The 72089-nt window shown below is 32.7% G+C and overlaps 1 protein-coding gene and 1 pseudogene across 1 annotated transcript; one reads left to right on the top strand and one right to left on the bottom strand.

Moving 5' to 3' along the window:
- Nucleotides 1-24746: 24746 nt before the first annotated feature.
- Nucleotides 24747-32653, top strand: LOC139889542 (myb family transcription factor PHL13-like; annotated as a pseudogene).
- A 318-nt stretch (nucleotides 32654-32971) lies between these two features.
- Nucleotides 32972-38438, bottom strand: LOC139892823 (probable serine/threonine protein phosphatase 2A regulatory subunit B''delta). The gene is made up of 13 exons (XM_071875952.1): nucleotides 37956-38438; nucleotides 36666-36881; nucleotides 36097-36202; nucleotides 35909-36008; nucleotides 35649-35754; nucleotides 35453-35543; nucleotides 35203-35344; nucleotides 34952-35099; nucleotides 34389-34498; nucleotides 34120-34276; nucleotides 33885-34010; nucleotides 33637-33804; nucleotides 32972-33303 (listed from the first exon to the last, which is right to left on the bottom strand). Exons 1-12 carry the CDS (start codon nucleotides 38109-38111, stop codon nucleotides 33664-33666), a joined length of 1599 nt encoding a protein of 532 aa, XP_071732053.1. The 5' UTR covers nucleotides 38112-38438; the 3' UTR covers nucleotides 32972-33303; nucleotides 33637-33663.
- Nucleotides 38439-72089: the final 33651 nt, after the last annotated feature.

Here is a 72089-nt window from a genome sequence, read left to right as displayed (position 1 = left end):
CTAAACAAGAATAAGACATGTTATTTACGCGTTTCATTATGTTGAAGAATTTCATATTTTGTGTTTAACATTCAGTCGGCATAACATATTTATATTTATAGTTTCTTTAATTAAGAGTCTCCGTACAACGCACGGGTTCTTAAAGGCTAGTATTATCTAAAGTGTCATTAAATAATTATTTTATTTATTAGACTACTAAAGCTGGCGTTTTTTAAAAGTTTTAAAACTATCAAGTGAACATTAATTACTTTTTATCTATTTGATATATTAGGTAATAGGTAATATACACTTGTATAATGTTCACTTATTTGTCTCATTTTTTATTTTTAGTGTAATTTCATATCAAAGTTATTTTGATAAGGGATGATACTCACACACTAATTTTTGATCCATACACATCTAATTTACTATGATGCGTTTACGTACAATAATGGTGGCTCAACTCCCAAGATAAACTTATGGATATAATTGTAAGTTTTATCGTAAAAAGTGTGTATGGATCAAAAATTGGTTTGTGAGTATCACCTCCCGTTTAATAATTTAGACTATGGATAATGATGACCGCGATGTAGAGTGAAAGTGAGGATTTTTTGAGTTAATGCTTGTGACGTGGTAAAGTTGAAAGAATCTAAAACTCTAAACCCTAAACCGTAAACTCTAAATTCTAAACCATTCGTGTTAAAAACTCAATCTAAATTCTAAACTTAAACCCTAAATCTAAACTCTAAACTCTAAATTAATAAACCCTAATATCTAAACCCTCAAAATACGCTCGAAAAACACGATAATTGTTATATATTATTTATTCATGGGTTTTCCCGCCAAAATAAAAATATCTATCACAAAGTGTCTTTTTTAAATGTTCATATTTTGATCCAATCTATAATGTTCGTGAACAAAGTTTTTTCAAAAAACAAAGAAAAAAATATGCTTCCCCCGCTTTCCCCAATTGTTACTTACCCATTAATCATAACACAATAAATATAAATATAAATATAAATATAAATATAAATATAAATATATAGATATAAATAAATAAATATAAATATAAATATAATAAAATACCAATAAACCAAACTTGAATCCCATGTTTCTCGCCACACCCTCTACACACTATGTAATCTCAACCGTCTAATTTCTGTTCAACCAAAATAATTAGCATCGATCATATCATCAATAGATACAAATACATACAACAATCCCAAAATACGTGTGTTGTATGTTGTGTGTTTTCGTCATCATTAGCGATACTATAATTAAGTTTCTCTGAATTTTTATTGAAGTTAGCGTTTATTGGTTTTTCCTAATTTGGATGATCAAGTAAAAAACTTTTAGGGTTTTATGGTGATCTTGTATGGTTTTTAGAATGTGGTGATGATGATTTTGAATCTAGGTTCAGGAATTTTTAATCAATTAAGTTAAATACTAGTACTATGCTTTATTAAGCTAATTTAATATAATTTGAATTTATTTGTTTTTAGTTGAATTCAAGGTTTTAATCTTAGATGCATTAACACATGAGTGTGTTTGGCATACAAGCTTCTTGGAGCTTATTGGAGCTTGAGCTTATTATTTTAATAAGCTCTATGTCATAAGCTTTGTTTGGTAGACATAAAAAGTAGAGCTTATTAAAATAATAAGCTCTGGAAAAATAAGCTACTTGTAGTAGCTTATGAAAAAAAGTAGAGCTTATGAACTGAAAAATAAGCTCCTGCTAGTTTACCAAACACTTATAAAAAATAATAAGCTCCAGCTACCAGCTTTAAAAATAAGCTCCATCTCCAGCTCTAGCCCATAAGCTCCAGCTCCAGCTATAAGCTCCAGCTCCAGCTAGTTTCATCCAAACACATCCTAGATACCTTTACGTCTGCATAAGTAAATATCAAGTAATAATAGGAGTATATGTTACTTTTTGTAATAATGATGCTTAGGCTACAAATTTATTTTTGTTATAATTCAGTAGGCTTATAACTACTTTTAGTGGCCTGGTTCTTGACTGTAGACTAATAAGTATATAGAGAGAATATGAGAGAAGTATGTGTTTTATATATGTTTGAAGTGTGTGAATTATGAACTCATAACACACATATTTATACTCAAAAAAATATACTATGCAATATCTATAATAATAATAAAATTAGCATCCAATATTGACTTTTATAACACTCCCCCTTGGATGATAATTTTATTAGAGAATAACTAGTACTGCCTCGTTAAAAACTTTGCTAAAGAAAACCCATTGGGATAAAACTTTAGCTAAGGGAAAAAGAGTGTTGCATAGAGTTGACTCCCCCTCAAGTAGGCAACGCCTGAGTTGTTACATCTTCTGAACATGCCTCATGCCAATATTATGAACGTGTGTTCTGAAAATAGCAGTTGGAAGTGCTTTGGTGAAAAGGTCAGCAGAGTTTTTGCTGGACTGAACATATCTCATTTCAATCTGGTTGTCCTTAATGAGATTTTGAGTGTATGAGAAGAATCTAGGAGTTATGTGTTTTTTTCGGTCACTTTTGATATACCCTTCTTTCATCTGTGTTATGCAAGCTACATTATCTTCATAGATAGTTGTTGGACTTTTATCGCGTTCTAGTCCACAAAAATCAGTAATGAGTTGTGTCATTGATCTTAACCAAAAACATTCCCGAGTAGCTTCATGTAATGCAAACACTTCGGCATGATTTGATGATGTTGCAACAAGTGTTTGTTTTTGAGAACACCATGATATTGCGGTACCTCCATTTAGGAATACATATCCATTTTGAGATTTAGCTTTATGTGGATCAGATAAATAACCTGCATCTGCATAACCAACCAAATCTTGTTTCGATTCGTTAGAATAAATGTGATGATCGCTCCAAATCCATATGGACAATACGTCATTCATTGATTTCATTGCGAGGTATTTGACCTCTATATGATACATTTTGTAAACATTGCATTCTTTTGAAAAGGCACACCATAAATGAATATTTAAATCAAAGGTTTTCGACATCTGATGATTTCTACATATAGACAATCACCGTAAATAATAGTTTACAATAGTACTTCCGTTGACAATGCAGTCAAAATAAGATACATGGTGATAATTTGGTGAATGCAACGTTTCCTTGAAAAGTATGTCAGGTAAGACTCCATGCACATAGCTTGTCTAACATATAAGCAACAGCGGAAGACTTCTAGGAAACCTGAGAATAAACATGCTAACAAGTGTCAACACAAAGGTTGGTGAGTTCATAGTTTTAATGTTTCGCATAATCTGTGTATAAAGGTGGATCACAAGATTTCAGTTGTTTCATCTAGAAACGTTTATCAAAATATTCTACAAGATTGAGCACCCTGGTAACTAAACTTAACGTATATATAATTTGTACCCTTTGTATAATCATCTTAATAGTACACGCAAACCAACGTGTACGCTTCTCAAATAGCATACGTCCGTTAAAAGGCTAGTGCTCTAGCTCAGACGGGGATATCAAGCATTATGGATCCATATACTACTACTCGCGCCCACCAGTTCTTATAACCGGCAGTTACTAGTTACCAAAGCTAAGGGATTTTCGGTTCAAACTCAGTGTAGAATTTAGTATGTACTTGTATCCATTGCGTTTAAAATAAAGTGCATGTATTCTCAGCCCAAAAATATAGATTGCAAAAGCAATTAAAAAGGGATCAATGAAACTCACCTTAGCAGCACATAAAGTTGTTCACCAAAACGTGACCGAAACTCGGAATATCAAATAACCGTAGATCTCAACCTAGAGAACATATGTTGGTCAATAAATGTCTATCAAGCTAGGTCAGGTCATAGTGTATAACAATCCTAATGCTCGAGATCGACATACAAAAGTTATCCAAATTCGTTTCAAAAAGTCAATTTTGACAATAGTTCAACAAAACGAGACATACCTTATATAAGGATTCATTTACTCGGTTGGTAATATTCAAAAATCCAATTTATCAATCTCGTAAACAAGTTGTTTAAATCTTAATTGTAGATTCAAAAGCAATTTCAATTAACGTTAATCATAATTCAGTTGATCATATCTTTTAATCCGTTCATCGAAATTATTCGATATCTAAATGAAAAGTTATTAATTTTTCGCCAGCTTTCCAAAAACATGTATATCATATACCTTTTACCAGTAATATATGTATTTACTTCGTGATTCATCATACCTGTTTAACGACAAAATTTAGCATACAAGCATGCATAAATATATATACTCGAGCACTAGACATGGATACACAATTAATGTATAAAAGATAAAATATGAGTGCTTACGTATCAATATTGAGATTCAATATTGTAGGAAAGTACGTAGACGTAACGGAGATGATAAACACTAGGTTTGATTCACAAATATACCCTCGAATATTACCCATAACCTCCTTGGCAATAACCCATAATTTCCTTAACTCTAGCTTGCTCGTAAACTTGTTTTGAAATCGTTTGGACATAACCTCGTCGTAGTATTTTATGTATAATACTAATAATATTACTAATAAAAATAATAAGATTAATAATAATAATATTAATCTTAATATATATATATATATATATATATATATATATATATATATATATATATATATATATATATATATATATATATATATATATATATATATATATATATATATATATATATATATATATATATATATTTGAGAGACAGAGAGATTTTGAGAAAAAAAAGTAAATATATTCGAACAAAACTTGCGAGCTTTATAGACCTGGCCTGATTTCCACTGCCATGCGATCGCATGGCTGGGCAGTGTAATTCCCATGCGATCGCATGGGAAACTTTTCCAGCTCACAATGTTTTGGCAACTAGCTCGTCGACATATTTTTATAATATATATAATATATAATTTAAATTAATTAATTATATATTATATTTTATTCTCGTGCATAGTTGATTTGTAATTTTTATTTCGATAAGTCGTACGTCGTCACTCGACTTATGTCCCGGTTCCGGTTTTTCGAATGTCCCTTCGTACGCTGAGAAAACTTGTACATTACATTTTGGGACACGTACCTTGGTCAAAATATAGCCTTAAATTATCTCTAAATTATATCACTCAAAATATAACTTATACATTTGAGTGTTTTGGTCATTTACATCTATAAATCATCGTCTCGCTATTTGTTAAAATACATTTTAAAATAATGTTTACTGTAGCAAAGTCAATTTCACTGTAGCAAGTAGTGATTTTCGAAAACACTGTAGCATTTGGAGTACTGTAGCAATTTGAAAATACTGTAGCAAATTAGTGTTTTACTGGTTCATCTTAAATGCTTTAGTTAACTTATCTAAATATCAATCGAATCAATAAACGAATGTTACTATCGTTTACTAAATAACTTGAAATTATATATATGTATATACCTTTTTAATATACATAAATCAGTTTTTAAATACACATTGGAAGTTATTTATAAATAAATTTTAATAATAAATATTCCAAATTATCATATATATTCAAATAGATATTTAAACCAATAAGTTTAATGTACGGTCTCAAACAATTAATACATTGTTACCTTTTCAAATTATAGTATATATGTATCTATTTATATATAATTGTTCGCGAATCGTCGAAAATAACCGAAGGGTATTTAAATATATAAAAGTAGTTCAAAAATTTTGAGATTCAGTTTTATAGACTTTGCTTATCGTGTCGGAAACATTAAATTATTTAAAGATAAAGTTTAAATTTGGTCAGAAATTTCCGGGTCATCACAATAAAATAATCCTAAATCAGTAGTTCCTCGAAGGTATCGAAATATGTGTTTGATCCCATTCCAGTGTCTTTTGGTAGGAGCTGAGCTGAATCTTGCTAACAAATTAACTGCAAAAGAAATGTCAGGTCTTGTACAATTTGTAAGATACATAAGAGCTCCAATTGCACTAAGATATGGTACTTCTGGTCCCAGGATATCTTCATGATCTTCACAGGGACGAAATGGATCAGTGTCAACATTAAGTGATCTAACAACCATAGGAGTACTTAATGGTTTTGCCTTGTCCATATTAAAACATTTTAAAATCTTTTCAGTATATGTTGTTTGATGTACAAGTAAACCATTAGACATATGTTCAATTTGTAAACCAAGGCAATACTTGGTTTTTCCGAGATCTTTCATTTCAAATTCTTTCTTTAGAAGTTGAATGACTTCATGGATCTCTTTATTTGTACCTATGATATTAAGATCATCAACATAAACAACTATGATCACATATCCGGATGTTGTTTTCTTAATGAAAACACATGGGCAAATAAGATTATTGGTATACCATTTGCTTATCAAGTAATCACTTAATCGTTTATACCACATGCGACCCGATTGTTTCAACCCATATAAAGACCTTTATAACTTGATTGAGTACATTTCTTTGGGTTTTTCATTGGTTGCTTCTGATACCTTAAATCCTTTAGGTATCTTCATATATATATCACTATCAAGTGATCTATAAAGATAAGCAGTCACAACATTCATGAGATGCATTTCTAAATTTTTAGAAACTGCCAGGCTGATTAAGTATCTAAAAGTAATTGCATCCATAACAGGAGAATAAGTTTCCTCATAATCAATTCCTGGTCTTTGAGAAAAACCTTGAGCTACAAGTCTAGCTTTATACCTTGTAACTTCATTTTTCTCATTTTTTTCGCACAAAAACCCATCTATATCCCACAGGTTTCACATCTTTAGGTGTGAGAATGATAGATCCGAAAACTTTTCTTTTATTGAGCAATTCAAATTCAGCTCGTATTGCTCCTTTCCAATAATCCCAATCATGTCTATTTTGAGATTCCATGACAGATTTTGGTTCTGGATTATCATCATCATTCATGATGTCATATGCAACATTATATGAAAATATCTCATCAAGATTTTTTATTTCATTTCGGTTCCATAATATTTTTGAATGTGTATAATTGATTGAAAATTCCGTATTGACATCATCAATCTCCTCTGCAGAAGGAGTATTGATTTGTAGTTCTTTTTGAACACTTTCTTTTACCTCATTATCAGCTGATTTTTTTTTTCGAGGATTTTTATCTTTGGAACCAATTGGTCTCCCACGTTTCTGGCGTGGCAAAGACTCAAGAATGACATTATTTCCAGTTTTTGAAATTTCAATTCGAGCTGGAGCATTTGCTGCTGGTATATATGATTTAGTCACTCTTGTTGTATCTGTAAATGCATCAGGAAATTTATTCGCAAGTTCTTGCATATGCATTATTTTTTGAACTTCGGTCTCGCATTCTTTTGTGCGAGGATCAAGATACATTAATTGAGGTTCACACCATGAAACATCATTTTCTTTATTTTTTATTTCTCCCCCTAATCTAGGGAATAATGTTTCATTAAAGTGACAATCAGCAAAACGTGCTGTAAAAACATCACCAGTCATGGGTTCAATATATCTTATTATTGAAGATGTTTCATATTCAACATATATTCCTATCCTTCTTTGAGGACCCATTTTAGTGCATTGTGGTGGTGCGATAGGGACATAAACCGCACAACCAAATGTTCTAAGGTGGGAAATATTTGGCTGATGGCCAAAAGCAAGTTGCATAGGAGAATATGTATGACTTGCGCTTGGTCTAATGCGAATCAATGATGCAGCATGCAAAATTGCATGGCCCCATACAGATACTGGGAGTTTTGTTTGCATTATCAATGGTCTAGCTATTAGCTGCAATCGTTTAATTAATGATTCAGCTAAACCATTTTGTGTATGCACATGGGCAACGGGATGTTCAACAATAATCCCAATAGACATGCAAAAGTTATTAAATGCTTGAGACGTAAACTCACCGGCATTATCTGAAATGTCCCGTTCTTATTGATTAAAAACGTTCCATATTAATTGATTTCGTTGCGAGGTTTTGACCTCTATATGAGACGTTTTTCAAAGACTGCATTCATTTTAAAATAAACCATAACCTTTATTTCATCAATAAAGGTTTAAAAAGCTTTACGTAGATTAAAATAATGATAATTTAAAATATCCTGTTTACACACGACCATTACATAATGGTTTACAATACAAATATGTTACAACAAAATAAGTTTCTTGAATGCAGTTTTTACACAATATCATACAAGCATGGACTCCAAATCTCATCCTTATTTAAGTATGCGACAGCGGAAGCTCTTAATAATCACCTGAGAATAAACATGCTTAAAACGTCAACAAAAAATGTTGGTGAGTTATAGGTTTAACCTATATATATCAAATCATAAGAATAGACCACAAGATTTCATATTTCAATACACATCCCATACATAGAGATAAAAATTATTCATATGGTGAACACCTGGTAACCGACATTAACAAGATGCATATATAAGAATATCCCCATCATTCCGGGACACCCTTCGGATATGATATAAATTTCGAAGTACTAAAGCATCCGGTACTTTGGATGGGGTTTGTTAGGTCTAATAGATCTATCTTTAGGATTCGCGTCAATTAGGGTGTCTGTTCCCTAATTCTTAGATTACCAGACTTAATAAAAAGGGGCATATTCGATTTCGATAATTCAACCATAGAATGTAGTTTCACGTACTTGTGTCTATTTTGTAAATCATTTATAAAACCTGCATGTATTCTCATCCTAAAAATATTAGATTTTAAAAGTGGGACTATAACTCACTTTCACAGATTTTTACTTCGTCGGAAAGTAAGACTTGGCCACTGGTTGATTCACGAACCTATAACAATATATACATATATATCAAAGTATGTTCAAAATATATTTACAACACTTTTAATATATTTTGATGTTTTAAGTTTATTAAGTCAGCTGTCCTCGTTAGTAACCTACAACTAGTTGTCCACAGTTAGATGTACAGAAATAAATCGATAAATATTATCTTGAATCAATCCACGACCCAGTGTATACGTATCTCAGTATTGATCACAACTCAAACTATATATATTTTGGAATCAACCTCAACCCTGTATAGCTAACTCCGACATTCACATATAGAGTGTCTATGGTTGTTCCGAAATATATATAGATGTGTCGACATGATAGGTCGAAACATTGTATACGTGTCTATGGTATCTCAAGATTACATAATATACAATACAAGTTGATTAAGTTATGGTTGGAATAGATTTGTTACCAATTTTCACGTAGCTAAAATGAGAAAAATTATCCAATCTTGTTTTACCCATAACTTCTTCATTTTAAATCCGTTTTGAGTGAATAAAATTGCTATGGTTTCATATTGAACTCTATTTTATGAATCTAAACATAAAAAGTATAGGTTTATAGTCGGAAAAATAAGTTAAAAGTCGTTTTTGTAAAGGTAGTCATTTCAGTCGAAAGAACGACGTCTAGATGACCATTTTAGAAAACATACTTCCACTTTGAGTTTAACCATAATTTTTTAATATAGTTTCATGTTCATAATAAAAATCATTTTCTCAGAATAACAACTTTTAAATCAAAGTTTATCATAGTTTTTAATTAACTAACCCAAAACAGCCCGCGGTGTTACTACGACGGCGTAAATCCGGTTTTACGGTGTTTTTCGTGTTTCCAGGTTTTAAATCATTAAGTTAGCATATCATATAGATATAGAACATGTGTTTAGTTGATTTTAAAAGTCAAGTTAGAAGGATTAACTTTTGTTTACGAACAAGTTTAGAATTAACTAAACTATGTTCTAGTGATTACAAGTTTAAACCTTCGAATAAGATAGCTTTATATGTATGAATCGAATGATGTTATGAATATCATTACTACCTTAAGTTCCTTGGATAAACCTACTGGAAAAGAAAAAAATGGATCTAGCTTCAACGGATCCTTGGATGGCTCGAAGTTCTTGAAGCAGAATCATGACACGAAAACAAGTTCAAGTAAGATCATCACTTGAAATAAGATTGTTATAGTTATAGAAATTGAACCAAAGTTTGAATATGATTATTACCTTGTATTAGAATGATAACCTACTGTAAGAAACAAAGATTTCTTGAGGTTGGATGATCACCTTACAAGATTGGAAGTGAGCTAGCAAACTTGAAAGTATTCTTGATTTTATGTAACTAGAACTTGTAGAATTTATGAAGAACACTTGGAACTTGAAGATAGAACTTGAGAGAGATCTATTAGATGAAGAAAATTGAAGAATGAAAGTGTTTGTAGGTGTTTTTGGTCGTTGGTGTATGGATTAGATATAAAGGATATGTAATTTTGTTTTCATGTAAATAAGTCATGAATGATTACTCATATTTTTGTAATTTTATGAGTATTTCATGCTAGTTGCCAAATGATGGTTCCCACATGTGTTAGGTGACTCACATGGGCTGCTAAGAGCTGATCATTGGAGTGTATATACCAATAGTACATACATCTAAAAGCTGTGTATTGTACGAGTACGAATACGGGTGCATACGAGTAGAATTGTTGATGAAACTGAACGAGGATGTAATTGTAAGCATTTTTGTTAAGTAGAAGTATTTTGATAAGTGTATTGAAGTCTTTCAAAAGTGTATAAATACATATTAAAACACTACATGTATATACATTTTAACTGAGTCGTTAAGTCATCGTTAGTCGTTACATGTAAGTGTTGTTTTGAAACCTTTAGGTTAACGATCTTGTTAAATGTTGTTAACCCAATGTTTATAATATCAAATGAGATTTTAAATTATTATATTATCATGATATTATCATGTATGAATATCTCTTAATATGATATATATACATTAAATGTCTTTACAACGATAATCGTTACATATATATCTCGTTTAAAAATCATTAAGTTAGTAGTCTTGTTTTTACATATGTAGTTCATTGTTAATATACTTAATGATATGTTTACTTATCATAGTATCATGTTAACTATATATATATCCATATATATGTCATCATATAGTTTTTACAAGTTTTAACGTTCGTGAATCACCGGTCAACTTGGGTGGTCAATTGTCTATATGAAACATATTTCAATTAATCAAGTCTTAACAAGTTTGATTGCTTAACATGTTGGAAACATTTAATCATGTAAATATCAATCTCAATTAATATATATAAACATGGAAAAGTTCGGGTCACTACAGTACCTACCCGTTAAATAAATTTCGTCCCGAAATTTTAAGCTGTTGAAGGTGTTGACGAATCTTCTGGAAATAGATGCGGGTATTTCTTCTTCATCTGATCTTCACGCTCCCAGGTGAACTCGGGTCCTCTACGAGCATTCCATCGAACCTTAACAATTGGTATCTTGTTTTGCTTAAGTCTTTTAACCTCACGATCCATTATTTCGACGGGTTCTTCGATGAATTGGAGTTTTTCGTTGATTTGGATTTCATCTAACGGAATAGTGAGATCTTCTTTAGCAAAACATCTCTTCAAATTCGAGACGTGGAAAGTGTTATGTACAGCCGCGAGTTGTTGAGGTAACTCAAGTCGGTAAGCTACTGGTCCGACACGATCAATAATCTTGAATGGTCCAATATACCTTGGATTTAATTTCACTCGTTTACCAAATCGAACAACGCCTTTCCAAGGTGCAACTTTAAGCATGACCATCTCTCCAATTTCAAATTCTATATCTTTTCTTTTAATGTCAGCGTAGCTCTTTTGTCGACTTTGGGCGATTTTCAACCGTTGTTGAATTTGGATGATCTTCTCGGTAGTTTCTTGTATAATCTCCGGACCCGTAATATGTCTATCCCCCACTTCACTCCAACAAATCGGAGACCTGCACTTTCTACCATAAAGTGCTTCAAACGGCGCCATCTCAATGCTTGAATGGTAGCTGTTGTTGTAGGAAAATTCTGCTAACGGTAGATGTCGATCCCAACTGTTTCCGAAATCAATAACACATGCTCGTAGCATGTCTTCAAGCGTTTGTATCGTCCTTTCGCTCTGCCCATCAGTTTGTGGATGATAGGCAGTACTCATGTCTAGACGAGTTCCTAATGCTTGCTGTAATGTCTGCCAGAATCTTGAAATAAATCTGCCATCCCTATCAGAGATAATAGAGATTGGTATTCCATGTCTGGAGACGACTTCCTTCAAATACAGTCGTGCTAACTTCTTCATCTTGTCATCTTCTCTTATTGGCAGGAAGTGTGCTGATTTGGTGAGACGATCAACTACTACCCAAATAGTATCAAAACCACTTGCATTCCTTGGCAATTTAGTGATGAAATCCATGGTAATGTTTTCCCATTTCCATTCAAGGATTTCGGGTTGTTGAAGTAGACCTGATGGTTTCTGATGCTCAGCTTTGACCTTAGAACACGTCAAACATTCTCCTACGTATTTAGCAACATCGGCTTTCATACCCGGCCACCAAAAATGTTTCTTGAGATCCTTGTACATCTTCCCCATTCCAGGATGTATTGAGTATCTGGTTTTATGAGCTTCTCTAAGTACCATTTCTCTCATATCTCCAAATTTTGGTACCCAAATCCTTTCAGCCCTATACCGGGTTCCGTCTTCCTGAATATTAAGATGCTTCTCCGATCCTTTGGGTATTTCATCCTTTAAATTTCCCTCTTTTAAAACTCCTTGTTGCGCCTCCTTTATTTGAGTAGTAAGGTTATTATGAATCATTATATTCATAGATTTTACTCGAATGGGTTCTCTGTCCTTCCTGCTCAAGGCATCGGCTACCACATTTGCCTTCCCCGGGTGGTAACGAATCTCAAATTCGTAATCATTCAACAATTCAATCCACCTACGCTGCCTCATATTCAGTTGTTTCTGATTAAATATGTGTTGAAGACTTTTGTGGTCGGTATATATAATACTTTTGACCCCATATAAGTAGTGCCTCCAAGTCTTTAATGCAAAAACAACCGAGCCTAATTCCAAATCATGCGTCGTATAATTTTGTTCGTGAATCTTCAATTGTCTAGACGCATAAGCAATCACCTTCATTCGTTGCATTAATACACAACCGAGACCTTGCTTTGATGCATCACAATAAATCACAAAATCATCATTCCCTTCAGGCAATGACAATATAGGTGCCGTAGTTAGCTTTTTCTTCAATAACTGAAATGCTTTCTCTTGTTCATCATTCCATTCAAATTTCTTCCCTTTATGCGTTAATGCAGTCAAGGGTTTTGCTATTCTGGAAAAGTCTTGGATGAACCTTCTGTAGTAACCAGCTAGTCCTAAAAACTGGCGTATGTGTTTCGGAGTTTTTGGGGTTTCCCACTTTTTAACAGTTTCTATCTTTGCCGGATCCACCTTAATACCTTCTTTGTTCACTATGTGACCGAGGAATTGAACTTCTTCCAACCAAAATGCACACTTTGAAAACTTAGCGTACAATTCTTCCTTCCTCAATACTTCTAACACCTTTCTCAAATGTTCACCGTGTTCTTGGTCATTCTTTGAGTAAATAAGTATGTCATCAATGAAAACAATGACAAACTTGTCAAGGTATGGTCCACACACTCGGTTCATAAGGTCCATGAACACAGCTGGTGCATTAGTTAAACCAAACGGCATGACCATAAACTCGTAATGACCGTAACGTGTTCTGAAAGCAGTCTTTGGAATATCATCTTCTTTCACCCGCATTTGATGATACCCGGAACGTAAGTCAATCTTTGAATAAACAGACGAGCCTTGTAGTTGATCAAATAAGTCGTCGATTCTCGGTAGTGGGTAGCGGTTCTTGATGGTAAGTTTGTTCAACTCTCGGTAGTCGATACACAACCTGAATGTACCATCTTTCTTCTTGACAAACAAAACAGGAGCTCCCCACGGTGATGTGCTTGGTCGAATGAAACCACGCTCTAAAAGTTCTTGTAATTGGCTTTGCAGTTCTTTCATCTCGCTGGGTGCGAGTCTGTAAGGAGCATGAGCTATTGGTGCAGCTCCTGGTACAAGATCTATTTGAAATTCAACGGATCGATGTGGGGGTAATCCCGGTAATTCTTTCGGAAATACATCGGGAAATTCTTTTGCAATGGGAACATCATTGATGCTCTTTTCTTCAGTTTGTACTTTCTCGACGTGTGCTAGAACAGCATAGCAACCTTTTCTTATTAGTTTTTGTGCCTTCAAATTACTAATAAGATGTAGCTTCGTGTTGTCCTTTTCTCCGTACACCATTAAGGGTTTTCCTTTTTCTCGTATAATGCGAATTGCATTTTTGTAACAAACGATCTCTGCTTTCACTTCTTTCAACCAGTCCATACCGATTATCACATCAAAAATCCCTAACTCTACTGGTATCAAATCAATCTTAAATGTTTCGCTAACCAGTTTAATTTCTCGATTCCGACATATATTATCTGCTGAAATTAATTTACCATTTGCTAATTCGAGTAAAAATTTACTATCCAAAGGCGTCAATGGACAACTTAATTTAGCACAAAAATCTCTACTCATATAGCTTCTATCCGCACCCGAATCAAATAAAACGTAAGCAGATTTATTGTCAACAAGAAACGTACCCGTAACAAGCTCCGGGTCTTCCTGTGCCTCTGCCACATTAATATTGAAAACTCTTCCGCGGCCTTGTCCATTCGTGTTCTCCTGGTTCGGGCAATTTCTAATAATGTGGCCCGGTTTTCCACATTTATAACAAACTACATTGGCATAACTTGCTCCGACACTACTTGCTCCGCCATTACTCGTTCCGAAACCATTTGTTCCTTTCGTTCTATTAACCCCTGGTCCGTAGACCTCACACTTCGCCGCGCTATGACCATTTCTTTTACACTTGTTGCAAAATTTGGTGCAGAACCCCGAGTGATACTTTTCACACCTTTGGCATAGCTGCTTCTGATTGTTGTTGTTGTTGCGGTTATTATTGTTGTTGGGATGATTGTTGTAGTTGCTGTTGTTGTTGTTGTTGTTATTATTGTTGGGCCGTTTGTTGTAGTTGCGATTGATGTTGCGATTGTTGGGATAATTGTTGCGATTATTGTTGTAATTGCTGTTGTTGTTGTATTGGTGATTCTTATCACCGTTTTCCTCCCACTTTCTTTTGACTTGCTTCACATTGGCCTCTTCAGCAGTCTGTTCTTTAATTCTTTCTTCAATCTGGTTCACTAGTTTATGAGCCATTCTACATGCCTGTTGTATGGAGGCGGGCTCGTGTGAACTTATATCTTCTTGGATTCTTTCCGGTAATCCTTTCACAAACGCGTCGATCTTCTCTTCCTCATCTTCGAATGCTCCCGGACACAATAGGCACAATTCTGTGAATCGTCTTTCGTACGTGGTAATATCAAATCCTTGGGTTCGTAACCCTCTAAGTTCTGTCTTGAGCTTATTGACCTCGGTTCTGGGACGGTACTTCTCGTTCATCAAGTGCTTGAATGCTGACCACGGTAGTGCGTACGCATCGTCTTGTCCCACTTGCTCTAGATAGGTATTCCACCATGTTAACGCAGAACCTGTGAAGGTATGCGTAGCGTACTTCACTTTGTCCTCTTCAGTACACTTACTTATGGCAAACACCGATTCGACCTTCTCGGTCCACCGTTTCAATCCGATCGGTCCTTCGGTTTCATCAAATTCCAAAGGTTTGCAGGCAGTGAATTCTTTGTAGGTGCATCCTACACGATTTCCTGTACTGCTAGATCCAAGGTTATTGTTGGTATGTAGCGCAGCCTGTACTGCGGCTATGTTTGAAGCTAGAAAAGTACGGAATTCCTCTTCATTCATATTCACGGTATGTCGAGTAGTCGGTGCCATTTCCTTCAAAATAGTCAAATGGAACAAGTTAATCATACAGAATATTAAGAGTAGTTAATAGTATTTCGTAGCATAATATGAACTCATTTATAAAAGCTTTTTCTTCATATTAGCGTTTTATAAGTTTAAATTCGGGTAGTACCTACCCGTTAAGTTCATACTTAGTAGCTAATATACAATTCAACTACTACAATTCTATATGAAAAACTGATTATAATAATATTTCGCGTTCAAACTTTTACACAATATTTTACAAACTTACAATACCGCTTATTTTACATATAGCATGAAATATAGCACACAATAAATTTGATACAAGATGGTTGTGAAGATAATTCTAGCTAGTACACAAGTCGTTCAGCAAAGGCAATAAAGACACGTAATTCATACGTCCAGAAACAAGTCATGCATTCTGGTTTTACTAGGATTACTTCCCATCCTTGGTCTTGTGGAACATAACCGTTATGGCCGTTGATAAGACAGCGTGTTGTAACGTCGTCAAAGGGACGAGGGTTACGTAATGTCCAACAGTCCCGTAACAATCTAAAAACCTCATTTCTTACCCCAATTACCGACTCCGTCACTTGTGGGAACGTTTTGTTTAATAGTTGTAGCCCGATGTTCTTGTTCTCACTTTGGTGAGAAGCGAACATTACTAATCCGTAAGCATAACATGCTTCTTTATGTTGCATGTTAGCCGCTTTTTCTAAATCACGAAGTCCAATATTCGGATATATTGAGTCAAAATAATTTCTTAACCCATTGCGTAAAATAGCATTTGGGTTCCCCGCAATATATGCGTCAAAGTAAACACATCGTAACTTATGGATTTCCCAATGTGATATCCCCCATCTTTCGAACGAAAGCCTTTTATAAACCAAGGCATTCTTGAAACATTCTTCGAATGTCTTACAAACTGATCTCGCCTTAAATAGTTGTGCCGAAGAATTCTGACCGACTCTAGACAAGATTTCATCAATCATGTCTCCGGGTAGGTCTCTTAAAATATTGGGTTGTCTATCCATTTTGTGTTTTTATACTGTAAAATAGACAAGAGTTAGATTCATAAAAAAAAATACTTATTAATACAAGCAATTTTTACATATATCATAAAGCATAAGCACACTATATTACATATATTACACCACACGAATACAACTATCTTATTCCGACTCGCTTGTTTCTTCTTCTTCGGTTTTGGTTCGTTTTGCCAAGTTTCTAGGGATATATGATGTTCCCCTAATACGAGCCGTCGTTTTCCACATTGGTTTAGAAAAACCTGGTGGTTTAGAGGTTCCCGGGTCATTGTTACAACTTAAGGACTTCGGGGGTTGACGATACATATAAAGTTCATCGGGGTTGGAATTAGATTTCTCTATTTTTATGCCCTTTCCCTTATTATTTTCTTTTGCCTTTTTAAATTCAGTTGGGGTAATTTCTATAACATCATCGGAATTCTCGTCGGAATCCGATTCATCGGAGAATTGGTAATCCTCCCAATATTTTGCTTCCTTGGCGGAAACACCATTGACCATAATTAACCTTGGTCGGTTGGTTGAGGATTTTCTTTTACTTAACCGTTTTATTATTTCCCCCACCGGTTCCGATTCTTCTTCCGGTTCCGATTCTTCTTCCGGTTCCGACTCTTCTTCCGGTTCCTCTTCGGGAACTTGTGAATCAGTCCACGAATCATTCCAATTTACATTTGACTCTTCATTATTATTAGGTGAGTCAATGGGACTTGTTCTAGAGGTAGACATCTATCACATAATATCAAACGCGTTAAGAGATTAATATATCACATAATATTCACATGTTAAAAATATATAGTTTCCAACAAAATTTGTTAAGCAATCATTTTTCAAGTAAACACGGTCGAAGTCCAGACTTACTAATGCATCCTAACAAACTCGATAAGACACACTAATGCAAAATTCTGGTTCTCTAAGACCAACGCTCTGATACCAACTGAAATGTCCCGTTCTTATTGATTAAAAACGTTCCATATTAATTGATTTCGTTGCGAGGTTTTGACCTCTATATGAGACATTTTTCAAAGACTGCATTCATTTTAAAACAAACCATAACCTTTATTTCATCAATAAAGGTTTAATAAGCTTTACGTAGATTATCAAATAATGATAATCTAAAGTATCCTGTTTACACACGACCATTACATAATGGTTTACAATACAAATATGTTACAACAAAATAAGTTTCTTGAATGCAGTTTTTACACAATATCATACAAGCAAGGACTCCAAATCTCATCCTTATTTAAGTATGCGACAGCGGAAGCTCTTAATAATCACCTGAGAATAAACATGCTTAAAACGTCAACAAAAAATGTTGGTGAGTTATAGGTTTAACCTATATATATCAAATCATAAGAATAGACCACAAGATTTCATATTTCAATACACATCCCATACATAGAGATAAAAATTATTCATATGGTGAACACCTGGTAACCGACATTAACAAGATGCATATATAAGAATATCCCCATCATTCCGGGACACCCTTCGGATATGATATAAATTTCGAAGTACTAAAGCATCCGGTACTTTGGATGGGGTTTGTTAGGCCCAATAGATCTATCTTTAGGATTCGCGTCAATTAGGGTGTCTGTTCCCTAATTCTTAGATTACCAGACTTAATAAAAAGGGGCATATTCGATTTTGATAATTCAACCATAGAATGTAGTTTCACGTACTTGTGTCTATTTTGTAAATCATTTATAAAACCTGCATGTATTCTCATCCCAAAAATATTAGATTTTAAAAGTGGGACTATAACTCACTTTCACAGATTTTTACTTCGTCGGAAAGTAAGACTTGGCCACTGGTTGATTCACGAACCTATAACAATATATACATATATATCAAAGTATGTTCAAAATATATTTACAACACTTTTAATATATTTTGATGTTTTAAGTTTATTAAGTCAGCTGTCCTCGTTAATAACCTACAACTAGTTGTCCACAGTTAGATGTACAGAAATAAATCGATAAATATTATCTTGAATCAATCCACGACCCAGTGTATACGTATCTCAGTATTGATCACAACTCAAACTATATATATTTTGGAATCAACCTCAACCCTGTATAGCTAACTCCAACATTCACATATAGAGTGTCTATGGTTGTTCCGAAATATATATAGATGTGTCGACATGATAGGTCGAAACATTGTATACGTGTCTATGGTATCTCAAGATTACATAATATACAATACAAGTTGATTAAGTTATGGTTGGAATAGATTTGTTACCAATTTTCACGTAGCTAAAATGAGAAAAATTATCCAATCTTGTTTTACCCATAACTTCTTCATTTTAAATCCGTTTTGAGTGAATAAAATTGCTATGGTTTCATATTGAACTCTATTTTATGAATCTAAACAGAAAAAGTATAGGTTTATAGTCGGAAAAATAAGTTACAAGTCGTTTTTGTAAAGGTAGTCATTTCAGTCGAAAGAACGACGTCTAGATGACCATTTTAGAAAACATACTTCCACTTTGAGTTTAACCATAATTTTTGAATATAGTTTCATGTTCATAATAAAAATCATTTTCTCAGAATAACAACTTTTAAATCAAAGTTTATCATAGTTTTTAATTAACTAACCCAAAACAGCCCGCGGTGTTACTACGACGGCGTAAATCCGGTTTTACGGTGTTTTTCGTGTTTCCAGGTTTTAAATCATTAAGTTAGCATATCATATAGATATATAACATGTGTTTAGTTGATTTTAAAAGTCAAGTTAGAAGGATTAACTTTTGTTTGCGAACAAGTTTAGAATTAACTAAACTATGTTCTAGTGATTACAAGTTTAAACCTTCGAATAAGATAGCTTTATATGTATGAATCGAATGATGTTATGAACATCATTACTACCTTAAGTTCCTTGGATAAACCTACTGGAAAAGAGAAAAATGGATCTAGCTTCAACGGATCCTTGGATGGCTCGAAGTTCTTGAAGCAGAATCATGACACGAAAACAAGTTCAAGTAAGATCATCACTTGAAATAAGATTGTTATAGTTATAGAAATTGAACCAAAGTTTGAATATGATTATTACCTTGTATTAGAATGATAACCTACTGTAAGAAATAAAGATTTCTTGAGGTTGGATGATCACCTTACAAGATTGGAAGTGAGCTAGCAAACTTGAAAGTATTCTAGATTTTATGTAACTAGAACTTGTAGAATTTATGAAGAACACTTAGAACTTGAAGATAGAACTTGAGAGAGATCAATTAGATGAATAAAATTGAAGAATGAAAGTGTTTGTAGGTGTTTTTGGTCGTTGGTGTATGGATTAGATATAAAGGATATGTAATTTTGTTTTCATGTAAATAAGTCATGAATGATTACTCATATTTTTGTAATTTTATGAGATATTTCATGCTAGTTGCCAAATGATGGTTCCCACATGTGTTAGGTGACTCACATGGGCTGCTAAGAGCTGATCATTGGAGTGTATATACCAATAGTACATACATCTAAAAGCTGTGTATTGTACGAGTACGAATACGGGTGCATACGAGTAGAATTGTTGATGAAACTGAACGAGGATGTAATTGTAAGTATTTTTGTTAAGTAGAAGTATTTTGATAAGTGTATTGAAGTCTTTAAAAAGTGTATAAATACATATTAAAACACTACATGTATATACATTTTAACTGAGTCGTTAAGTCATCGTTAGTCGTTACATGTAAGTGTTGTTTTGAAACCTTTAGGTTAACGATCTTGTTAAATGTTGTTAACCCAATGTTTATAATATCAAATGAGATTTTAAATTATTATATTATCATGATATTATCATGTATGAATATCTCTTAATATGATATATATACATTAAATGTCTTTACAACGATAATCGTTACATATATGTCTCGTTTAAAAATCATTAAGTTAGTAGTCTTGTTTTTACATATGTAGTTCATTGTTAATATACTTAATGATATGTTTACTTATCATAGTATCATGTTAACTATATATATATATATATATATCCATATATATGTCATCATATAGTTTTTACAAGTTTTAACGTTCGTGAATCACCGGTCAACTTGGGTGGTCAATTGTCTATATGAAACATATTTCAATTAATCAAGTCTTAACAAGTTTGATTGCTTAACATGTTGGAAACATTTAATCATATAAATATCAATCTCAATTAATATATATAAACATGGAAAAGTTCGGGTCACTACATTATCTAGTCTCACCCTTTTAATAGTTGAATCAGGGAAATGTGCTCTCAATTTAATAATTTGAGCAAGAAATTTTGCAAATGCCATATTTCGACTTGATAATAGACAAACATGAGACCATCTACTAGATGCGTCTATTAGAACCATAAAATATCTAAATGGTCCACATGGTGGATGAATTGGTCCACATATATCACCTTGAATTCTTTCAAGAAACATTGGTGATTCTTTTTCAACCTTAAGAGGTGATGGTCTTATTATCAACTTTCCAAGTGAGCATGATGTACATGGGATAAGTGCATCATGAGGGATCCTTTGATCCGCCAATGGATGTCCATGTGTATTTTGTATTATTCTTTTCATCATTGTTGATCCTGGGTGGCCTAATCTCTCATGCCACAAACTGATCATTACAGGATCACATGATTTTTCTTTAACTACCACATTTACTTCAGGTACATTTATATGTGTATAATGTAAACCAGAATGAAGTCTTGGTAGTTTTTCAATTACACGATTCTTATCAGTGATACTTAAATATTTTTCATTTTCTGTTGTCACTGACTGATAATCATATCCATTTTGGTATATGTCAGAAAAACTTAACAAATTTCTCTTTGACATGGGAGAAAATAAGACATTATTTATCAGAAAATTCGTACCATTTGGTAACATGAATTTTGCCTTTCCCATTCCTTTTATTAAGTCCACAGGACCTGATATAGTATGTATAGTTCCTTCCGTTGCTTTCAAGTCTGTGAAATATTTTTTAGATTTGAGTATGGTGTGAGTGACACCACTGTCTGCAATACAAATATCTCCACCATTTGACTAATTTTTTACTCCAGCAGTATACATCATGAACTTCAAAAAAAAATATGGGAAACAAATAATGAGTACATAATTCATCAATATATTACATTCAAAACATGTTACAAACGATAGCACATAATAAGAAAATATGTAGTAAACTAGATATGGTGTAGATTGAAAATCTACAACCATTTATTTAACGGGAACATATAATAGGATATCTATATATATAGATATTAGAAATTTATTCATTAAAGTAGTCACAAGTTGGCTCAGTGATTTTTGTATCAAGGTCATCCACAAGATTTGCTTCTTTTCGTTTTCCCTTTAGGGATTCTTGATACCGATTAACAGAATGCTGATTTGTTCGGCAGTTTTTAGACCAGTGGCCAATTTTACCACATCGGTAACAAGAATCTTCAACATTCTTTGAAGAGCCTTCTTCAACATTGTGATTTGTGGGATTGTATGGTGTTTGGATTTTATAATTTTGTGGATTATTATTTCTTTGTCCACGACCACCACGACCACGACCACCACCACGACCATTATCATAAGGGTGATTTTGAACATAGTTATGATTTTTATTATTGTTATGGTAATTTCCATGATGATGGTTTTGGCCAATATGGCCACGACCTTGTCCACGCCCTCGTCCATGTGCATTTCTTCTTTTATTATTATTATTGTTAATAGCATTAGCTTCAGGAAATGCTAGCGCACCGGTAGGACGAGATTCTTGATTTTTCATCAGTAATTCTTTATTAACTTCTGCAACTAAGAGATAAGTTTGAAGTTTGGAAAAAGTTTTATAATTCTGCAATCTTAAAATTTCTTGCACAGTTATGTTTGCAGAATGCATTGTGGAGAAAGTTTTCTCCATCATATCAGCATCACTTATTTCTTGACCACAGAATTGAAGCTTTGAATGGATCTTGAACATGGCCGAGCTGTATTCACTTACCTTTTTGAAATCTTGGAACCTTAGATTTCTCCATTATTCCCATTCAGCTGGGAGTAATATTTCCTTTTGATTATCGAATCTACTCTTGATACTTTTCCATAAAACATGTGGATCTTTGATAGTGAGAAACATATGTTTTAAGGTGGTATCAATATGTTTGCGAATAAAAGCAATTGATTTTAATTTATCTTGATCGGAACAAGTATTGTTTTCTTTTAAAGTTTCTAGAATACTCAATGATCCAAGATTTATTTCTACGTCCATAACCCATGATGTGTAGTTTGTTCCCGATACGTCTAAGGCATCAAACTCAAGCTTTGATAAGTTTGACATTTTCTATTTTCAGAAAGATGAACAACATAAATCATAATCATAATCATAATCAATTTTTTTTCATAGACAAATAACAACATGAAATTAGAATTAGTTTAGATTCATAAGTAGCAAACAAAGGAATAATGGTATGATTACAAATAATAAAACCATAAGGGAAGAATAAAATATAGGTTCATCTAGTGGTGTACAAACAACAAGGATGATAGCTATTATGACCAATACAGTAGGAAAAATTATCCTTGAGTTAATCATCTTTTAATATAAAAAATTGGAGAGTAGTAATTTGAGAAAATGAAGATTGATTTGTGAAAATGTGAAAACGGGGATGTTTAATTTATATTTGAAAAATATAGTCGTTGTAACGTCGTCAATCGACGTTAACAACCATTATGTATATATGACCGTTGTAACGTCGTTAATTAATGTTAACGATCGTTATGTTGCCGTTGTATTAAAATAATTTTAATAAAAGAATTTTATTAGTATAAATATGATTACTATAAAATACATTTAGTATAAATACATTTAGTATAAATACGAAGATTAAGAGAATAAACATATTATGCATAAATAATAAATTTAAGAATAAACATTAGTATGCATGAAATAAATAATGATTAATTGCATAAGTAATCATAAATGTTAGATAACATAAATATAAATGTTAGTGAAGTTAATAAGAGTTAGATTACAGAAAATATAATTCAGGCGGTATAACCGACCATATATAACTTAAATAACATAAATATAAATGTTAGTGAAGTTAATAAAAGTTAGATTACAGAAATATAATTCATGCGGTATAACCGACCATATATAACTTAAATAACATAAATATAAATGTTAGTGAAGTTAATAAAAGTTAGATTACAGAAATATAATTCAGGCGGTATAACCGACCATATATAACTTAAATAACATAAATATAAATGTTAGTGAAGTTAATAAAAGTTAGATTACATAAACATAATTCAGGCGGTATAACCGACCATATATAACTTAAATAACATAAATATAAATGTTAGTGAAGTTAATAAAAGTTAGATTACAGAAATATAATTCAGGCGGTATAACCGACCATATATAACTTAAATAACATAAATATAAATGTTAGTGAAGTTAATAAAAGTTAGATAATTTCTTACCTAGATTAGTGACGTGTGCTTGCTTAGATAAACATTGATTATACGGAGCACTTCGTGCTGATAACGTGTTATAATTCAGTAGGCTTATAACTACCTTTAGTGGCATGGTTCTTGACTGTAGACTAATAAGTATATAGAGAGAATATGAGAGAAGTATGTGTTTTATATATGTTTGAAGTGTGTGAATTATGAACTCATAACACACATATTTATACTCAAAAAAATATACTATGCAATATATCTATAATAATAATAAAATTAGCATCCAATATTGACTTTTATAACAATTTTGATTTTTATATCTATTATAAAGTCTTATCATTTCATGCTTGTACTATATGGATGACGTTGAATGATTATTAATTTAATTTTGTTTTCCAGATACAATACGATTGAATGCTTCGGTGTAGAATGATAGTAGTAGTTGTGGTGCATACCATATGTTGACTCGCCTCCTAGGTCTCTCAATAAATATAGTTGCTGATTTTATAAACGGGCATAGATGGAACTGCGATCATGTGTGTCTTGATCCATTTATTGAAAATTAGTTGAGATTTATGTCTGCTGCCATAGCCATGCCGTTACAAAATTCTCCATTAGTTTCTAGGTCATCGAGTGACACAGCGCCATTCCAAGTGAACCAAACGTCTCATTTTGTAAATGCACAACCAGCAGTATTGGTTGGTCAAAATAATAGTGGGATGTCGTGGGGTACAGAATCCATCGATGATCTCCTTAACTTCCCCGAAAATGTTATTTACGGGAACTCGCAAATCGGGCCCCACAATACATCGGTCTCGTCTGGTGATCGTGCAAATTGGCCAAATTGGGAAGAACATATGATGATTGGTGATGACTCTAATTGGAGCGAACTATTAGCTGACGTCGATGTGCCAAGCCCAGAACAAAAAGTATGTGCCTTTTTAACTCTTTGCTAGTAGAAAACTTTAATCGTCATTTAACTGCTATATTGTACTCCGTATCAAAAAAATTGGGGTTAATAAATAATAATGAAATCAGACTATAGTTAAACTTAGTCTTGGGTTACACATTTGTTTTGTACTCAGAATAAGGCTACATCTTTTTTGATAAAAATGTGACTTTCTAAAAATATTGACTAGAACGCATGGCTAACTATTGACGCTTAATTAACAATATTACCCTGAATCCAAACCTTTTAATTTATAATGCAAACAAAGTGTGTTGCCTAGCCCGGTTTCGATTCCGTTCCCAAACAATGTTTCCTTGCCGCTTGTTCAGCTCGATTTACCTCTCACGTGTTGGGTGTGGGAACGTCTGGCGTGTGCCGGCTATGGTGTCCGGAACAAAAGCTTTTGCAATAAGTGTGTCGCCTCAAATATTGATTTATAATTATAAAAAAGCATGTTGTGTGTGCAGCAAATACAAATTGTTTCTCGCCCTCATGTGCCAAGTATAGAAGGTTCCCATGTTGACAGTCCGTCATCTAATGGAGCCTCGATCAAAGCTCGAATGCGTTGGACACCCGAACTTCATGAATCTTTCGTTGAAGCAGTTAACCATCTGGGTGGTAGTGAACGTGAGTATCTTCTTTTAGCGTCTGCATCTTGTTTACATATATTTGCTTTTTAGGAGGTGTTTGGATGAATATTTTGAAAGTTATTTGGTGGAAATCACTGTTTCGGATTGCGAATCCAAACATCCCAATGTGAACTAATGACCATATTTAGGTTGCTGACTTTTTAAAAAAAAAAAAAAACTTAATTATAAAGGAGCTACACCAAAAGGTGTGTTGAAGCTCATGAATGTTGACGGTTTGACAATTTATCACGTGAAAAGCCATTTGCAGGTATCTAGAAAAGCTTTATCTATGTAAATCATTTTACTTAAAATCGGACTCTCACGTTTCGATTACTGAAATTAAACAATTTAAATATATGTGATTGATGTTTTTCTGTTACTTTGATTTCAGAAATACAGAACAGCCTAATACAATAAATAGACTTTCTAGTAATGAAAGTTGAGTAAACAAAATATGAACAAATATTCGTGCAAACTGATTTTGTATTGGATTAATTCAAATGGTTACAATTAACTTTCTTAAATACAAGAACAAAATTATAAACAAATCATACCAACTAAGCCATCGATCATGGATGGATTATACCTAACACACACTACAAATAAAGCCATGTATCAATCATGGATGGATTATACCTAACACACACTACAAATAAAGTCATAAAACATGGCCAAAAATCGGTCACCAATAAAGCAATTGAATAAGAAAAGCCACCAATTAAGGAAAGCAACTTTAACAGCTCATAGTAGGACTTTGCACTAACATTTTAGTACTAATGAGTTTGTACCAATATTTTAACACTCCCCCTTGGTGCAAACTCACGATCAATAATCCCCAACGCTTCTCGAAATTCCATGAACTTGGTTTTCATTAGAGCTTTAGTAAAGATGTCGGCTACTTGAGGATTTGTCCTTACGTTTGCTAGCTCGATCTCCCCGCTAAGAACTTTTTCACGAATAAAATGATATCTCATTTCTATATGCTTAGTACGGGCATGAAACACAGGATTCGAAGCAAGCTTGATTGCACTTTCGTTGTCACATTTCAATTTGACAACATAATCTACCTTTTCAAGTATGTCACTAATCAATCTTCTTAACCAAGTACATTCTTGAGCCGCCATTGTTGCAGCTATGTATTCCGCTTCCGTGCTAGACAAAGCAACAACATCTTGCTTCTTGCTACACCATGAAATAACCGCGAAACCCATGTTAAAACAGTAACCTGAAGTTGAATGGCGATCATTTGCGTCTCCCATCCAATCTGCATCCACGAAACCATTTAACAAAACATCGTCACACTTCTTGTACCACAAACCGTGACCCATTGATACTTTCACATAACGAAGGATCCTTTTTGCTGCATCAAGATGAACATTAGTTGGACATTGCATAAATTGAGAAACAATGCCAACCGAGTAAGAAATTTTCGGCCTTGTGATGGTTAGATAGATCAAACTCCCAACCATTTGTTGGAACAACTTCACATCCTTGAGCTCTTTTCCTTGATCTTTCTTCATTTTGAGGTTTGGTTCCATTGGAGTAGTCATAGGCTTTGACTCCCCCATGTTGAAACGTTCCAAGAGACTTCTTGCATAACCCCTTTGAGAGATAAAGTACCCGTTTTCTAATTTATCAACTTCCAAGCCAAGAAAACATCCAATCTCCCCCACATTCTTCATTTCAAAACGAACCGAAAGATCATCACTTAAACGAGAGATTTCTGACTCGTTTCCTCCGGTGATAATCATGTCATCAACATATAGTAACACCAAAACATGTAAACCTGGTTCTTTCTTTACAAACAAACTAGAATCCGCATCAGAAATCTTAAAATCACAAAAGACAAGGTATTGTGCAACCTTACCGTACCAAGCTCTCGGAGCTTGTTTCAAGCCATAAAGAGCTTTCTTCAACCGGCACACATATTCTGGAAATTGATTTGAAATGAACCCAATAGGTTGTTCCATGAACACCTCACGATCAAGCTCTCCATATAGAAAAGCATTTTTCACATCAAGTTGCCACAATTTTCACCCTTTGTAAGCTGCTAGTGAGATTATTGTTCTCACCATTACCATTTTAGCCACGGGGCTAAAAGTTTCCTCATAATCAAGCCCATAACTTTGACAAAAGCCACGAGCCACCAACCGAGCCTTGAACCTATTAATAGTTCCATCCGAGTTCTTCTTCAAACGGTAGACCCATTTGCAAGTAACCGGTTTACATGCTTCCGGTTTCTTGACAAGCTCCCAAGTTTCATTCTTTTCCAATGCATCAATTTCCTCTTGCATTGCTTTTCTCCAATCCGGAGAATCTTTAGCTTCTTCATAATATGTTGGTTCTTCGGTTAAGCCACCTGAAAAGAAACAAGTTGTGACTGTGTTCACCTCATAGTCACTTAGATGTCTTGGTTGTCTCTTTTCTCTTGTTGACCTTCTAACTTGAGTTGGTACTTCTTCACTAGGTGTCTCTTCTTGAGTTTGAGAAACACCATCATTCTCACTTTCTTCTTGAGTGTCGAAGCTATGAAACATAAATTTGTAATCTCTATTTTCTTCACCATTTTTACTTGATTCAGAAAATCGAGAAGACACTTCATCAAATACCACATCTCTTGAAGTGGTAAACTTCTTTGTTTCTAGATCCATACACCTCCAACCTTTCCTGTGAGAATCATAACCAACAAAAATACACCTTCGAGCTTTTGGGTCAAGTTTGGTTCGGTTAGATTTTGGAACATGAACATAACAAATAGAACCAAACACCCTAAAATAGCTTACATTAGGCTTTTCACCATAAGCTAGCTCAAAAGATGATTTTTGTGTACCTGGCCAAGATGGTAACCGATTAGACACATGACAAGCACATTGAAGTGCTTCCGCCCATAGCTCCCTAGGCAACCCCTTGTCATGTAACCAAGATAAGCATATTGAAACAAGGTAAGCAATCTTTCTTTCTGAAACCCCATTTTGTTGTGGAGTATTCGGACAAGTCATTTGGCGAGAAATACCATTTGTTTTACAATAAGTAAAGAAATCATTTGACATGAATTCTCCACCATTATCACTCCTAAGAGCTTTTACCTTTCTCCCAAATTCTGATTCTACCGCTTCTTTGAATTCTATGAACTTTGATAAGGCTTCGCTTTTCTCCTTTAGGAATTTCACCCAAGTAAACCGAGAATAGTCATCAATTAACACCATGACATAGCAATGACCACTATAACTTGGTGTTTTTGTTGGCCTCATCAAGTCCATATAAATCAAGTCAAGCAAACCTTGTTTTCGATTTGTTGACTTCTTATATGGAAGTCGGTGTGACTTTCCATATTGACATCTTTGGCATATTACTTCCTCACGAACATTCTTTAATTGAGGAATTCCATCAACTAGTTTATGTGAGAATATCTTTTGCAACATTTGATATCCCACATGGCCTAGTCTAGCATACCAAATAGCTCCGTTGTCGGTTTGACTTGTTTTCTTCACATAAGCCTCACCTGCGGACAACACAAACAAAGAACCTTTCTTTTCTCCCGTGAAAAGAACATCACCCACAATCTCCTTGACATTCTCAAGGACTTTCACATCCGTTAGACCAAAAAGAACATATTTTCCAGATTCGGTAATTTGAGGTACCGAAACTAGATTCTTGGTCAATTTAGGAACAAGATAAACATCTTCCAAAGTAAAAGTATTATTATTAACATCAATAATAGCATTACCTTCCTTTTTAATCGGATGAGTTGAGTTGTCGGCCGTGATTACAACTCGATTTTGATTGTGATCTCTAACGTCATGAAGAAGAGTTCCATCACCAGTCACATGATGAGAGCAACCCGAATCAATAATCCATTGATTCTTCTTAACAACCGTATCAACGGTAAAACATTGCTCCCATTTGACTTCATCATCATCGTTGCTTGAACAAGCCACGTTTGCTTTTGTGACTTTAGAACGACAATATTTCTTGATGTGACCAACCTTCCCGCACTTGTAACATGTGGGAGGTTTCTTCTCATAGTTACTTTTGTAACTAGTTTGCTCTTCTTCTTTTTCTTTCCTAGAAGAACCTTTCTTGAAGTTCTTCCCTCTTGAAAATAATACCGCATCATTTTCAAATCCTTTAGCCATTTGCTTGGCCAAAGCTTCTTGATTAGAGAGCAAATTCTCTAATTCTTCAACCGAAGGTTGAGTAGACCACCCCTGTATAGAGGTTATGAATGGAACATACTCTTTCTTCAAACCACGAATTAAATATCTTCGCAACCGAGATTCACTAATTTTCTCGTTTGTATCAATCTCTGAAATTTCAGAACAAAGAGTTTTCACCCGTAAGAAATATTCAGAAACTGACATACCTTCTTGTCTTGAGATTGCTAACTCATTTTCCAAGAATTGCAACCGTGCGGTATTCTTCTTGGTAAAAAGTTTCTCAAGAGTATCCCAAACCTCCTTTGGCGAGTTAAGATCACGAACGTGTTCTATGAACTCTTTGCTAATTGATGTCCTCAACGCAAAGAGAGCCTTCCCACACTTGATCTTCCATTTTCTTCGTGACTCGCCTTGCTCAAGAGTTTCTACGGGAATTATGGCATCACTTCCTGCCACAAGTTCCCATAGGTCTTGACCTTGGAGATAAGCTTCCATACACATCTTTCAATACTTGTAGTTGTTGCCTACAAGTCTTTCCATACCATTGAACATACCTCCATTGTTTACATTTGAGACTTCCATTTTTGATTAGCAAGAAACTAGTTTACACTTTGAGTATTTGCACACAAAGTTTAACTTAGGACTAAACTTATAACCAAGTTTATAACCAAGCTCTTGATACCATAATACAATAAATAGACTTTCTAGTAATGAAAGTTGAGTAAACAAAATATGAACAAATATTCGTGCAAACTGATTGTGTATTGGATTAATTCAAATGGTTACAATTAACCTTCTTAAATACAAGAACAAAATCATAAACAAATCATACCAACTAAGCCATCAATCATGGATGGATTATACCTAACACACACTACAAATAAAGCCATGTATCAATCATGGATGGATTATACCTAACACACACTACAAATAAAGCCATAAAACATGGCCAAAAATCGGCCACCAATAAAGCAATTGAATAAGAAAAGCCACCAATTAAGGAAAGCAACTTTAACAGCTCATAGTTGGACTTTGCACTAACATTTTAGTACTAATGAGTTTGTACCAATATTTTAACACATCCAGATACAAGCCTGAGTTATCTGAAGGTAATCTTACTTGCCAATTGTAAAGAGATAAATATGTAGAGAACTATTTTAAATCATTTCGGGTGGACAACAGCCTTGAGATCTTGCAATTAACTTTAAACATCTGGTCGTGTAAATTATTGTCCTTTAAATTACACTAAAAAAAAATCATGATCTTCATATAACTTCAATATAGAAATTGAACAATGTCGAATCTGTTACTTTTGGACTGAGTACGTTTTCCTTTTATATTAAGAAAGGACTAAACTTTGTTTTTTGTGTAATACTCTTAATACAGGAACATCTGAGAAGAACACAACTTCTATCGATGAGATGGTGTCTATGGATATTAAAACCAAGTTAGTCTCTCTTTCTTGCCACATATATACATGTATATGTGTATATTCAACTATCTGTGCACTTCTTATTATTAGATACTCTATTAGTATTATGATATAAGTAGTAGTCGTACTTTTTTTAGTTAGAAGTCTATTTAGTATTTTATTGGCTTCTTTCATTATTCCGTTAACGATAAATTAGAGCCTAGTTACTTCACCTACAACTGTTAGGCTGATTTTAGTTTAAATAGGCTCACAAAGTTGTAATTTTTGCTATGTTGAGTTTGAACAGTTATATTGATTTATATTAGTGAGAGTGCTGTTTTGACTCTCAAAAGTAAGCTGTGGGAGAGATAATCGGCATTTCTAAAGTCGATTAAGCTATCTTTATTTTGTTTAACTATATTATCTTTATTTGGTTTCTATCATTATTGGGAGAAAAAAAAAATGGTTTAATCAAGCCGTTTTGATGACAGGGCATTGGGATTCACTGACGCATTGAAACTGCAGATGGAAGTTCAAAAGCAACTTCACGAACAGCTTGAGGTATGCATATAATATCGAATGATATGTTTTCACTCAAGGCATTATATAGTTAAAACCAGTTATTTGATGACAATGTTAAAGGGGCGCTTGGATATCTGTTACGAAATTGGTTACATGCTTATATTTCTTCTAATCAGATAATCAACTGTAATAGAACGGGCTGTAGAAAATTGAGTTTTCCTCAAGTGTAGTTATATATATTTTGGTCATGATTTTTTGTTTGGAAAACATGTCCATTTATATGTAGCTAAACACGGCTCAACCGATTATTTTTGTTCAGATTCAAAGAAGTCTCCAGTTAAGAATAGAAGAGCAGGGGAAATACCTTCAAATGATGTTTGAGCAGCAATGAAAGATGGAAAACGGAAGATTAAAGTCGTCATCATCTAATCCAGATGAAGACCCATCAAATGCAACCGAAAAACCAAAGGAGTATGATCACTTCAAGTCAGACGAAGATATAAAATAGTCAACCGAACAGAGCAGCCGAAAGTCAAAATCAGTCTCCAAAATAGAAGTGCAAGCCGTTAACTTATCTAACATCAACAGTGGATGTAGTCCACGTCTCTTAAAAGCAAGCGTGCAAGACCCGATCAAGCATCCACATCATGATTTGTAAATGATTAATTTTGGAACTTGTTTGTCCCATTTCTCTTCCTACTGCTGAAAGTTAAGATTTTTAGGGCTTCTGCACTTGGAGATTGATTCTGGACCTTGCAAGTAATGTAGGTTTTTCTTTTGTTGTTTTATCATGTATTATACTATTATGTATGTATTATACTGTTAGCGGAAATAATTTAAGTCCGTAATAAACAGATTTGTTTTCAAGAAAGTTGCGAGTAGATGCGTAGAACATTTGATCACATATTTCCATAAAGTTGGTTTTAAGGCCTTCTCATGAGCTTCGTTGATCATTTGATCAATCAATTTGATTACCTTATCAATTACTAAAGCGCACACGCTCTCCTAATTCTCTTGATTGATCTCATTAATCGCGTTGTTATCAAACAAACATTTCACAATTGATGATATCATACCTTCTTTTTTGATGGTCAAAAAATCAAAGTTTTTCAATTGCTTTCAAAAATTTAATGTAAAGAGTGATGACAAAATAACTAAAGATTCTGTCGACAAGATATTACATACAGAACCTCCAATTGAGATTATGTTAATGAATGGATGTTAGAACAGCAGCGAAACATCTATCAATTTGAACAAAAATAACTAATCAAAAAGAAAATGCAGTAAAAAAAATAATAATGAGTCAACTAGATTTTTGATGTGAACACTTTTACCGAGCATATAACTTGAGAATCCCCTTTTACTCGCATACAGATTTGCTCAATTCAGGTTAATCAGCATCTAAAAGCTTTAGACTTCTGTAAGTCGTCCTGAGTTGACTTCAAAAATTGTATCCTATTTCACCTGCAACAAAATATAATAATAATAATAGTAAGGGTTTGGTAGCAATCTTGATCTTTATTAATGAACAAGTCAATTTAAGTGGCGTTTTACCGCTACTGGAAAGATTTTAAACATATTTATAATGCACACAACCTCCAAGAATCATTTCATTAATAAAACTGAGACCTTTATCTGAATCTTGCGAGAGGTCGCAAATTCATACACTGAAACCTCGTAACTATTTAACCTTTTAAATTAAACATACTCACCCCATTTCGACCCATGCTAAATATAACCATTTTGACCTGTTTCCTGCCCCACCCATTTTTCTAGACCCCCACTCTTTTTTAATACCGTGATGAGTAGTTTTCAAGGTTGAGGTTAAAAGGGGGCCTCAAGAGACTCATCCCACACATCTGCACTGCCATTAGAAGCATCATCTGCATCTTCCTCCATTGAAAGCCGTATATATTCCCGATGTGCAAACCGGTCCCACTCGGTCAATGTTGGATTCTCACGCTCCTAAAACATACAACAAACTGTTACTTCTGTTTCTCTTACATCTGAATGATTAATTAGGAGCATACAAAATGCACGCATACCTGGCGAATAAGAAACGGATCACGAGATTCAAAAGCCATGAACTTATTAAGGTTGAACAGGATATTGAAACAACTGCCAGAAAGCTTGCTTCCTTTCAGGTCATGTAACGTCATATATGCCTCATCCTGCAACTCAAATAATTGATGGATCAAGTACAAATTTTCAGCGCATTCTAACTTGGCAGTTGGCCCGTTAACCAACTGGCCGGACCCATTACACCAATGAACCAATTACCCGTGGTTTGATCATGTCAACGATCTGGCATAATATGTCCTCAAAAAGAACAGGCTCTTGGGCCATACATTCCATCCTATGCAACTGCTCTTCATAAAAAAACTGTAATTCATTCCTTGTTAGTACCCCATTTCCATCCAAATCTATGCACTTAAACCTGGAAAAAAAAATACTTTTTTTCATTATAATGAATTGAAAAAAATTTAATAAAAACTTCATTTAACACTACAACGATACAAAAACTAGAAAGTACTAAATAGTAGTCATACCAGTACTCAAGACTAGGCTCGGATGATTTATCCTCTTCGGACAAAATAAAGTAAACAAAATCTTCGTATCCCATTTTCCCCTCAACTTCACTAGTGAACTTTCTTGGGACCTGGTGACGAACCGAAGCAAAAAAATTAAAATAATAAAAAGAAGGAAGAAAAAAAAGGAGGATTAGGTAACAGTGTTAGATTGACCCCAAACACATCCATTTCAAATAAACTAAACCTTTTTAAATGAATAATTAGTGTGTCCGGCATGATTACAGTAATTGAATATCTCAATACTAATGTATAATTATATAAATATAATGATTTAAGAGGTCTATGAATTGAAAATACATTTTGGGTAACTTTGGACCAGTTCAACCCATTTGTCCATTTTCTTTCAAATACAAGTTTTTCTTTATGTTGCTAGTTTGGCCAGTTAAATAGAAACATAGCCCCAATCAACCCCTTCATACGTAAGTGGGTTGAAATTGCAACAGCTTGAAAGAAGTATTTGAAAATATCATATAATAATAACAATAAATAATGACGTAACATTATTCCAATTCTTTACAAACCTGGGAGAATATTCTGTCAACAATCCTGTACGTAAGTGCATGGTTACCGTATCGTATAAGGTTCTCTTTATCAATCAAGAAATCATGATCTGTGTCCAGCTCCCAAAACTTGCAATATATAACATAGAAATGCTCATAAGAAAAGAACCTGCACGAAAAAATAGTGACAACCATTTTAAACTTTATTAAGAAAATTAAATAAATATAGAGCTAAAGCTCAGTTTATAAAGCTTAAGTTTACTGAATTCTACCTCAGAACTTTGTTAATATCCTCTTCTTCATCAGCATGAAACATTGCAGAAATTAAATTCCCACGTTTGAGTTCCCGAAGAGTAAGACAACCATTACCAGCTCTATTCACGTAGTAAAATATTCTGTATATTACTGTTTCAGCTGGCCATAAGAATAGAAAGATACAACATAACCGATTAATGATCTCATGAAATAATATAAATAATTAATAATAAACAAATAATACGTAAATAGGTAAAAAGATTTTACCGTATCTCTCTTGAAACTCAGGTGTGCTCTGTAAGAATTCCAACCCAGGATGAGTTGTTAAAAGTTCGTGAAGTATCGGTTTGAAGTCCTCCTGTGGCAAGTTGAAAACATATCAACTTATTAATTTCTTTTCATTTGATAATCAATAATAAATAACATAATTTTTTTCTGATATTCAAGAGAGTAAGAAAATGACCTGAGTTAGATGTCTCAAATCAGGCTGTTTTAACAAAGTAAATATCTGTGTTGCTGTGTCTTTCGTCAACATGTTACCGTTGACCCAAAAATCCACAAATGCATCCCTGAAAGCATGCATCTTATCTTATACAAATATTCAACTACGTTCAAGGTTAAAAAAGACGAGAGTCGGTCGATACGGGTCAAGACAGACGTTGACCAACACCAATGTATAAGATGGGCATACATAACCAATAACAGTTAATAAAAAATTAATACCTGGTTACAACGCCGGTGTTAGCAGCATCGATCTTTTTAAAAAGAGTGGCAGAGAAGAACGATGGCAGCATGCATATCTCCTTTGTAACAGGTTTAAATTCTGCTCAATCAGTAAAAAGCTAACAAATAAGAATCTGTATATCCCAACTAGTTCATTAAGCTATACAACTTAATTAAAAAAGTCTCACCATCTAATGATAGTCCATTGGCATGACCATAGAAGAACTGGTTAGTTCTAAACAAACACCTTTCTTTTAATTCTTTAGGGGGCGGACGCCCATTCTGAAAATAGAACTACAACCATTGCAAGTATTTCAGTTATATCTAAAAGTAGTAACCTTTAACAAACGATGCTAGAATCAAGAATCTATATGTGGCAAAACTAACAGAAAGGGTAACGTGTCAATTCATGCACTTATGGGTACGGGTCAAACTAGGAACTTTAACTTTAGGACGAACGATTTTTGTCAGAGTTCTAAGTTATAGTGTGTAACGTAAGATTATAGTAATCATATTACAGAGTATATCATTTGGAATCTGGTTCTCAAAAGAAATCATTTATGAGGCTCTATGCACTAAAAACATTTTTGGCTGACTTAGAACTCTATCCATTATAACTAAGTATTTTCATTTTTACCCGTTTGACCCGGTGAGAAGAAAACATTAACCTAATCAACTCATTCATAAGCAAATAGGGTTAAAATGCCACCTCAACAAGATATGCAACCCAAAATAAGGTCTGTATCTGCTATCAAACCTGGGGAATCAACTCTTTAATGGGCTCGGTAAGCACTTTTAAAGGAGAACCTAAAACAGACGGGCCCTTGCTCTGTTTTGTTATACGAGGAGAACCAGAAGAACTTCTTGGAGAAAGTGGAGGCACCAAGTTGTTACAAGCAGACTTTGGGCTAGAAGTTGCCCCAGATACGTTCAACGCAACCCCCGATTTAGCCTTGTTTAGCATAGACTTCACCTATATCCAAATGGACAAATATGAACCATTCGTCTGTAACTGAAAGTAATAATAATAATTGGAATATAAAATACTGTCATTTGTAACCAACAGTAAAAATAATTCACTTGAAATACATTCTAATCCATGTTCAGACAATCTACAGTGCAGCAGATGGTGGTAAGCGTATGGATACACATATGCTCGCTTAATGCATATCATAAAAACAAAAATAAGTAAACAAGGATAAATCACAACGGTTAGGACTCGAATGTTTTAGCTTCATTTCCATCTTAATGGAAGCATTTCACACTGAAAATGGTATTTGTATGATATGCATTAACTGAATTTTTACTGTAAGAAGCAAGCCAATAAGTCTAACTATGAAATACCGACTTCCATCTATAAGTAACCTATGTTATATTGTTGTTTATTAAATGCAAATAATATAATATTTTTTTTAGTCTTCTTATCATATCTATATAGAATAGATATAGATAGAATATAGAATAGAAACATGATTTTAAATATTCGAATTTTTGATGTATCTTCTATTTTCGAAGCGTAAGCTTTATATACTAAAAGTACTATTTCAAATAAGCAAGATGAACGTTATGTCAAAAAAATACTAAGAACTTATTAGTGCCTAAATATGATATCTAGTTTTTTTTGTCATAAAGTGGAAAATTTAGATATTCAGCCAACAGGCTAAAGTAAAAATTTGTTGCCTTATTCAGTATATAGCTATTATATCACTACAAAATGACTACTAACTCACGACTATTGCCTGAAAGATACAAATGTCTGAACTTATACACACATCATAATACTTGCATTTCGACGCGATAATTTACATAAGTAATAGGAGTATAACATGATTCACTATTCATGTGATCTTGTTTGAAGAAATCAATAAACTTTTTAAGAAACATATTACCCAATATTGCTAAAGAAACAACATACATTATGACAATAAATTCCACCATAAAATAAGCATCATTTCATCACATTATAGATTATGATAATGATAATGATTTTATATCACAAAATAAAAAGGTAAATACAAAATTTATATAATTAAAAATGAAAAATTACCAACTGAGTGGTTTCGGGTAGAGAAAGCCATTGATCAAACAGCTTCTGAGCAACATAAGCATTTGACTTAATACCCAAAGAAGACACTTCATTCAGCTGTAATAATTCCGGGTCAAGATGACCCAATTCACTATTATGAGTATAATCCATATCCATATATGTCTCAAAATAAATTTCCTTTATTCAACGCGGATCACAAATTTGAAATTCCACCACCATCATCACCTATTAACCCTAGCCCATCAATCAATCAAATATAGAAATTAAACAATCCCCTTTATTTATTTGCATAATATTAATCGATAAATTGTAATTCTTGGGTTAAAGATCAAATCTTTTAATGTTACTTTCCAAATTTGGGAAGAAGGTGTTGGATCCTTGAAATCTTGAAGGCCTTTAATTGGGTTCTTTCTAATTTGTGGGAAATTAGGTTAGTGGGATCGCAGTGAAGTGGTTAACCAATTGGGTTTTAAAAAAAGATTGTGGCATTTGATAGAGTGGCGGTGAGTGAAATTTTTATACTTATATTTATATTTATACTTATTATTATTATTTATTTATTATTTTAAAATATTATATATATTATATATATAATATATAATGTAAATTTTAATTTTAAATTGTTCTAACAAAAATCATTAAGAATTAAGTTTTTGCAATAAACTGGTAGTATAACTGTATAAGTATGTAAGTTGTTTGATTGCAGTATTTTCAAAAAGAGGATAATTATTTTCAATATATAAATAAATGATGCGTTTCTGAATTTTTCAATAATAATCTTTAAGGTCATCACTAAAAAAAAAATCTTTATATTTTTTTTATATATGTTTATAATTTTATTATTTTATATTTGAAATGAAATGAGAATGTATATTTTGTTAAAGAAAGATGAGAATGAGATAGGTAAGTTGGAAGAAGACAAATGTAATTTTTAATAGAAACTTTTTCTCTTATTTTTTTTCCTAGGAAAATGCTAACGACAGCCCTAAGGGTTGTCGTTAACATGCTTTAAAATGTTGTAAATTTTGATAACCGCCTTTATGAAAATGACTAATAACCGCCATGTACAATTACTTAATACATGTTAACGACAACCCTTAGGACTGTCCTGAGCATTGTTAGTTTTCCTATTACTTTTACTAATTCTATATTTTACATCTTTTATAAACTCATTATGTATGAATATTGATCAAGCAAATACTTACGGTTATAGTAATGGTTTTAGTAAAATTCAACTTAAGTGTAGTTATAATTATAATGAGAGTTTTGGAGTTGATCAACCATTTACTCTCCGATTAGATATTTTTGATACCTCAGCTATATTGTCAATCTCGAGAGGGATGGTAAACTACGGTTGAGGTAAAAATAAGGTTTCGAGCTTATGGGGCAAGTTCACTGACGACTCTATGTGACGATCCGGAAATTTCCGATCAAATTTAAACTTAATCTTTATATAATTCCGACACGATAAGCAAAGTCTGTAATGTTGAGTCTCGAAAATTTTGGAAACTATGTTCATATATTCAAATTACCCTTTGACTATTTCCGACGATTCACGAACAACTATTTGTAAATAGGTATGTATATAATTAAATAAATATATATATGATTTGAAATATAATTTACGATGTAATTGTTAGAAATTAATTATGTAAAAATAATAATTATTATGTAAAACATATCTATATACAAATAAAGTATATTAAAAATAAATATTAAATAATCGTAATACTCATTGATGTTCCGATTGATATTAAGCAAGTTAAATTCAAACTGGTATTATATTAAAATAAACGGTGATCCAAAAATGAGTTCTATAAATTTTAGGCTTATCAAAGATATATTTAGGAACCATTTGTTGAATTTTAAAACTTTTCATATTTTACTTGGGGTTGGAGTGAATAATTAATGTAATTTTTATTTAATAGTTAATGATCGAATTTTATACCATAACGACCAAGATAAATAAATATAGTTAATTTAAAAATATGAGATTTTTCCGAGGACTTTTATCCGCCACTGATTTCGCACGATACACAGTCCGTGAAAACTGTCGGTAGAAATTAGAGAGGCTGCTTTATTCATCTGCACGTTTCAATTGATTAATTAATATTATATTATTAATAATATTATATTATACTATCTGTGAACTTGAATTCAATAACCCAACTTATTGTTTGTTTCTTAACTAACTGACAATGGATTTCAATAGATACTTTATATGATTGGTACCTAGTGTCTTTCCATTTCACTAACAGAATAATTAAACCTACATTTATATACACAACACCTCAAAAGTTAATAAAAACATTTTCCCTGCTTCTTCTTCGACAACCACACCTGTAACCCACCATGAACAAACCGCCATGATCAACCATCGTGTACTTCTATTCTACTGTCTATTCTTCTGTTTATATTGAAGGCCAAACCACACAAGAACACCCACACGCCACCACCTGTTGCCGTTGTTTGAACCCCATAGCCGTAAACCACCATAATTGATATAACCATTCGACATCCACCATTTGTGTTATCATTTCTGTTTCTTCCATCAAACCTCACCAACGATTGCAACTACTATGTTTCTGTTTCTATCTCTTTCGAACAAGACCCGTACAAATCCACTAACTACTACTGCCACCTAATTTACTTCTTCGTGATAAACAATCACCATACCAATCACCTAGCCCAACCGAGAACCACCATTAAACAACTACCTTTTCTTCACCTTTGTCTTCCTTATCATCACGCCACTATTTTATTCTTCATGTGACGACCCGGAAATTTTTGACCAAATTTAAACTTAATTCTCATTTGGTTTTGACACAATAAGCAAAGTCTGATAGGTTGAGTCACAAAATTTTTGAACTGTTTTCTTGCATTCAGATAACCTCGACCATTTCCAACGATTCACGAACCATTAATTGTGAATAAATGTGTATACATATAAATATATATAGAAGTTGTTATATTAATATTATTACTAATATTTTTATTATCATTAATAAATATTAATAATATATAACTAATATTATTAGTATCATTAATAATATTATTATTAACATTTTTTTATCATTATTATTATTAAACTTAATAAGAATTATTGATATCATTGTATTATTATTATTATTACTATTATTATTATTATTATTAATATTATTAATATTAGTAATTTAGATTATTATTAATATAATTATAATTATTAATTAATTAATGGTATTATTTAAATAAAATCATATATATATAAATATATATATATATATTAAATAAAAAAATCTGAATCCGTTGCATGTACCTTTCCTACTGTAAGTAATCTTGTTCAAGTCTCTAAAGTTGTTACATAATCGAATCAAATCACAGAGATAATCCAATTCTGTGATGACCCGGAAATTTCTAACCAAATTTAAACTTAATCTTTGTATGATTAACGTTTCCGACACGATAAGCAAAGTCTGTAAAACTGAATCTCAATTTTTTTTAACTACTTTCATATGTTCAATTACCCTTTGATTGTTCTCAACGATTCGCGAACAATTATATGTAAATATATATATATATATATATATATATATATATATATATATATATATATATATATATATATATATATATATATATATATATATATATATATATATATATATACTATAACTAGAAAACGTAAGAAAGTGTTGAGTATATGATACTGTGCATTAAACTTATTGGTTTGATTATCTGATTGATATATTTAACTACGGAGTTAAAAGATTATGCCAAACGATTGAATTAAAAGATATTTATTGAGTCCCTTAAGGATTATGATATTATTACGGGTCTCTGTTGTGAGACACACGTTGATTTGGGAAATCATTCATTTTAACGGTATTCGGAATAAATGGTAAAGTGTTTGTTTAAATAACGTAATTTGGACACATAAAATAATAAGAAATATTAACTGTTGGAATTAGATATATGAATAATTTGTGATATGTATTTTAAAACGTGTTTATTAATATTGAAAATATATATTTAACAATACGATAAAATATAATATTAACTTGGTTATAAAACGATTTGTTATTATATATATATTAACAAATAACGAGAAGATGATTTATAGAAGTAAATGACCAAAACACTCAAATGTATAAGTTATATTTCGAGTGGTATAGTTTATGGATAATTTAAGTCTATAATTTGACAAATGTATGAGTCACGAAACGTAAAGAGCGAGTTTTCTCAGCGTACGAAGGGACATTCGAAAAACCGGAACCGGGACATAAGTCGAGTGACAACGTACGACTTATCGGAATAAAAATTACAAGTCACCTATACACGAGAATATAATATAATATATAATTAATTAATTTAAATTATATATATTATATATAATATATTTAAATATGTCGACGAACTACAAAACAAATCAGATGTGAGCTGTCCAGACAGGCCATGCGATCGCATGGCATTTCACTGGAAGCCCATGCGATCGCATGGGAACCAGAATCAGCAAACACCTATAAATTCGATCGAGTTCAGTTTTCTGTCACACACACATATATCTTTCTTCCTCCGTATTATTATTATTATTATTATTATTATTATTATTATTATTATTATTATTATTATTATTATTATTATTATTATTATTAATATTATTATTATTAAGATTAAGATTAATATTATTATTATTATTATTAATCTTATTATTATTATTAGTAGTATTATTATACATAAAATACTACGACGAAGTCATGAGCGTGTCACTTTCAAAATGGGTTTTCAAGCGGGATCGAGCTAAGGAAATTATGGGTTATAGCTATGGAGGTTATGGGTAATGTACGTGGGTATTATTGGCAAGTCAAACCTAGTGTTTATCATCTCTGTTGCGTCTACGTACTTCCCTGCAATATTGAATCACAATATTGATACGTGAGCATTCATATCTTATCTTTTATATATTAATTGTGTATCCATGTCTAGTGCTCGAGTATATATATTTATGCATGCTTGTATGCTAAATTTCGTCGTTAAATAGTTTATATTGAATCACGAATTAAATACATATATTACTGGTAAAAGGTATATATGATATACATGTTTTTAGAAAGCTGGCGAAAAATCAATAACTTTTCATTTAGAAATCGCGTAATTTCGATGAAGGAATTAAAAGATATGGTCAACTGAATTATGATTGACGTTAATTGGATTTGCTTTTGAATCTGCAATTAATATTTGAACAACTTGTTTGTAAGATTGATAAATTGGATTTTTGAATATTACCAACTGAAATGTCCCGTTCTTATTGATTAAAAACGTTCCATATTAATTGATTTCGTTGCGAGGTTTTGACCTCTATATGAGACGTTTTTCAAAGACTGCATTCATTTTTAAAACAAACCATAACCTTTATTTCATAAATAAAGGTTTAAAAAGCTTTACGTAGATTATCAAATAATGATAATCTAAAATATCCTGTTTACACACGACCATTACATAATGGTTTACAATACAAATATGTTACATCAAAATCAGTTTCTTGAATGCAGTTTTTACACAATATCATACAAACATGGACTCCAAATCTTGTCCTTATTTTAGTATGCAACAGCAGAAGCTCTTAGTATTCACCTGAGAATAAACATGCTTTAAACGTCAACAAAAATGTTGGTGAGTTATAGGTTTAACCTATATATATCAAATCGTAACAATAGACCACAAGATTTCATATTTCAATACACATCCCATACATAGAGATAAAAATCATTCATATGGTGAACACCTGGTAACCGACATTAACAAGATGCATATATAAGAATATCCCCATCATTCCGGGACACCCTTCGGATATGATATAAATTTCGAAGTACTAAAGCATCCGGTACTTTGGATGGGGTTTGTTAGGACCAATAGATCTATCTTTAAGATTCGCGTCAATTAGGGTGTCTGTTCCCTAATTCTTAGATTACCAGACTTAATAAAAAGGGGCATATTTGATTTTGATAATTCAACCATAGAATGTAGTTTCACGTACTTGTGTCTATTTTGTAAATCATTTATAAAACCTGCATGTATTCTCATCCCAAAAATATTAGATTTTAAAAGTGGGACTATAACTCACTTTCACAAATTTTTACTTCGTCGGGAAGTAAGACTTGGCCACTGGTTGATTCACGAACCTATAACAATATATACATATACATATATAACAAAGTATGTTCAAAATATATTTACAACACTTTTAATATATTTTGATGTTTTAAGTTTATTAAGTCAGTTGTCCTCGTTAGTAACCTACAACTAGTTGTCCACAGTTAGATGTACAGAAATAAATCGATAAATATTATCTTGAATCAATCCACGACCCAGTGTATACGTATCTCAGTATTGATCACAACTCAAACTATATATATTTTGGAATCAACCTCAACCCTGTATAGCTAACTCCAACATTCACATATAGAGTGTCTATGGTTGTTCCAAAATATATATAGATGTGTCGAAATGATAGGTCAAAACATTGTATACGTGTCTATGGTATCTCAAGATTGCATAATATACAATACAAGTTGATTAAGTTATGGTTGGAATAGATTTGTTACCAATTTTCACGTAGCTAAAATGAGAAAAATTCTCCAATCTTGTTTTACCCATAACTTCTTCATTTTAAATCCGTTTTGAGTGAATCAAATTGCTATGGTTTCATATTGAACTCTATTTTATGAATCTAATCAGAAAAAGTATAGGTTTATAGTCAGAAAAATAAGTTACAAGTCGTTTTTGTAAAGGTAGTCATTTCAGTCTAAAGAACGACGTCTAGATGACCATTTTAGAAAACATACTTCCACTTTGAGTTTAACCATAATTTTTGGATATAGTTTCATGTTCATAATAAAAATCATTTTCCCAGAATAACAACTTTTAAATCAAAGTTTATCATAGTTTTTAATTAACTAACCCAAAACAGCCCGCGGTGTTACTACGACGGCGTAAATCCGGTTTTACGGTGTTTTTCGTGTTTCCAGATTTTAAATCATTAAGTTAGCATATCATATAGATATAGAACATGTGTTTTTTTGATTTTAAAAGTCAAGTTAGAAGGATTAACTTTTATTTGCGAACAAGTTTAGAATTAACTAAACTATGTTCTAGTGATTACAAGTTTAAACCTTCGAATAAGATAGCTTTATATGTATGAATAGAATGATGTTATGAACATCATTACTACCTCAAGTTCCTTGGATAAACCTACTGAAAATGAGAAAAATAGATCTAGCTTCAAAGGATCCTTGGATGGCTTGAAAGTTCTTGAAGCAGAATCATGACACGAAAACAATTTCAAGTAAGATTTCCACTCGAAATAAGATTGTTATAGTTATAGAAATTGAATTAAAGTTTGAATATGATTATTACCTTGTATTAGAAAGATAACCTACTGTAAGTAACAAAGGTTTCTTGATCTTGGATGATTACTTGGAATGGATTTAGAAAACTTGGAAGTAAACTTGCAATCTTGGAAGTATTCTTGATTTTATGAAACTAGAACTTTTGGAATTTATGAAGAACACTTAGAACTTGAAGATAGAACTTGAGAGAGATCAATTAGATGAAGAAAATTGAAGAATGAAAGTGTTTGTAGGTGTTTTTGGTCGTTGGTGTATGGATTAGATATAAAGGATATGTAATTTTGTTTTCATGTAAATAAGTCATGAATGATTACTCATATTTTTGTAATTTTATGAGATATTTTATGCTAGTTGCCAAATGATGGTTCCCACATATGTTAGGTGACTCACATGGGCTGCTAAGAGCTGATCATTGGAGTGTATATACCAATAGTACATACATCTAAAAGCTGTGTATTGTACGAGTACGAATACAGGTGCATACGAGTAGAATTGTTGATGAAACTGAACGAGGATGTAATTGTAAGCATGTTTGTTTAGTAGAAGTATTTTGATAAGTGTCTTGAAGTCTTTCAAAAGTGTATGAATACATATTAAAACACTACATGTATATACATTTTAACTGAGTCGTTAAGTCATTGTTAGTCGTTACATGTAAATGTTGTTTTGAAACCTTTAGGTTAACGATCTTGTTGAATGTTGTTAACCCATTATTTATTATAACAAATGAGATGTTAAATTGTTATATTATCATGATATTATGATATATAATATATCTTAGTATGATATATATACAGTTAAATGTCGTTACAACGATAATCGTTACATATATGTCTCGTTTCGAAATCATTAAGTTAGTAGTCTTATTTTTACATATGTATTTCATTGTTAATATACTTAATAATATATTTACTTATAATTTAACATAATTAACCAAGTGTATCAATATCTTAACATGATTCATATGTACCTAGTAAGACGTTGTTATAACGATAATCGTTATATATATCGTTTTCGAGTTTCTTAAATTAATAGTCTCATTTTTATGTATATAACTCATTGTTAAAATACCTAATGAGATACATAATTATAATAAAATCATGTTAACTATATATATATAACCATATATATGTCATCGTATAGTTTTTACAAGTTTTAACGTTCGTGAATCACCGGTCAACTTGGGTGGTCAATTGTCTATATGAAATCTATTTCAATTAATCAAGTCTTAACAAGTTTGATTGCTTAACATGTTGGAAACACTTAATCATGTAAATAACAATTTCATTTAATATATATATAAACATGGAAAAGTTTGGGTCACTACAGTACCTACCCGTTAAATAAATTTCGTCCCGAAATTTTAAGCAGTTGGAGGTGTTGACGTATCTTCTGGAAATAAATGCGGGTATTTCTTCTTCATCTGATCTTCACGCTCCCAGGTGAACTCGGGTCCTCTACGAGCATTCCATCGAACCTTAACAATCGGTATCTTGTTTTGTTTAAGTCTCTTAACCTCACGATCCATTATTTCGACGGGTTCTTCAATGAATTGAAGTTTTTCATTGATTTGGATTTCGTCCAACGGAATAGTGAGATCTTCTTTAGCAAAACATTTCTTCAAATTTGAGACGTGGAAAGTGTTATGTACAGCCGCGAGTTGTTGAGGTAGCTCCAGTTGGTAAGCTACTGGTCCGACACGATCTATAATCTTGAATGGTCCAGTGTACCTTGGATTTAGTTTCCCCCGTTTACCAAATCGAAGAACGCCTTTCCAAGGTGAAACCTTAAGCATGACCATTTCTCCAATTTCAAACTCTATATCTTTTCTTTTACTGTCCGCGTAGCTCTTTTGTCGACTCTGGGCGGTTTTCAATCTTTGTTGAATTTGGATGATTTTCTCGGTAGTTTCTTGTATTATCTCCTGACCCGTAATCTGTCTATCCCCCACTTCACTCCAACAAATCGGAGACGTGTACTTTCTACCATAAAGTGCTTCAAACGGCGCCATCTCAATGCTTGAATGGTAGCTGTTGTTGTAGGAAAATTCTGCTAACGGTAGATGTCGATCCCAACTGTTTCCGAAATCAATAACACAAGCTCGTAGCATGTCTTCAAGCGTTTGTATCGTCCTTTCGCTCTGCCCATCAGTTTGTGGATGATAGGCAGTACTCATGTCTAGACGAGTTCCCAATGCTTGCTGTAATGTCTGCCAGAATCTTGAAATAAATCTGCCATCCCTATCAGAGATAATAGAGATTGGTATTCCATGTCTGGAGACGACTTCCTTCAAATACAGTCATGCTAACTTCTCCATCTTGTCATCTTCTCTTATTGGCAGGAAGTGTGCTGACTTGGTGAGACGATCAACTATTACCCAAATAGTATCATACCCACTTGCAGTCCTTGGCAATTTAGTAATGAAATCCATGGTAATGTTTTCCCATTTCCATTCCGGGATTTCAGGTTGTTGTAGTAGACCTGATGGTTTCTGATGTTCAGCTTTGACCTTAGAACACGTCAAACATTCTCCTACATATTTAGTAATATCGGCTTTCATACTTAGCCACCAAAAATGTTTCTTAAGATCCTTGTACATCTTCCCCGTTCCAGGATGTATTGAGTATCTGGTTTTATGAGCTTCTCTAAGTACCATTTCTCTCATATCTCCAAATTTTGGTACCCAAATTCTTTCAGCCCTATACCGGGTTCCGTCTTCCCGAATATTAAGATGCTTCTCCGATCCTTTGGGTATTTCATCCTTTAAATTTCCCTCTTTTAAAACTCCTTGTTGCGCCTCCTTTATTTGAGTAGTAAGGTTAGTGTGAATCATTATATTCATAGATTTTACTCGAATGGGTTCTCTGTCCTTTCTGCTCAAGGCGTCGGCTACCACATTTGCCTTCCCCGGGTGGTAATGAATCTTAAAGTCGTAATCATTCAACAATTCAATCCACCTACGCTGCCTCATATTCATTTGTTTCTGATTAAATATGTGTTGAAGACTTTTGTGGTCGGTATATATAATACTTTTGACCCCATATAAGTAGTGCCTCTAAGTCTTTAATGCAAAAACAACCGCGCCTAATTCCAAATCATGCGTCGTATAATTTTGCTCGTGAATCTTCAATTGTCTAGACGCATAAGCAATCACCTTCGTCCGTTGCATTAATACACAACCGAGACCTTGCTTTGATGCGTCACAATAAATCACAAAATCATCATTCTCTTTAGGCAATGACAATATAGGTGCCGTAGTTAGCTTTTTCTTCAATAATTGAAACGCCTTCTCTTGTTCATCCTTCCATTCAAATTTCTTCCCTTTATGCGTTAATGCAGTCAAGGGTTTTGCTATTTTGGAGAAATCTTGGATGAATCTTCTGTAGTAACCAGCCAATCCTAAAAATTGATGTATATGCTTCGGAGTTTTTGGGGTTTCCCACTTTTCAACGGTTTCGATCTTTGCCGGGTCCACCTGGATACCTTCTTTATTCACTATGTGACCGAGGAATTGAACTTCTTCCAACCAAAATGCACACTTTGAAAACTTAGCGTACAGTTTTTCTTTCCTCAATACTTCTAGCACTTTTCTCAAATGTTCTTCGTGTTCTTGATCATTCTTTGAGTAAATAAGTATGTCATCGATGAAAACAATGACAAACTTGTCAAGATATGGCCCACACACTCGGTTCATAAGGTCCATGAACACAGCTGGTGCGTTAGTCAATCCAAACGGCATAACCATAAACTAGTAATGACCATAACGCGTTCTAAAAGCAGTTTTTGGAATATCATCCTCCTTTACTCGCATTTGATGATATCCAGAATGTAAATCGATCTTCGAATAAACCGACGAGCCTTGTAGTTGATCAAATAAGTCGTCAATTCTCAGCAGTGGATAACGGTTTTTGATGGTAAGTTTGTTCAACTCTCTGTAGTCAATACACAACCTAAATGTACCATCCTTCTTCTTGACAAACAAAACAGGAGCTCCCCATGGTGATGTACTTGGTCGAATGAAACCACTTTCTAATAGTTCTTGCAGTTGGCTTTGCAGTTCTTTCATCTCGCTGGGTGCGAGTCTATAAGGAGCACGAGATATTGGTGCAGCTCCTGGTACAAGATCTATTTGAAATTCAACAGATCGATGTGGAGGTAGTCCCGGTAATTCTTTCGGAAATACATCGGGAAATTCTTTTGCGACGGGAACATCATTGATGCTCTTTTCTTCAGTTTGTACTTTCTCGACGTGTGCTAGAACAACATAACAACCTTTTCTTATCAGTTTTTGTGCCTTCAAATTACTAATAAGATGTAGCTTCATGTTGCCCTTTTCTCCGTACACCATTAAGGGTTCTCCTTCTTCTCGTACAATGCGAATTGCATTTTTATAACATATGATCTCTGCTTTCACCTTCTTCAGCCAGTCCATGCCAACTATTACATCAAAACTCCCTAACTCTACTGGTATCAAATCAATCTTAAATATTTCGCTACCCAGTTTAATTTCTCGATTCCGGCATATATTATCTGCTGAAATTAATTTACCGTTTGCTAATTCGAGTAAAAATTTACTATCCAACGGCGTCAATGGACAACTTAATTTAGCACAAAAATCTCTACTCATATAGCTTCTATCCGCACCCGAATCAAATAAAACGTAAGTAGATTTATTGTCAATAAGAAACGTACCCGTAACAAGCTCCGGGTCTTCCTGTGCCTCTGCCGCATTAATATTGAAAACTCTTCCGCGGCCTTGTCCATTCGTCTTCTCCTGGTTCGGGCAATTTCTAATAATGTGGCCCGGTTTTCCACATTTATAACAAACTACATTGGCATAACCTGCTCCGACACTACTTGCTCCGCCATTACTCGTTCCGACACCATTTGTTCCTTTCGTTCTGTTAACCCCTGGTCCGTAGACCTCACACTTCGCTGCGCTATGACCATTTCTTTTACACTTGTTGCAAAATTTGGTGCAGAACCCCGAGTGATACTTTTCACACCTTTGGCATAGCTGCTTCTGATTGTTGTTGTTGTTGCGGTTGTTATGTGAAGACCCGTCCTAATCCATCTGGACGAAGTCACCAACATCTGGTTCCATTGCGATGATCGACTCCAAATAATGTCTTTAAAATGAGCAAATGCATAGCGGAATGTTTATTTCATACATGAGAATAAACATTCTTTCAAGTGTCAACCAAAAGGTTGGTGAGTTCATAAGTTTATCATAAAACAATAAAATTCATCATTTTGATAGACCACAAAATTTAAATGTTGCATGGTACAAATGGGCCCGAATCCTATACCCACCTGTAATGTACATGCTATATCTTTTAAATACAGTACATCTTTCTCGTGTATGAAACCATTTTTCATAAATCATAGTAACCGTACACATATCTTGTGCACAAAAATAACATACACATAACCTGTGTATAAAATCATTCTCTCGATATATAACATTCACATCAACTGGTGGCAATTATCGTGTCCACATAATTCAATGGTGGCAATTATCATGTCCACATAATTCAATGGTGGTAATTATCATGTCCACATAATTCAATGGTGGCAATTATCATGTCCACATAATTCAATAATAATCCGCAGAACTTCTGTCTGCATAATAATTCATTCGAGGAATGTTTTGCTTGTGTCTATCTCGTCAAACATTTATAAAAGCATTTCATGTATTCGCAGTTCAAAATATATTTCAAAAGCATTTAATAAAGCAGTTGTAAAAACAGCGCATGTATTCTCAGTCCCAAAAATGTAAAGAGTAAAAGGGAATCAAATGAACTCACCTACTGTATTTTGTAGTAAAAATACATATAACGGCATTGAACAAGTATAGGGTTGGCCTTGGATTCACGAACCTATATCATTTATTTATATATTAACACATATAATTAACATGTAATAATAATCAAACTCGTTTGTATATATTAATTATATATTACTTATTTAAATTAGTAATGTAATATTTATTTAGTTATTATATGTGTATTTGGTATATTTTTACATAAATAACTTTTGGTTTATTAAAATAATGACTTTACAAATACTATATAATGTTAAAAATAATAATAATAATCAGTTTTTAATAATGAAAAAAATAAATTTTTATAATAATAATAATTATTTTCTTTGTAGTAATAATAATAATGATAATAATATATTAAAGATAATGATACTTAAAATAATGATAGTTTTAGTAATAATGGTCAAAATAATGATACTGATAATAATAATACTATAAGATAACAGTTTTACTACTAGTGGTAATAACGATAATAATCAATAATATAATGATAATAGTAGTAGTAGTAGTAATAATAATAATAATAATAATAATAATAATAATAATAATAATAATAATAATAATAATAATAATAAAAATAATAAAAATGACAAAAATACTACCTTAATGTATTCAGCCTTAAAAAGAATAAATGTTTCTGCCTAGACTCGAACCCAAGACCTCTTGTTTAACACCAACACCTCTAAACCACTGAACCATTAGCGTTTTTCTGAATATAACCTGATTTATTTGTTTATAACATGTTTTAAACAGCCATCATCTTCATCATTCTTATTACTCTGGCCCAACTTACTTCGGCCCAACAAGGAAACAGAAGCCCAACAGCAAAGTATTATCAATCGACCCAAGTTTTATTGCAATTAAATAAAAAAAAATTATTATGCAACTTCCAGTTTTCGAACCCATGACCTTTCGTTCAGTAACCCCTCGTCCAACCATCGCTCCATCTGTTTCAATCTGATTATTCTAATAATTTAAAACCTTTTAACCCAGCTATGCCTATTGTCTTCTTCTTTAATCTTACAGAACCAAATAACATCTTCATCATTTATCATCCCACCTCATCTTATTATTATAATCCTAGTCTAATCATCATCATATCTTAGTCCTAAACATTATCTTATTATGATATTATGATCATCATACCATTCACTATCATCTTCGTTGAGATCATTGTGCATCACAGATTCACTATAATATCATCAACGAAACGTCATCGAATCATCATGATCACTATCATCTACATCGTATGAACTTCTTCTTCCATTTTCTTAAATCTCCTGCCCGTCAAACTCCTACCACCACCGCATCATTATGATCATAATCACCTCCGTAATCATAATCATCAACTCGTGATTATAAATAATGTTTGTTTCGGTTTACTGAAGCAACATGATAACAATAGGTTCGATTAGAATAGAAACGATGAAGCAATTTTTAATGATTTTGATAATTCTCGAAGAAGAAAGAAAGTGGAGAGAGAGAAAGGAAGAGAGAGGTGGCGGTGGATGGCAGCGATAATGGTGGTGTAAGTGGTGATGTTGCAGGTGGCGGATGTGGTAGTGCTCACGGTGGAGTAGATAATGAAGGTGTGTAGGTGTAGTCGTTGGTTCCCGGTTAAAATAGAAGAGAAAGATGGTTGGTTTTACGAGAAGTAGAAACTTAGTGTTTATAGGTTCAAACAGTAGCATCGAGTAAGAAAGGTTTCGTGGTTTTTGTGGATATTGAAACCGAACCACAGTAAGCATGTATGGATTGTGGGTTCGTGGATGGCAGTGAGGGTGGTGTATTGAGGTGGTACAAGATGGTGATAGGGTGGTGCAAGGTGGTGTGGCGAAAGGGAACAGAAAAAGGAAACAACCGTAAGGAAGGTGGTGGTTTAAAAGATGGTGCGGTGGCTTCTGGTTGTTGATGGTGGTGGTTGACAAAGAGGAAGAAGAAGGAGAAGATGATGGCGGGTTTCATCTTACATGTCTCGTATTTGAGTATGGTTGTCTATCTCTCCATATGCATATGGATATTATTGGTGAAGAGATGTTGGAATTAATATATAAATTGATAAGTTACAAAAAGGGTCAAATCACTATACACTTGCACAGTTATATATTCTTAAAAGAAACCATTTTGTTTTATAATATTATGGCTGGAAAGTAGTGTTAGATCCTGCCAAATAAGAAAGTCATGGTGGACGGACCCATGGTTTGATAATTTACGGAGTAATGAATAAATAAAGGACACTTTGATTAATCTCAGTCACTATTGACCTGTTGGCATGTGATATATCGTTGGTTATTACTCGTATATATATATATATATATATATATATATATATATATATATATATATATATATATATAAGGAAATTAGAGATTTATATGATGGAAGTCAAAAAGGTATCACAAGTGCCAGAGTAATATAAATAGAAATCAAACAACCGTGATGTTAAATTGTCAAATTTTATTAGGGTATTATTTCGTACTCCGTCGAACATCAGTGGCGGAACAACTTATTCAGAAAATCCTATATTTTTTTAAATTAACTATATTTATTTATTTTGGTCATTATGATATAAAATTCGATTATTAACTATTAAATAAAAATTACATTAATTTTTCACTCCCAACCCCAAGTAAAATATGAAAAGTTTTAAAATTCAACAAATGGTTCCTAAATATATCTTTGATCAGTCTATAATTTATAAAACTCATTTTAGGACTATCGTTTATTTTAAAATAATATCAGTTTCAATTTAACTTGCTTAATATCAATCGAAATATCAATGAGTATTACAATTATTTAATATTTATTTTTAATATACATTATTTATATATAGATATGTTTTAAATAATAATTATTATTTTTACATAATTAATTTCTAACAATTACATTGTAAATTATATTTCAAATCATATATATATTTATTTTAATATATACATACCTATTTACAAATAGTTTTTCGTAAATCGTCGGGAATAGTCAAAGGGTAATTTGAATATATGAACATAGTTTTCCAAAATTTTCGAGACTCAACATTACAGACTTTGCTTATCGTGTTGGAATTATATAAAGATTAAGTTTAAATTTGATCGAAAATTTCCGGGTCATCACAGTACCTACCCGTTAAAGAAATTTCGTCCCGAAATTTGATTGGGATCGTCATGGCTGATAATAAATATGTTTTCATGACGCGTACGAGCTAGAAATTAGAGTTTTTATCACCATTTAGTAATATGGATAAAACGATTCGAGTACGCGAAGAGTATAAGTGAAGCTATCACAAAATAGTGAAATGAGAGGATAAAGATTTGTCTTAGCTTTTGACATAGTTAGGGTTGAATTCCAGAATTCAAGGGATTTAAAGAAAATCTTTGAAATCTAAAAGATTTGATTCTTAGGTGAATAAGGAAATTAAGATCTCTATAATTAAATACTGTGATCTGCCTCGATTACTCTGTCTGATATTTCCATTATAAATTAAACTCTTTCGTTCCATTATCCTCACTATTTCTATACTTTCTTTCTTAGTTCATACATCCAAAAGATTGTGAAAATGCTTAATTCCATTCTAATCCTTGATATTTTTCTAATTATCTTTTCTGTCGTCCTTCTTTTCAATATTCTACCAGAAAAATCTATTTACTTCTACTATTACCTTGGAGTGATACTATTCTTAATTATATAGTGTCTTTATATTGCTAATCGTATGAATATCCATGGTTTGTAACCTCCGTGTTGTTATTGAGCTTTATATTTTCTCTTATATTTTGGAGCTCTTTACGTTTTTATTATCTTCTCGATCTCTAGTAAAGCGAGTAACGGTCCAGAATTCGTAAGTATGGAACTTCGAATGAACTTAATGTTCTAAACAAGAAAGAACGAAATCACACGATTTGATTTGTCGAATTTCCTGAATTACTGAGAATAGAACTATCAAGAATATACTTTCTTGATATGTTCAGAAGTTAAACAGAATGAATGAGTTATGTAACATGGCACGTGATGATGTTATGATCTGTGAATCATCACGTCCCAATAGAAACTCAGCATGACTTACTGTAATATAATCACGTTGATCAAGTGTCATTATATTATACTAACTCGTGCTTCAATTCCTAACACTACTTCAAAATTCATTCATAGTTTATACTTAGCTTTTACAGAAATTTTCAATATAATGTATTACAGATAGCACGAAGAGGTATATAATTTCAGACGAGAATATTTATGAAAATATCTTCAGAAATATCGAAGATATTTATGATGATATTTTGGAATTTCTAAGTTCGATGGTTAATGAAGAAAGATTTTCCGCAAGATTTTAACATGACCTCGAGGCAAGATATTCTCTAAAGATTTCACCGGATCCAGAATTACCTGGATCCTTTGAATATAGGGTTTTGTCCTTGTATTTGTCCTTGGTCTCCTTCATGGGTAGCTCAATCTGTTTTACAGTACCAAATTTTCTATCGAGCGTTCCTAACACTCCTTTCTTTATCATCAAACTTTTGGCAGTTTAGACCATCTACCATTTTTCTGTTTCCTCTGAATTTAATGCTACGATATCTGAATCATCGGTTATTAATCTGATGTGGTTTCAGGAGAATTGTGTTTTTAGATGATTAAACGCTGATGGTAATATGGTGGAATATGAAAGGTTCCCCTGTAACAATAAACATCACGTATATATATCAAAGTTATAATAAGATTGTTTCGAATGAAAAGTCGATGGTGATTTGTTGAAGCTGTGACAAAATTTGCTATTATTGAAAAAAAATTGAAATGTTATTTTCTGTATTAACAATGCCAAAAGAGCTAGCACAGATACGTGTTAAACGTTTATTCAGGTTCCGAGAGTTTTTAAGTGCATAACTATATGCATCAATTTTTTCTTCCGTAGACAAAGTGCGGTTGGTTCCTCCTCTCGATTGAGGTGTTTTCAAGAATCATGAAAGGTTTAAACGTGGATTGTAATCGTCAAGATACAAATGAGGTTTAAGACGAAATCAAGTGGCAAACTTGAAGAATTGTTTAGTTTCATATGTTATAATCAATATTTTAATTCATTTTAATTGTCTAATGATATTAGTCCACAGTCGATAGTCCACAGTTAACAGTCCAATAGTTCATATATATAGTTTAATATATAATATTCGAATTAATTAATACGTATCGTGACCCGTGTACATGTCTCAGACTCGATCACAACTCAAAGTATATATATTATTGTAGAATCAACCTCAACCCTGTATAGCTAACTCCAGTATTACTGCATATAGAGTGTCTATGGTTATTCCAAATAATATATATAGATGCGTCGATATGATATGTCAAAACCTTGTATACGTGTCCCGATATTTAAAGTGCGTAAAATAAATAACAGAAATTAAATGACGATAAATAAAATTGCGAGAATGTAAATTGCGATAATTAAATTGCGATAAATAAAATGTAATACGGAATTAACAGTTAGCTAGGAACAGTTAGCTGAAAACAGTTAGCGTGGATTCTTAACAAAAATTTTCGTAGTTAATTTGTCTGTTTCTAACAAATTTTATTTTGTAAAATGTTTTCTTCATTATGCCACTTGTCGGATTCTGATAGATCAAAATCCAATTACGAAATTAAATGAAAATGGTTATTCTGCGGTGAACAGATACGTATATCGGTGGATGTAAGTAGGATAATAAATGACCGTTGAATTAGATTCAAAGAATGTACAGTGTAACTTATTAATGTGAGATCTAAATATTCCTCGGGTATTACCTACCCGTTAAAATATTTTCACCATTAACAGTTTGTACGAAAGAATTTTTAATTACAATCTTTATGAAAACATATATACATATATATTTTCTTCAGATGTAATCATGGATTCATTGAGTGAATATGATATTAAACTCATTTGCTTTTCGGTTGGAACTAGAATAAATAATCTTTAAAACTTTAGAGATTACATATTCACCATGTCGAACGAAGATAAATGAGGTAGAACGATACGTAGAACGAAGATCATACTCAAAGTACAGATGATGATATTGAAACATGGATTGTTGATGGTACTGGTGCTGTTATTGATTGTACTGTTGGTACCGGTGATGTTGCTGAAGCTGGTACATTTTGCACCATATTCTCTGAATTGATTATTCGAGCGCGAAGTTCATTGACTCATTACTCCAGGACGATTATCGGTCAGAACGAGCGGATGAATAAGGTTCAGAATTGTGGATAGAATATAATCTTGTCGAGTTACCCTGGAAATGAGACTGAAAATGGTGTCTCGAACAGGTTCGCCGGTAAACGTTTCAGGTTCATTGTCAAGAGGTAAATTCGGTTGGTGGGTGGAAAGGATCGTTTCTTCTTGTCTCCAATGATTAAGTAGACTACGAACTCATCATATGAATTGAGGATGGTTGGTTGGATGATTCATTCTGGTGACGCATGCTTTCGGAGCTAAGGTAGATATCCATATCAGAATAGCTGTCAGAATAACTATCGGAATAGCTATCGGAATCTGAGGAATTCGAACTGGTTGAGGGACTCATCTCGTACGATCAGATGAAGGATTTTCGATAAGGAATCGAATAGGATGTAGATTAGTACCCTGCAATACATAATTTACATATGTATATGTAATACTAAAATCCCATAAGTTACGGAGGAATCTACGGAAGCTGTCAGGCAAAGGTAACAATAACAAATACGCTAAGATATGAATTTATCTATACACTGTCTATGCAATAGAGGCAGTAAGACGTGTATAGACTAAGAATGATAAGCAAGTGATTCCCTAAGAGTGATAAGCAGGTGATTTTCGACATAAATGATAAGCAAAACTTTTGACATGCAGACACGATCGAAGTCCAGACTCACTAATGCATCCTAACCACTATCAGTTAGACTCACTAATGCAAGACCTGGTTCGCTAAGACCACCGCTCTGATACCAACTGTGAAGACCCGTCCTAATCCATCTAGACGAAGTCACCAACATCTGGTTCCATTGCGATGATCGACTCCAAATAATGTCTTTAAAATGAGCAAATGCATAGCGGAATGTTTCTTTCATACCTGAGAATAAACATGCTTTCAAGTGTCAACCAAAAGGTTGGTGAGTTCATAAGTTTATCATAAAACAATAAAATTCATCATTTTGATAGACCACAAAATTTAAATGTTGCATGGTACAAATGGGCCCGAATCCTATACCCACCTGTAATGTACATGCTATATCTTTTAAATACAGTACATCTTTCTCGTGTATGAAACCATTTTTCATAAATCATAGTAACCGTACACATATCTTGTGCACAAAAATAACATACACATAACCTGTGTATAAAATCATTCTCTCGATATATAACATTCACATCAACTGGTGGCAATTATCGTGTCCACATAATTCAATGGTGGCAATTATCATGTCCACATAATTCAATGGTGACAATTATCATGTCCACATAATTCAATGGTGGCAATTATCATGTCCACATAATTCAATAATAATCCGCAGAACTTCTGTCTGCATAATAATTCATTCGAGGAATGTTTTGCTTGTGTCTATCTCGTCAAACATTTATAAAAGCATTTCATGTATTCGCAGTTCAAAATATATTTCAAAAGCATTTAATAAAGCAGTTGTAAAAATAGCGCATGTATTCTCAGTCCCAAAAATGTAAAGAGTAAAAGGGAATCAAATGAACTCACCTACTGTATTTTGTAGTAAAAATACACATAACGGCATTGAACAGGTATAGGGTTGGCCTTGGATTCACGAACCTATATCATTTATTTATATATTAACACATATAATTAACATGTAATAATAATCAAACTCGTTTGTATATATTAATTATATATTACTTATTTAAATTAGTAATGTAATATTTATTTAGTTATTATATGTGTATTTGGTATATTTTTACATAAATTACTTTTGGTTTATTAAAATAATGACTTTACAAATACTATATAATGTTAAAAATAATAATAATAATCAGTTTTTAATAATGAAAAAAATAAATTTTTATAATAATAATAATTATTTTCTTTGTAGTAATAATAATAATGATAATAATATATTAAAGATAATGATACTTAAAATAATGATACTTTTAGTAATAATGGTCAAAATAATGATACTGATAATAATAATACTATAAGATAACAGTTTTACTACTAGTGGTAATAACGATAATAATCAATAATATAATGATAATAGTAGTGGTAGTAGTAGTAGTAGTAATAATAATAATAATAATAATAATAATAATAATAATAATAATAATAATAATAATAATAATAATAATATTAATAATAATAATAATAATAAAAATAATAAAAATGACAAAAATACTACCTTAATGTATTCAGCCTTAAAAAGAATAAACGTTTCTGCCTAGACTCGAACCCAAGACCTCTTGTTTAACACCAACACCTCTAAACCACTGAACCATTAGCGTTTTTTTGAATATAACCTGATTTATTTGTTTATAACATGTTTTAAACAGCCATCATCTTCATCATTCTTATTACTCGGGCCCAACTTACTTCGGCCCAACAAGGAAACAGAAGCCCAACAGCAAAGTATTATCAATCGGCCCAAGTTTTATTGCAATTAAATAAAAAAAAATTTATTATGCAACTTCCAGGTTTCGAACCCATGACCTTTCGTTCAGTAACCCCTCGTCCAACCATCGCTCCATCTGTTTCAATCTGATTATTCTAATAATTTAAAACCTTTTAACCCAGCTATGCCTATTGTCTTCTTCTTTAATCTTACAGAACCAAATAACATCTTCATCATTTATCATCCCACCTCATCTTATTATTATAATCCTAGTCTAATCATCATCATATCTTAGTCCTAAACATTATCTTATTATGATATTACGATCATCATACCATTCACTATCATCTTCGTTGAGATCATTGTGCATCACAGATTCACTATAATATCATCAACGAAACGTCATCAAATCATCATGATCACTATCATCTACATCGTATGAACTTCTTCTTCCATTTTCTTAAATCTCCTGCCCGTCAAACTCCTACCACCACCGCATCATTATGATCATAATCACCTCCGTAATCATAATCATCAACTCGTGAGTATAACTAATGTTTGTTTCGGTTTACTGCAGCAACATGATAATAATAGGTTCGATTAGAATAGAAACGATGAAGCAATTTTTAATGATTTTGACAATTCTCGAAGAAGAAAGAAAGTGGAGAGAGAGAAAGGAAGAGAGAGGTGGCGGTGGATGGCAGCGATAATGGTGGTGTAAGTGGTGTTGTTGCAGGTGGCGGATGTGGTAGTGCTCACGGTGGAGTAGATAATGGAGGTGTGTGGGTGTAGTCGTTGGTTCCCGGTTAAAATAGAAGAGAAAGATGGTTGGTTTTACGAGAAGTAGAAACTTAGTGTTTATAGGTTCAAACAGTAGCATCGAGTAAGAAAGGTTTCGTGGTTTTTGTGGATATTGAAACCGAACCACAGTAAGCATGTATGGATTGTGGGTTCGTGGATGGCGGTGAGGGTGGTGTATTGAGGTGTTACAAGATGGTGATAGGGTGGTGCAAGGTGGTGTGGCGAAAGGGAACAGAAAAAGGAAACAACCATAAGGAAGGTGGTGGTTTAAAAGATGGTGCGGTGGCTTCTGGTTGTTGATGGTGGTGGTTGACAAAGAGGAAGAAGAAGGAGAAGATGATGGCGGGTTTCATCTTACATGTCTCGTATTTGAGTATGGTTGTCTATCTCTCCATATGTATATGGATATTATTGGTGAAGAGATGTTGGAATTAATATATAAATTGATAAGTTACAAAAAGGGTCAAATCACTATACATTTGCACAGTTATATATTCTTAAAAGAAACCATTTTGGTTTATAATATTATGGCTGGAAAGTAGTGTTAGATCCTGCCAAATAAGAAAGTCATGGTGGACGGACCCATGGTTTGATAATTTACGGAGTAATGAATAAATAAAGGACACTTTGATTAATCTCAGTCACTATTGACATGTTGGCATGTGATATGTCGTTGGTTATTACTCGTATATATATATATATATATATATATATATATATATATATATATATATAAAGGAAATTAGAGATTTATATGATGGAAGTCAAAAAGGTATCACAAGTGCCAGAGTAATATAAATAGAAATCAAACACCCGTGATGTTAAATTGTCAAATTTTATTAGGGTATTATTTCGTACTCCGTCGAACATCAGTGGCGGAACAACTTATTCAGAAAATCCTATATTTTTTTAAATTAACTATATTTATTTATTTTGGTCATTATGATATAAAATTCGATTATTAACTATTAAATAAAAATTACATTAATTTTTCACTCCCAACCCCAAGTAAAATATGAAAAGTTTTAAAATTCAACAAATGGTTCCTAAATATATCTTTGATCAGTCTAAAATTTATAAAACTCATTTTAGGACTATCGTTTATTTTAAAATAATATCAGTTTCAATTTAACTTGCATAATATCAATGGAAATATCAATGAGTATTACAATTATTTAATATTTATTTTTAATATACATTATTTATATATAGATATGTTTTAAATAATAATTATTATTTTTACATAATTAATTTCTAACAATTACATTGTAAATTATATTTCAAATCATATATATATTTATTTTAATATATACATACCTATTTATAAATAGTTTTTCGTGAATCGTCGGGAATAGTCAAAGGGTAATTTGAATATATGAACATAGTTTTCCAAAATTTTCGAGACTCAACATTACAGACTTTGCTTATCGTGTTGGAATTATATAAAGATTAAGTTTAAATTTGATCGAAAATTTCCGGGTCATCACATGTTATTGTTGTTGGGATGATTGTTGTAGTTGTTGTTGTTGTTGTTGTTATTGTTGTTGTTGTTGTTGGGCCGTTTGTTGTAGTTGTGATTGATGTTGCGATTGTTGGGATAATTGTTGCGATTTTTATTGTAATTGCTGTTGTTGTTGTATTGGTGATTCTTATCACCGTTTTCCTCCCACTTTCTTTTGACTTGCTTTACATTGGCCTCTTCAGCCATCTGTTCTTTAATTCATTCCTCAATCTGGTTCACTAGTTTGTGAGCCATTCTACATGCCTGTTGTATGGAGGCGGGCTCGTGTAAACTTATATCTTCTTGGATTCTTTCCGGTAATCCTTTCACAAACGCGTCGATCTTCTCTTCCTCATCTTCGAACGCTCCCGGACACAATAGGCACAATTCTGTGAATCGTCTTTCGTATGTGGTAATATCAAATCCTTGGGTTCGTAACCCTCTAAGTTCTGTCTTGAGCTTATTGACCTCGGTTCTGGGACGGTACTTCTCGTTCATCAAGTGCTTGAATACTGACCACGGTAGTGCGTACGCATCATCTTGTCCCACTTGCTCTAGATAGGTATTTCACCATGTTAATGCAGAACCTGTGAAGGTATGCGTAGCGTACTTCACTTTGTCCTCTTCAGTACACTTACTTATAGCAAACACCGATTCGACCTTCTCGGTCCACCGTTTCAATCCGATCGGTCCTTCGGTTCCATCAAATTCCAAAGGTTTGTAGGCAGTAAATTCTTTGTAGGTGCATCCTACACGATTTCCTGTACTGCTAGATCCAAGGTTATTGTTGGTATGTAGCGCAGCCTGTACTGCGGCTATGTTTGAAGCTAGAAAAATACGGAATTCCTCTTCATTCATATTCACGGTGTGTCGAGTAGTCGGTGCCATTTCCTTCAAAATAGTCAAATGGAACAAGTTAATCATACAGAATATTAAGAGTAGTTAATAGTCTTTCGTAGCATAATATGAACTCATTTATAAAAGCTTTTTCTTCATATTAGCGTTTTATAAGTTTAAATTCGGGTAGTACCTACCCGTTAAGTTCATACTAAGTAGCTAATATACAATTCAACTACTACAATTCTATATGAAAAACTGATTATAATAATATTTCGGGTTCAAACTTTTATACAATATTTTACAAACTTACAATACCGCTTATTTTACATAAAGCATGAAATATAGCACACAATAACTTTGATACAAGATAGTTGTGAAGATAATTCTAGCTAGTACACAAGTCGTTCAGCAAAGGCAATAAAGACACGAGGGTTACGTAACCGTTATGGCCGTTGATAAGATAGCGTGTGGAACATAACCGTTATGGAACATCCTTGGTCTTGTGGAACATAACCGTTATGGAACATCCTTGGTCTTGTGGAACACAACAGTTATGGCCGTTGATAAGATAGCGTGTTGTAACGTCGTCAAAGGGACGAGGGTTACGTAATGTCCAACAGTCCCGTAACAATCTAAAAACCTCATTTCTTACCCCAATTACCGACTCCGTTACTTGTAGGAACATTTTGTTTAATAGTTGTAGCCCGATGTTCTTGTTCTCACTTTGGTGAGAAGCGAACATTACTAACCCGTAAGCATAGCATGCTTCTTTATGTTGCATGTTAGCCGCTTTTTCTAAATCATGAAGTCCTATATTCGGATACATTGAGTCAAAATAATTTCTTAACCCGTTGCGTAAAATAGCATTTGGGTTCCCCGCAATATATGCGTCAAAGTAAACACATCGTAACTTATGGGTTTCCCAATGTGATATCCCCCATCTTTCAAACGAAAGTCTCTTATAAACCAAGACATTCTTGGAACGTTCTTCGAATGTCTTACAAACTGATTTCGCCTTAAATAGTTGTGCCGAGGAATTCTGACCGACTCTAGACAAGATTTCATCAATCATGTCTCCGGGTAGGTTTCTTAAAATATTGGGTTGTCTATCCATTTTGTGTTTTTAAACTGTAAAATAGAAAAGTGTTAGATTCATAAAAAAAATTACTTATTAATACAAGCAATTTTTACATATATCATAAAGCATAAGCCCACTATATTACATATATTACACCACACGAATACAACTATCTTATTACGACTCGCTCGTTTCTTCTTCTTCGGTTTTGGTTCGTTTTCCAAGTTTCTAGGGATATATGATGTTCCCCTAATATGAGCCGTCGTTTTCCACATTAGTTTAGAAAAACCTGGTGGTTTAGAGGTTCACGGGTCATTGTTACAACTTAAGGGCTTCGGGGGTTGACGATACATATAAAGTTCATCGGGGTTGGAATTAGATTTCTCTATTTTTATGATCTTTCCCTTATTATTTTCTTTTGCCTTTTTAAATTCAGTTGGGGTAATTTCTATAACATCATTGGAATTCTCGTCGGAATCCGATTCATCGGAGAATTGGTAATCCTCCCAATATTTTGCTTCCTTGGCGGAAACACCATTGACCATAATTAACCTTGGTCGGTTGGTTGAGGATTTTCTTTTACTTAACCGTTTTATTATTTCCCCCACCGGTTCTATTTCCTCCTCCGGTTCCTCCTCTTCCGGTTCCTCCTCTTCCGGTTCCTCCTCTTCCGGTTCTGATTCTTCTTCCGGTTCCGACTCTTCTTCCGGTTCCTCTTCGGGAACTTGTGAATCAGTCCACGAATCATTCCAATTTACATTTGACTCTTCATTATTATTAGGTGAGTCAATGAGACTTGTTCTAGAGGTAGACATCTATCACATAATATCAAACGCGTTAAGAGATTAATATATCACATAATATTCACATGTTAAAAATATATAGTTTCCAACAAAATTTGTTAAGCAATCATTTTTCAAGTAAACACGGTCGAAGTCCAGACTCACTAATGCATCCTAACAAACTCGATAAGACACACTAATGCAAAATTCTGATTCTCTAAGACCAACGCTCTGATACCAACTGAAATGTCCCGTTCTTATTGATTAAAAACGTTCCATATTAATTGATTTCGTTGCGAGGTTTTGACCTCTATATGAGACGTTTTTCAAAGACTGCATTCATTTTTAAAACAAACCATAACCTTTATTTCATAAATAAAGGTTTAAAAAGCTTTACGTAGATTTTCAAATAATGATAATCTAAAATATCCTGTTTACACACGACCATTACATAATGGTTTACAATACAAATATGTTACATCGAAATCAGTTTCTTGAATGCAGTTTTTACACAATATCATACAAACATGGACTCCAAATCTTGTCCTTATTTTAGTATGCAACAGCGGAAGCTCTTAGTATTCACCTGAGAAATAACATGCTTTAAACGTCAACAAAAATGTTGGTGAGTTATAGGTTTAACCTATATATATCAAATCGTAACAATAGACCACAAGATTTCATATTTCAATACACATCCCATACATAGAGATAAAAATCATTCATATGGTGAACACCTGGTAACCGACATTAACAAGATGCATATATATAAGAATATCCCCATCATTCCGGGACACCCTTCGGATATGATATAAATTTCGAAGTACTAAAGCATCCGGTACTTTGGATGGGGTTTGTTAGGCCCAATAGATCTATCTTTAGGATTCGCGTCAATTACGGTGTCTGTTCCCTAATTCTTAGATTACCAGACTTAATAAAAAGGGGCATATTCGATTTTGATAATTCAACCATAGAATGTAGTTTCACGTACTTGTGTCTATTTTGTAAATCATTTATAAAACCTGCATGTATTCTCATCCCAAAAATATTAGATTTTAAAAGTGGGACTATAACTCACTTTCATAGATTTTTACTTCGTCGGGAAGTAAGACTTGGCCACTGGTTGATTCACGAACCTATAACAATATATACATATATATCAAAGTATGTTCAAAATATATTTACAACACTTTTAATATATTTTGATGTTTTAAGTTTATTAAGTCAGCTGTCCTCGTTAGTAACCTACAACTAGTTGTCCACAGTTAGATGTACAGAAATAAATCGATAAATATTATCTTGAATCAATCCACGACCCAGTGTATACGTATCTCAATATTGATCACAACTCAAACTATATATATTTTGGAATCAACCTCAACCCTGTATAGCTAACTCCAACATTCACATATAGAGTGTCTATGGTTGTTCCGAAATATATATAGATGTGTCGACATGATAGGTCGAAATATTGTATACGTGTCTATGGTATCTCAAGATTACATAATATACAATACAAGTTGATTAAGTTATGGTTGGAATAGATTTGTTACCAATTTTCACGTAGCTAAAATGAGAAAAATTATCCAATCTTGTTTTACCCATAACTTATTCATTTTAAATCCGTTTTGAGTGAATCAAATTGCTATGGTTTCATATTGAACTCTATTTTATGAATCTAAACAGAAAAATTATAGTTTTATAGTTAGAAAAATAAGTTACAAGTCGTTTTTGTAAAGGTAGTCATTTCAGTCGAAAGAACGACGTCTAGATGACCATTTTTGAAAACATACTTCCACTTTGAGTTTAACCATAATTTTTGGATATAGTTTCATGTTCATAATAAAAATCATTTTCCCAGAATAACAACTTTTAAATCAAAGTTTATCATAGTTTTTAATTAACTAACCCAAAACAGCCCGCGGTGTTACTACGACGGCGTAAATCCGGTTTTACGTTGTTTTTCGTGTTTCCAGGTTTTAAATCATTAAGTTAGCATATCATATAGATATAGAACATATGTTTAGTTGATTTTAAAAGTCAAGTTATAAGGATTAACTTTTATTTGCGAACAAGTTTAGAATTAACTAAACTATGTTCTAGTGATTACAAGTTTAAACCTTCGAATAAGATAGCTTTATATGTATGAATCGAATGATGTTATGAACATCATTACTACCTCAAGTTCCTTGGATAAACCTACTGGAAATGAGAAAAATAGATCTAGCTTCAAAGGATCCTTGGATGGCTTGAAAGTTCTTGAAGCAGAATCATGACACGAAAACAATTTCAAGTAAGATTTACACTCGAAATAAGATTGTTATAGTTATAGAAATTGAATTAAAGTTTGAATATGATTATTACCTTGTATTAGAAAGATAACCTACTGTAAGTAACAAAGGTTTCTTGATCTTGGATGATTACTTGGAATGGATTTAGAAAACTTGGAAGTAAACTTGCAATATTGGAAGTATTCTTGATTTTATGAAACTAGAACTTTTGGAATTTATGAAGAACACTTAGAACTTGAAGATAGAACTTGAGAGAGATCAATTAGATGAAGAAAATTGAAGAATGAAAGTGTTTGTAGGTGTTTTTGATCGTTGGTGTATGGATTAGATATAAAGGATATGTAATTTTGTTTTCATGTAAATAAGTCATGAATGATTACTCATATTTTTGTAATTTTATGAGATATTTTATTCTAGTTGCCAAATTATGGTTTCCACATGTGTTAGGTGACTCACATGGGCTTCTAAGAGCTGATCATTGGAGTGTATATACCAATAGTACATACATCTAAAAGTTGTGTATTGTACGAGTACGAATACGGGTACATACGAGTAGAATTGTTGATGAAACTGAACGAGGATGTAATTGTAAGCATTTTTGTTAAGTAGAAGTATTTTGATAAGTGTATTGAAGTCTTTCAAAAGTGTATGAATACATATTAAAACACTACATGTATATACATTTTAACTGAGTCGTTAAGTCATCGTTAGTCGTTACATGTAAGTGTTGTTTTGAAACCTTTAGGTTAACGATCTTGTTAAATGTTGTTAACCCATTATTTATTATAACAAATGAGATGTTAAATTGTTATATTATCATGATATTATGATATATAATATATCTTAGTATGATATATATATACAGTTAAATGTCGTTACAACGATAATCGTTACATATATGTCTCGTTTCGAAATCATTAAGTTAGTAGTCTTATTTTTACATATGTATTTCATTGTTAATACACTTAATAATATATTTACTTATCATTTAACATAATTAACCAAGTGTATCAATATCTTAATATGATTCATATGTACCTAGTAAGACTTTGTTATAACGATAATCGTTATATATATCGTTTTCGAGTTTCTTAAATTAATAGTCTCATTTTTATGTATATAACTCATTGTTAAAATACCTAATGAGATACATACTTATAATAAAATCATTTTAACTATATATAACCATATATATGTCATCGTATAGTTTTTACAAGTTCTAACGTTCGTGAATCACCGGTCAACTTGGGTGGTCAATTGTCAATATGAAATCTATTTCAATTAATCAAGTCTTAACAAGTTTGATTGCTTAACATGTTGGAAACACTTAATCATGTAAATAACAATTTCATTTAATATATATATATAAACATGGAAAAGTTCGGGTCACTACACATTCTGGTTTTACTAGGACTATTCCCATCCTTGGTCTTGTGGAACATAACCGTTATGGCCGTTGATAAGACAACGTGTTGTAACGTCGTCAAAGGGACGAGGGTTACATAATGAACAACAGTCTCGTAATAACCTAAAAACCTCATTTCTTACCCCAATTACCGACTCCGTCACTTGTGGGAACGTTTTGTTTAATAGTTGTAGCCCGATGTTCTTTTTCTCACTTTGGTGAGAAGCGAACATTACTAACCCGTAAGCATAGCATGCTTCTTTATGTTGCATGTTAGCCGCTTTTTCTAAATCATAAAGTCCTATATTCAGATACATTGAGTCAAAATAATTTCTTAACCCGTTGCGTAAAATAGCATTTGGGTTCCCCGCAATATATGCGTCAAAGTAAACACATCGTAACTTATGGGTTTCCCAATGTGATATCCCCCATCTTTCAAACGAAAGTTTCTTATAAACCAAGACATTCTTGGAACGTTCTTCGAATGTCTTACAAACTGATTTCGCCGTAAATAGTTGTGCCGAAGAATTTTGACCGACTCTAGACAAGATTTCATCAATCATGTCTCCGGGTAGGTCTCTTAAAATATTGGGTTGTCTATCCATTTTGTGTTTTTATACTGTAAAATAGACAAGAGTTAGATTAATAAAAAAAATACTTATTAATACAAGCAATTTTTACATATATCATAAAGCATAAGCACACTATATTACATATATTACACAACACGAATACAACTATCTTATTCCGACTCGCTCGTTTCTTCTTCTTCGGTTTTGGTTCGTTTTGCCAAGTTTCTAGAGATATATGATGTTCCCCTAATACGAGCTGTCGTTTTCCACAACGGTTTAGAAAAACCTGGTGGTTTAGAGGTTCCCGGGTCATTGTTACAACTTAAGGGCTTCGGAGGTTGAAGATACATATAAAGTTCATCGGGGTTGGAATTAGATTTCTCTATTTTTATGCCCTTTCCCTTATTATTTTCTTTTGCCTTTTTAAATTCAGTTGGGGTAATTTCTATAACATCATCGGAATTCTCGTCGGAATCCGATTCATCGGAGAATTGGTAATCCTCCCAATATTTTGCTTCCTTGGCGGAAACACCATTGACCATAATTAACCTTGGTCGGTTGGTTGAGGATTTTCTTTTACTTAACCGTTTTATTATTTCCCCCACCGGTTCTATTTCCTCCTCCGGTTCCTCCTCTTCCGGTTCTGATTCTTCTTCCGGTTCTTCTTCGAGAACTTGTGAATCAGTCCAATATATATACGACTCTTCGTTATTATTAGGTGAGTCAATGGGATTTGTGCTAGAGGTAGACATCTATCACACAATAACTAAACTATGTTCTAGTGATTACAAGTTTATAACGTTGAATAAGACAGCTTTTTATGTATGAATTGAATGATGTTATGAACATCATTACTACCTCAAGTTCCTTGGATAAACCTACTGGAAATGAGAAAAATGGATCTAGCTTCAAAGGATCCTTGAATGGCTTGAAAGTTCTTGAAGCAGAATCATGACACGAAAACAATTTCAAGTAAGATTTCCACTCGAAATAAGATTGTTATAGTTATAGAAATTGAATTAAAGTTTGAATATGATTATTACCTTGTATTAGAAAGATAACCTACTGTAATTAACAAAGGTTTATTGATCTTGGATGATTACTTGGAATGGATTTAGAAAACTTGGAAGTAAACTTGCAATCTTGGAAGTATTCTTGATTTTATGAAACTAGAACTTTTGGAATTTATGAACAACACTTAGAACTTGATGATAGAACTTGAGAGAGATCAATTAGATGAATAAAATTGAAGAATGAAAGTGTTTATAGGTGTTTTTGGTCGTTGGTGTATGGATTAGATATAAAGGATATGTAATTTTGTTTTCATGTAAATAAGTCATGAATGATTACTCATATTTTTGTAATTTTATGAGATATTTCATGCTAGTTGCCAAATGATGGTTCCCACATGTGTTAGGTGACTCACATGGGCTGCTAAGAGCTGATCATTGGAGTGTATATACTAATAGTACATACATCTAAAAGCTGTGTATTGTACGAGTACGAATACGGGTGCATACGAGTAGAATTGTTGATGAAACTGAATGAGGATAAGCATTTTTGTTAAGTAGAAGTATTTTGATAAGTGTCTTGAAGTATTTCAAAAGTGTATGAATACATATTAAAACACTACATGTATATACATTTTAACTGAGTCGTTAAGTCATCGTTAGTCGTTATATGTAAATGTTGTTTTGAAACCTTTAGGTTAACGATCTTGTTGAATGTTGTTAACCCATTGTTTATTATAACAAATGAGATATTAAATTGTTATATTATCATTATATTATGATATATAATATATCTTAGTATGATATATATACAGTTAAATGTCATTACAACGATAATCGTTACATATATGTCTCGTTTCGAAATCATTAAGTTAGTAGTCTTATTTTTACATATGTATTTCATTGTTAATACACTTAATAATATATTTACTTATCATTTAACATAATTAACCAAGTGTATCAATATATTAATATGATTCATATGTACCTAGTAAGATGTTGTTATAACGATAATCGTTATATATATCGTTTTCGAGTTTCTTAAATTAATAGTCTCATTTTTATGTATATAACTCATTGTTAAAATACCTAATGAGATACATACTTATAATAAAATCATGTTAACTATATATATAACCATATATATGTCATCGTATAGTTTTTACAAGTTTTAACGTTCGTGAATCACCGGTCAACTTGGGTGGTCAATTGTCTATATGAAACCTATTTCAATTAATCAAGTCTTAACAAGTTTGATTGCTTAACATGTTGGAAACACTTAATCATGTAAATAACAATTTCATTTAATATATATATAAACATGGAAAAGTTCGGGTCACTACATCTATGGTATCTCAAGATTACATAATATACAATACAAGTTGATTAAGTTATGGTTGGAATAGATTTGTTACCAATTTTCACGTAGCTAAAATGAGAAAAATTATCCAATCTTGTTTTACCCATAACTTCTTCATTTTAAATCCGTTTTGAGTGAATCAAATTGCTATGGTTTCATATTGAACTCTATTTTATGAATCTAAACAGAAAAAGTATAGGTTTATAGTCGGAAAAATAAGTTACAAGTCATTTTTGTAAAGGTAGTCATTTCAGTCGAAAGAACGACGTCTAGATGACCATTTTAGAAAACATACTTCCACTTTGAGTTTAACCATAATTTTTGGATATAGTTTCATGTTCATAATAAAAATCATTTTCCCAGAATAACAACTTTTAAATCAAAGTTTATCATAGTTTTTAATTAACTAACCCAAAACAGCCCGCGGTGTTACTACGACGGCGTAAATCCAGTTTTACGGAGTTTTTCGTGTTTCCAGATTTTAAATCATTAAGTTAGCATATCATATAGATATAGAACATGTGTTTAGTTGATTTTAAAAGTCAAGTTAGAAGGATTAACTTTTATTTGCGAACAAGTTTAGAATTTACTAAACTATGTTCTAGTGATTACAAGTTTAAACCTTCGAATAAGATAGCTTTATATGTATGAATAGAATGATGTTATGAACATCATTACTACCTTAAGTTAATTGGATAAACCTACTGGAAATGAGAAAAA

This window comes from Rutidosis leptorrhynchoides, chromosome 2 (assembly GCF_046630445.1).
Source record: "Rutidosis leptorrhynchoides isolate AG116_Rl617_1_P2 chromosome 2, CSIRO_AGI_Rlap_v1, whole genome shotgun sequence".
NCBI classification, from domain to species: Eukaryota; Viridiplantae; Streptophyta; class Magnoliopsida; order Asterales; family Asteraceae; genus Rutidosis; species Rutidosis leptorrhynchoides.
Note: the sequence above shows the minus strand (reverse complement) of the source record. Positions and strands in the feature narration are given on the sequence as shown.

Coding starts and splice junctions, on each gene's coding strand:
- LOC139892823 (XM_071875952.1), bottom strand. CDS start 38,111: ATGGATATGGATTATACTCATAATAGTGAATTGGGTCATCTTGACCCG. Junction 34,277..34,388: donor GAGCCTAGTCTTGAGTACTG/GTATGACTACTA, acceptor TTTTTTTTCCAG/GTTTAAGTGCATAGATTTGG. Junction 34,011..34,119: donor TTGACATGATCAAACCACGG/GTAATTGGTTCA, acceptor TTTGAGTTGCAG/GATGAGGCATATATGACGTT.